Source organism: Typopeltis vanoorti, chromosome 8, assembly GCF_054136105.1.
Source record: "Typopeltis vanoorti isolate ZY-2024b chromosome 8, IOZ_Tvanoo_1.0, whole genome shotgun sequence".
Lineage (NCBI taxonomy): Eukaryota > Metazoa > Arthropoda > Arachnida > Uropygi > Thelyphonidae > Typopeltis > Typopeltis vanoorti.
Window position 1 is genome coordinate 93165784 of NC_143556.1, and position 72089 is coordinate 93237872.

General features: G+C 34.4%; 1 protein-coding gene across 1 annotated transcript; it reads left to right on the plus strand.

Annotated features, from left to right (window-relative positions):
* Window positions 1-2199: 2199 nt before the first annotated feature.
* Window positions 2200-33959, plus strand: LOC150104200 (coiled-coil domain-containing protein 134-like). Its single transcript, XM_090396828.1, has 6 exons — window positions 2200-2399; window positions 10174-10295; window positions 10670-10754; window positions 17253-17431; window positions 29510-29581; window positions 33536-33959. The coding sequence occupies exons 1-6, from the start codon at window positions 2273-2275 to the stop codon at window positions 33644-33646; spliced, it is 696 nt and encodes a 231-aa protein (XP_090252954.1). The 5' UTR covers window positions 2200-2272; the 3' UTR covers window positions 33647-33959.
* Window positions 33960-72089: the final 38130 nt, after the last annotated feature.

Here is a 72089-nt window from a genome sequence, read left to right on the forward strand (position 1 = left end):
CAAATTTTGCATTGCAAGTTGATGAGTCAACAGACATTACCAACAAGGCGCAACTCTTAGCATTCGTCCGTTTTATTAATGAAGATCAAATAGTAAATCAGTTTCTTTTTTGCAAAGAATTAAGTGTGTCTACAAAAGGTGAGGACATTTTTAACATTTTGAATAGCTATCTTGATAAATGGCAGTTAACATGGAAGTCGTGTGTAGGCATTTCTACAGATGGAGCCCCTTCCATGGTAGGCTGTGTTAAGGGCCTTACATCTTTTGTAAAAAAACAAAATGAGAATGTTATCGTAACTCACTGCTTTCTTCATAGGGAGGCCTTGATGGCAAAAACATTGGGAGAAAAATTAAGAGAAGTTTTAGATCAAGTTGTTCCAGATGGTAAACTTTATTAAAACAAGACCTGTCAAATCGCGTTTATTCGAAAAGCTTTGTATCGATATGGATTCACAACACAGACGGCTGCTTTTACACGCTGAGGTGAGGTGGCTGTCAAGGGGGAAAGTACTTACCCGTGTACACGAGCTACGACAAGAACTTCTTGCGTTTTTTGAAGAGATGAAACAATTACATTTTTGTAACCTCCTTCGGTGCGAATTTTGGATTGTCAGGTTACAGTATTTGGCCGATATATTTCAGCAGCTCAATATTTTGAATACTAGCATGCAAGGGAAAGAAGAAAATATTCTCACATCGACTGACAAAATGAAAGCGTTTCAGAGAAAACTACAGATTTGGAAAAGAAAAGCTGTTGAAGGTAATTTGGAAATATTTCCATTGGTAACACTTGCATAAATGAAACACTTCCAATAATAGTTGAACATTTAACAAGTTTAGAAGAAAAATTTGAGTTCTTATTTTCCATCACTTTACACTGAACAATACGATTGGATTAGAAACCATTTATGGAAACTTCAAGTGATTTTGGTTTAACATTAACAGAAGAAGAAGAACTGGCAGCTATATCCACTGATCGTGGATTGATGATTAAACATAAGGAATTGTCTCTTGAAGCCTTTTGGATTTATATAAAAGAAGAATATGTGTCAATATCTAAAAAAGCTTTGAACATTTTACTACAATTTTCAACATCATATTTATGTGAATTAGGATTTTCTACCCTCACCACAATTAAGTGTAAAAAGAGAGGAACTCTTCAATGTATTGACGAGGAAATGAGAGTTTGCCTTTCAAATATATACCCAAACATTGAAGCAATCACTAGGACACATCAGATTCATGTTTCTCATAAACACAAGAATGAATAAACTTAAGGTATGTTTCATTTTATTTTTTTTATCGCATTATTTTTTTTTCTGTAATATTTGACTTAATTATTATAACATATTTCTCAGAAATTTGTATATAGTGCGCCTACAATTATTTGTAGGATTTTAAATGCGCCCCGACTGCTGTAGAAGATGAGAGTTACCATTAATCAGGGTCTCCCCTAGGAATTTTGTCACCCACTGCAGTAGCATATTTTGTCGCCCCTTCTCCCTTATTTTTCGCATAGTTTATGCCAACTTTGCAGCCCAAAAAACTTGTCGCCCCGTGCAAATGCATGTTTTGCATCGTCGGTAGAGTCGGCCTTGCCATTAATAAGGTTAACTGATAGGGAAGTGGGAGTTTAAAAGTATGCACATAGGGCAGTGTATAAGGAGGAACAGGGTGTAGGGGTTATTCTGAGTTATCTTTAAATTTTTACCAAGCTATTTAAGTTCTTCACAAAATACTGTAGATTTAGGAGTCAGAATGCATTCGGATATTTCTAGATTAAAGAAAAAAAATGCTAACGGAAATCGGCCTCATTAGATTACAGAATTGCTATATTCTTAAGTTAATGTCCCCCCCCCTCACCTTGTACACGAATTTAAACCAGATAACTTTGAAGCAAAGTTATCCGGTTCCCTTGTGCAATATAATGATAATAATAATATTTTCTATACTTTCTAATCAAATGTATATGATTGCCATTTCTAAACGAAGCAACTACCTTGTGCAAGTTATGACATACCTCTGGATTATGTGTTATTCAGCATGTGTTATTTTTAATTCTCACATGAAATGGGGAGAAACAAGATTGAGTTATGACAAACAGGAATAGTCTTTATAAGCGTTGCCGGATTTTTATTCTTTCTTTAACGATATAAATGTTATTGATAGGTGGCGCACATTGAGAGAAAAATATTTTGCTACCGGTTTTCAGTATTGAAACGCAGCATGTGGATATCACACGTGTAATTTTATACTTTTCAAGAACTATCAAATGAAAATTTTAAGACCTGTATTTTTTATATGCACTTTTAATTTTTCATGTCAGTGGTTCGTGCTTACACTGGACTCGCATTCCAGTAGTGAAAATAGAACAAAGCATGAAGAAGCGGAAATTATGTGTATCCTTGAGTTGCATTTGATATAACTAAATAAAGAAGTAAGCTACATTATAAAATATACTCTAAGCTGACCACTGGTCCTCTCCAAAACAAACCTCATGTACGGCGTATTTCCTTCCCCGATTTTTTAAATTTACTTACCTCTTCCGTATTCGCTATTATGAGACATTATAGCAGTTGAAACAAATATTTGTGAAAAACAGCAAAACACCAGTATATGTATTCTTCGGGAAAATATTACCCAGCCCGTATAATTAATGCACCTTATAAAGGTGCATTAATTGCGTAAAAATTCACGTTTTTCCCCTTTAAATCAGATATGTGTAAAAAAGTTAATAAAACGGATGCATGCTTTAAAAATGGTGCCCACTTCATCGAAATCGCCATAAAAAAAAAAAAAGAATATATTCCACACTGATGCATCTTGCAATGTGTGTCTATTTGACTTGCAGTGCAAGTGAGTAGGTTTTATCATTTGCTTATATGATTGTGCTGATATAATATGGTTGATGTATGTTTATTTTTCTAAGATTAGGTACATAACATTCTGTATGTGTGGTGCCAATGAGAGGTTAGCCAGTGAATTTTATACATAACTGCCACAGTTATATTATTTTCTCTATACAGCCAAGAAAAAAAATTTTTTGTTTAATTCTTTATTCAAGTGTAAACAAACAAAGTATGCACATATGAAGTATCTTCACAACTTGTATGTAGATGATAACTTCATATCAGCATACTTCCTTTTGGCAGTGCAAAATGCTATGCATTAAGGGCGAGTCACTAAAATAAAAGAGAGTCAAAAGAAGAGAGTCACTCAATAAAAGTCAAAACCCAAATTGGTTTTGACTTTTATTGAGGTCTCATCAGTGGGATCCAGACCTAGAATGATATTAAGGTTGAATCAATGCAGAAGTCATATATTTCTCAGAAATCACATTTCTGCCAGCCTGTATGATATGCTAACCGCTCTGAGTGGTTAGCATATCTGCTCTCCAACCAGCAGGCTGCTATATGAATTCCACCATGGTCATGGATGTTTGTGATTGTCTTTAGGCGAGAAATTAATTTCATTGCTAGGTGTGAGATTACTGCCCTGATTATTGGAAGCCTGAAGTGACTTGGAAAAGTTCCTTGTTTAGTCTGTAGAGCAGGGTTTCCAGATTTTGTAAAAAAAACAAATAAAAAAAAATGATAAAATAGGAAAAAATATCCTTAACCTATCCATGGTACAAAATGTACTATAGGTCTGCAAATAACCTTTCATGGGTGGGAGCAACAAAAACAAACAAATAGACAAAAAAAAGCAAGAAGGTGCATCACTTTATTATTAAAATATTCTGAAGGTCTTTCTTAAAATGCTCTTTCAGAGCATTTTAAGAAAGAGTATGGCTTCCACTGATGAGACCCCCAATAAAGGTTGAAACCAATCTGGATAGTGATCCTTCCTTAATGCATAGCATTATGCACTTCTGTAAAGAAGTGTGGTTTGCATTATAGGATAATAAGGCAATTAATGTGAAATAATCAGCCTCTGTATAAAAGGAACTTGTGAAGATTGCACCTTGATGAAGGATTAAACAAGAACAAAATTTCTTAGCAAGTATAATTTATTTTCTAACCAAGTGAAAAAAAAACTTTCTACAATAGTATTTATTTATTTTTATTTTTATTTATTTTTTCTTTCAAAAAGATTGGAACTGTGGCTGTTTTATTCTTTCAAAGCCATTTATCAGATTTATTTGAGATAAGAGAATACACCGAGAAGTTAACTTAGTTATTCAACAAAGATCCAGCAATGTGACTTTGTAGCAGTGGAAAATGTGATGACAGCTGCATAAGGGGAGGAAGCTAGAAAAAACATTTTAATTACAAGTCTCTGTTTCTGGAGTAATAATGGATGTTTGGAAAGTTAGTTTGAAGTTATAGTTCAAAATTAGATTGATAAGAGAACAAATCTCTTGTATAGTCAGCATGGATTTCTTAAAGGAAGGTCTTGTTTAAGAAATCCCTATCTAGTACTGAAACTCCTCATTTTACTAATTGAATATATTTTACAAAGTGTGACAGAACTGAACGGTGAATGTTATACTGTAATTCTCAATTTTGTGAAGGTTTGGTAAAGAATTGCATGATAAATTAGATGGATTAGGGATTGATAAGTTGGTGATATGGAGAAACTGATTAAGCAATAGTTGCACATGGAGGAGGAGTATCCCAAAGAGTGAGGGTAACCAATGGGATCCCACAGGATTCTCTGCTGAGACCACTGTTTAATGAAAAAATTGTTTATATGTATTGATCACATAGCATTTAGTTTAAAGGGAGAGGTTGAGTTGTGGGATAACTTCAGGCTGGTGACATAGGCAGCAGAGCAGAGATGTCTCTTCAGTGTTGCACTTTGGACTTAAAAGAATAGAATGAAGTATACTGTAGTAGTGGGAATGCAGCACAAGTGTTGCATATTAACATATTTTAAGGATTTATATGTAATTTTTATCCTCAGGAAGCAAGCCACAGAGCCTGCAAAACTAGTAGTATAAATAAATTTACAATTTATATATGTTGTTGTTGAAGTTATAGCCTTTCAGCTGTTTAGGGAAATGACTATGAGCAAGGTGGTTTCCCTTCCTCGCTGTACTATATCCTATGACTGTACATTCTGTATGTTCACAGGGCTGGTTTGCCTGCTTGTGGGATGAAAAAACATCAGATAAACTGGTGGAAAAAACCCTGTTATCCATGGCCATGACTGGTTAACTTGGCTATAGCTGAGGAAGATCTTTAACCCCTTAACATACAAAGACGTCTGTGACACGTCTTTTGTTTATTGCACCAAAATTGATTTTGAATTTTGGTTTCACATATAAATACAACCGAATATGGACGCTAGACAATCTTGTGCCTATTTCCTTTCAGTCGAGAAAAGTTGCCAACGGCGTGTATCGGCTGTTTCGTTTGCGTTTGCACAAATTCATCATTATTTTTCAAATGATGAATTTGATCCAGCAAATCACCCATGCCCAAAAAATTGGCAGAAAAACGACCGCTTTCTGATTTTTAATTGGTACATTAAGGGGTTAAGCTCCTCACATTGCCAGCAGGAATTGAACCTAGGACACTCTTTCCCCAGACATATGGTTGTAAAGCCACTGGGCTAACTTCACAGACATATATTATGTAATCTTATATAATATGTAGACGCTTAGAAATTAGACTATATTCATGTTTTTAACTATCATTTTCTATTTTGTGGTACTGAATTGTTATGAAATGTGTAATTTCAACTGCTTGTGAATCAAATCCATCTGCCAGAATGTGACATTACTCTATAATTAGCAGGTACTTTGCATTTCATGTCAAGTTGAGATGGATATCATTGTCTCCCTCTATCATCATAAAATTAGAAAAGTATTTCTGAGCGAATCAAACAGTTAACTTTTAATAAAGTTAACCATTCAAATTCATTGAGAAACACTTGAGCATAACACATCATAATACCTGTAATACAGCTCCTGTGTTATTTGTTAAAAACAGCAAGGTTGTGATAGCATAGTAGGAGTGATTTGCTGTAATCATTAAGCTGAATTTGTAAGTTATATCCTTGCTCAAAAAATATTACTTTCATTATTCAGTTAAAACACAAATAAGAAAAGTAAATGCTGAATATTGTACCTGTGTTCTGTGAGTGAGGGGAGAAAAAACAGCAAGTCAAAAATTTTTGCATCCAAATGTAGTTCTTGGTACTTATTATTGAAAATCATGATGCTCCTAAAATGTTTACAATATGAAAGAAAAAGCTAAACTACTTTTTTAATGACTTCCCATTGGTAGGCTTAAACAGTTGAATTTAATAAGGTTTAAAAAGGATATTAATTAACATACCTGTGTCTTCAAGGTAAAATGGTGAAAACCTTCACTAGAGGCTGATGGCTGATTGGAGCCAAGGAAACATGCAGTTTAAAGTGGTGGGTACAAGATGACAGGTATAGAAAATGCGTGAAGATAGACAAGGATTTTCAAACCAATAACAAAAATGTTAAACCGAAAAGATGAATTTTTTAACTTTGGATTTCAAAAGAACTGAGAATAAAAACCTATTATATACACATCATATAAAGCCAGCAACAAACATGATGGGTGGTGGCTGTTTTGTTACATCATAACATCCTTAGATGAGTAAAGCAGAAAACTGTGAGCCAGCCACATGGTTCAAGTGTGTTTGGAAATTGGGCTGGTTTGAGAGTCCAGGGGAGTAATTTACTTTAATTGCCATAAAAAGGATAGTAAATAGTCTTTTCTAACACTTCCAGCATATTAAGCAAACTGCCATATCTCCCAGTCCTATTTTTTCTTCTTTAGATGCTTCATCACTATATAAAAATCTCAGTGTCCCCAAAACCCTTGATATCATCCACGCTCTGCTTATAAATGACCAATCCTTATTGGAATGTACAAAATTATCTCCTACAGATATCCTCTTTCTAATAAGATTAATAATCTCAGCAAATTATTTTAAATACAACGACCAATTTTCCAAACAAATTTTTGGTCTTCCCATGGGCCAGAACATTAGCAGTATACTCACTTTTTCTTGTCCATATGGAAACGATTCTTATTCTGCTCTTTACTGATTGACATCGCTTATTGTAGATACTTGGATGATGTACTGTGCATTGGTAATGCAGATGCCATACAACAATTACCTCGTTCATTCAACACCTTTTGTCCGAGATTAAAATTCTCAGTTGAATTCAAAAGAAATAAGACTAAACTTATTGAATTTAATCCTCATTAGATTCGATCACTATACCCTCACTGTGTCAAAAATCTGTCATTTAGCCCAATTCATTAACCCTTACAAATATTCATCTTCAGACACTGGTTTAAATCAAGAAATTATTTATCTGAAAGATATCTTCAACTCTCAAAATACCCTAAACAACTTATTGACTCTGCTATTCACTCAGCCCGAAACCATATATCGAAACCATAATACATCACATATAGCTTTAAAATTCACATATGTCCAAAACATCTGTAAAGCCATAAAACGAATATTTAGGATTGTCTTCAGTACAAAACTACAAAATTTCCTAAAACAAAGAACTACAATAACTCAGTCCAGCATGTTACTATGCCACACTGTGGTTTACAAGTTCAGCTGTTGCAACCATTTCAGGATGCAACACCTGTTATATTGGTTTCATCATTTGTTCAATCAAGTCTCACCTAATCGAATGCTTTCGAGATTGTAATATTCCCATACCTGACTAACTAATTTCTGCCACAGAAACAACCAAAACCCTATGACTACTGAAATATCCTTGCATGCAGTGTAATCTAAATCTACCCCAGAAATAAAAAAAAGTCATCATCAATTTCCAGGCAAATGGATCTAAGTTACATTGTTCTGAATCACTAGCAATAAGAAAACTAACAGATGTGCCATAAACACAAAAAGATCCTATTTTCTATCCCCTTCATGGTAATTAAACAAAATAAATTACTTCATGAGACTCCCAAACCAGTCCAATTCCTGAACACTTGAACCAGTCAAACTCCTCCTAACACTTCAAACAAAAAAGGCTATGCAGCTGGCTCACAGTTAATTTTCTGCTTTACTCATCTTTAAGTACATTTTAATGCAATGAAACAGCCAGCACCTGCCATGTTTGTTGCTGGTTTGCTGTGTATATAATATGTTTTTTTTTTTTATTCTCAGTTCTTTTGAAATCCAAAGTTTACAAATTCATCTTTTCAATTTTTTCTAACTTTTATTTTGTTATTGGTTTTGAAATTCTTGTCTCTTTACATGTATTTTTTTGCACTTGTTGCTATCTTGTATGCACCCTTTAAATTGCATGTCGTCTTGGCTCCAATCAAGACACTAGTCAAGTTTTCACTATCTGTACCTTCAAACACAGGTATGTTAATATCTTTTAAACCCTCATTAAATTCAATGTTTAAGCCTAGTCATTAAAAAAAAAAGGGGTCTTCTCTATTGCCAAAAATAGCATAGCTTTTTCTATCATATTACAGGCTTTGATATTTCTTGAGCAAGAAGAAAAAGATATCATGCAAAGTATGGATGCATTAAAAATATGAAAAAAAAAGTGTTTTGTATATATTATACTATATAATATATTACTTATTTGTATATATTACTCGGAAAGAAAGCAATGACAAATTTAAGCAAGATATTTAAAGATAAAGATATTAGCCTCGCAACAAAAATCAGAATCGTGAAAGCAATGGTGTTCCCTGTGGTACTGTATGGATGTGAAAGTTGGACCCTGAGAAAGTGAAAGAAGGAAGGTAGAGTCATTTGAATTATGGGTTTGGAGACGCTTACTAAGAATACCATGGACTGCAAAAGCAAACCAATAAATCAGTGATAGACAGAATAAAGCCAGATTGCTCGCCTCGAAACTATGATCATCAAGCAAAAATTGTCATACTTTCGACATATTATGCAAGCAAATGACAGTCTGGAGAAGATGATGCTTGCTAAAATTGATGGAAGCAGAAGAAGAGGAAGACCAAGAACTAGATGGATGGATGGATGGAGTTAAAGAAGCAACTGGAGTGCTCTTGGAAATTCTGAAAGACATGGTCAGGGACAGATCTGAATGGAGAATCTATGTTCATAGGATCACCAGGAGTCAAATGATTTGATGGAACATAACACACATATATTATACACCCTTCGATCATCTTTTTTTACTTTGTATATCTTGATCAGGATAGTTAAGTGTATGGATAATCAAGAGGTTTTTATGTATAATAGCTAATAATGAAAATGGGAGCTGGTACTGTTTATTGAACTGAAGAAAGTATTTAACTATATCTGCTGTTTTCTAGTATGAGTATAGCAGTATATAGCAATAACAGCAGCAATAACAGTGCACAGTTATCAAAAAAAAAACATTAATAAATGTGTTTTTAAAAGCATTGGAAATTTCCTTTTTCATTGTTATCAGCACAGCAAACTGAACATTCATTGCTAACAATAAACTTTTCTTCAGTATATAAATATGCATTGCCCAATATGCTGGAGATTTGGAAACCTCTTATGTGGGATCCTATCCTAATTTACGCTCATGCATAGACCTACACTTTTTACCGTGTAGGCATTCGGAACCGAAATCCTACAGAATAGATTGGTTACTCCTTGTTTCTGGAGGTATCCTGTGACTGTAGCCTGTGTGTTCACGGGGCCGGTTTGCCTGTTTGCAGGATGAAAAACCCCAGATAAACTGGGGGCGAAACCCTGCTGTCCATGCCCAAGACCGGCAAACTTGGCTATGGCTGAGGAAGATCCTTGACCTCCTCACGTCATCGACGGGAATCAAACCTAGGACACTCCTTTCCAGGCATTTTTTTTTTTTTTTTGAAATATTTATGTGAGATAGATATTTAAAAAAAAAAAAAGCTTACAAATATATAATCACAGATTTGTATGTTTAATGTAACAGTTGGGTCTGATATAATGGTTCCAAAGCAATGGTAAATTTTGTTTATATGGCATAGTAGTGAGTGTATCTTTTATCTTTATAGGCAACATAGCTTTGTGGTAAGATGTGTGCTTTTACTTTTGAGTGTTTCGTGTTTGAATCCTACTTATCCTACAAATTTATTTGAATGGGGAAATAATTTAAGAAGTCTTTTAATGTACTTTATATACACCAAAATGTTTCCCCTCCCCAAGTTAGAATTTCTTGTATAAAATTTTAATGAGAAATGTATCAAAATGACTTTAACAACATTTCAGTTAAGGCCCTTTTTCGACATAAACGTGCAGAACAACTTGAGGCAGTTAAAACAATAATGAATTTTGTGGACTATGAGAAACAGTATAAAATGTTATCCATTCTGTTTGAAAAAATGTTTGAAGTAAGTAAACATTTTTAATGTTAGTCATTCTGATTTGAATATTGTTGATGTGTACACAGTATAAATGTTCTTTTGGTATAAAGTAATTTCCATTTCCATAGTAGTTGAGCTTTTTACATATGTTCTTTAGAATGGACATTCAGTAACATTTCTGTAACATCATGATAATGTTACAGAAACCATTACAATACTGATAGATTATGAAACACTTAAAAATTTGCTTTATATACATTTAAAAAAATTTTAAAGCAAATAATGAACTTATCACTTTTTGCACACTTGTAAGATCTTAATAATATCATTATTGTATATTATACTTATTTGTTTATAGCTAGCCAGTTTTTTTTCAAAAGTGTTACTTATTCCTTTAACAGGTATTATTAAAGAAAAAGATCATTGTGGAGAGTTCTGACTACATTCCAGGTGCAGACTTCCCATTGGTAGAAAATGTTAAGGAAGGTTGGTTTTAGTATCTAAGTGTTTTTGATATATATTTAAGAATATTTGAAATGATTATTTTATTAAGTTAGAAGATAAAAATAAATATGAACAAATATTTTATTTCATGAACATGCAATCTGTAAATATTTTAATATGTGAAAATGTGTGTACATGCATACAAATATCAGAAATCCACTTGCCACAGGTGAGTTATCAGAGACAATTGGTGAGTGAATTTTCAGCCTTGCTCTAAATGCATTCAAAATACATTGTTCTTTTGCACATCATTTACACTTTTTCTCTTTTAATACTTCATTGGTGACTGACAACAAATATGTTAAAGAAGTTTTATTTCAAGAGAGCTGGAAATAAAACTCTTGGGTCTGAAATCCTTAATTGAATACTACAGTTTTCCTCTGAAAGAACCACAAAAAAGACTTGCATTTAGTTGGCAGTTTTCTCTAAAACGTAAACCAATCATCTTCACTTTCTTCTGCCCTTTTATGTCCTTTAAAGGTTCAGAACTTTATTTTTTCTTTCTATATGAAAGACTATTCGTTTTTTTGTAGCAATTAAAAACTCAACCTGCTGTATTCCCCCCCCCCCCACACACACACACCACAACAGTTAAATAAATTCCGTGTGATGATACAGCATTCCCCCTTTATACAGGAGTTCATGGTACCATCTATTCCTCCCAAATTTTATCTGGGCTCTGGAACCGGCATAGGCTGACGAATCAGACCTATGGCTGGGTCAGTATTCCTGACTGTAATCCGTGTGTGTTCCTTGGACCAGTTTGCCTGCTTATGGAATGAAAAACACCAGATAAACTGGCAGAAAAAACCCTGCTGTCCATGACCAAGACCGGCTAACTTGGCTATGGCTGAGGAAGATCCTTGAGCTCCTCACATCGTTGACTGGAATCGAACCTAGGACACTCCTTCCCCAGGCATATGGTTGCGAAGCGCAAAGCCACTAGGCTAACTGCGCGGACACCACAACAGTTGTTCTGTTGTTATTGTCATAATATAACAATTGATAACTTTTAAGTATATTTATTACTATGAAAGACTTCATAAATATCCACTTTCTCACGACAATATTAGTGTTCTTTTCACTTCATGCATGCCCATATGTATTACACTTCTGGTTTTTGTTTGTTATAAAGCCAGAAAAATGAGTTGCCACTGTGTGTTATAGTTATGGTGCTTTACTTGAAAATAAATCTTGCATGCTTCAAGGGTGGGAGAAAACATGTTTCTTTCTCATATCATCACTACATTTAAATTAAGTTAGTTATAGTTTCCAATAATTTTTTTAATCAGATTAATGCATTCATTTAGTTCAAACATCTTCCATGTTTATTACAGTACTCACAACATGTAGTAGACAATCTATTATTTAAAATAAAATTAATTTTACTTTTCCTCTTCTTCAAGTGTCATCCCCTAGAAGGAGGTTGGCAATCATGTCATGGAACTTTTTTCTTTCTTTTGCTGCTCTGGAACATTTATGGTAATTCAAGCCAGTCCAGTCCTTAATGTCTTTAAACCACATTCTCCTGGGTCTACCTCTCCCTCTTTTTCCATCCAGTTTCCCTTCTAATATTAATTTCCGAATGCCTTCTTGTCTAGTTAGATGTCCAAAATATTTAAGTTTTCATTCTTTAATTATTTTCATTAATGTTTTTCTCATTTTTGCTTTCTTTAAAATATCTTAATTTTCTCTCTCCATGGTATTTTCAACATTCTTCTGATGGGCCACATTTCGAAAGCTTCTAATTTTTTCTCTGCTTCTTTATTTAGAGTCCAAGTTTCACTGTTGTAGAGAAGGCTTGACCAGATATACAGTAGTGTAGCTAGATCTTTTGTCCCCCGGGGTGGTTCCTGAGTTTGCCACTCCCTCTCAGTACACATCAAAAATACTATAAAAAGTCAAAACAACGTATAGGGAAATAAATTAAAATGCTATGTTTATTTTTGAAGTAAAACCTTAATTCCAACATTGTAAAATGTTATTTTTCTTGCTTTTCTGTTAACAAAATCATCGATGGCATTCTCGAAGTCTATTTCATCACTCAGTTGATGTTCTATAGACAGTATGGCAAGATTTCTTAAACGTAAAGTGCCGCTCGGAGTGGACTGCCCCTCCAGCTACGGCACTGCATTTGTAGCATTTTATTAATCTTTTTCTTGTGTCTGTATTAATGGCTCTGGATGTTAGAACAGTTTTCATATCGATAAAGGCTTTTCTTGCTATCTCTATTCTTCTTTTTATTTCTTTAAGGGAATTTCCTATGTCTGTAAACATTTTTGTCCCAAATATATAAAAGACTGAAACTGTTCAATTTTCTTTTTGTTAACAGTTATGTTTAGTTTCTTATTTATTGGTTCTTTTGATATAATCATGCACTTTGTTTTCTTTAGGTTAATAATTAATCCTATGTCTAAGCTTCTGTTGTAAATTTCTGTGACTAAGTTTTGAAGATTATCTTCAGATTTAGCTATAAGGATTGTGCCATCTGTATACTAGAAGTTGTTGAAGTTCCTACCTCCGACTTTTACAACCTTCAGTTCTGAAATATTTTAAAAAACTTGCTCACTATATATATATTGTACAATAAGGGCAACACATCCTTGTCTTACTCCTTTTTTGATTTCAAAGTTGTCAGAATATGCATTTTTATATCTTATTGAGGCCATTTGATTCCAGCATATATTTGTAATTATACGTAGATCTTTTCCTTTAACCCGTTATTCTCTATGTAGGATATGTATTAATTTCTTGTGATCTATTGAATCAAATTCTTTGGTGTAATCAATAAAACAGAGATATATGCTTTTCTGGTTATCAAGGCTTCTTTCACATAATGTTTTCAAATTAAAAATTCCTTCTCTTGTACCTTTGTCTTTTTGAAAATCTGATTGAATGTCTCTTCTATTTCTACTGGCAAAGTGCCTTTTATTCTTTCTAGGATTATTCTCAGTAGTAATTTTGTAACATGGCTTGTTAAACTTATTAAATATTCTGAACATTCAAAAGTTCTTGGAATTTTGGGAATAGTGACAAAGATGAATTTCCTTAGATCATCGGGGATGTATCCTGTATTAGATGTTAATAAAAATAACCTTTAGGTCATTACGTATGTTTTCATTTACTTTCTTTAACAGTTCAATAGGGATCTAATCAGAGCTGGTGTTTTATCTGTTTTCATTTGACTTAAAATGTATTCTATTTCTTCATATGTAATTGGTTCACCATTCACATTTTGTATATCTGGTGCGTCTGTGCGATCAAAGTCAAAGAGTTCTTTTCTATATTCTTTCCATCTTTTTATGATATTTTGTGTCTCTAGTAGCATTTTTCCATTTTGATCTTTTATACAAGGTTTATGGTTGAAATTTTTCTTTTTATTTGTCAGAGCTAGGATTGACTTATGCATTTCTTTACTATTGTGTTTCTTGTCCAATTCATCTATTTCTTTACATTTTTCATTCAACCACTTGTCTTTAGTCTTCCTGCCTTCATTTTTTATAATTTTACTGAGTATTTTATACTGTTGTGTACTTTTTTTTACATACAAAAAGAAGGTACAGCCGTGGGCTCACCACTATCCCTCATCAATTGCTAACTTTTATGTGGAAGCTTTTGAGTAAAGTGCGCTTGATTCTTTTACTCTAAAACCTACAGTGTGGCTAAGGTACGTTGATGATGTTTTCGTTATCTGGCCACATGGTAGACAAACATTAAACACATTCCTTAGCCACCTGAACAAACAACATGAATGCATACAATTTACTATTGAAATTGAAAATCAGAACTCGCTCCCGTTCCTGGATACACGTCTTCCCTCAGGCAGTCTATCCTTCACAGTATACCACAAACTGACACATATTGGCCAATATATACATACTAACTCATATCAGCACCCATCGCAAAACTTTGGAATCATTAACACTCTTAAAAACAGAGTGTCGTGTCGACTTTCCCTTAAAATTACCTATTCTTAATTCTCACTAACCCTTATGGCCATACCTTTGACAAGAATGAAGCTGAGGTCTTGTGAGACAAAGAATTGCTAATGGCAGATGCCAACTTCTTTGTCTCAGCTCTGGTTCTATCTCCCCTTTTTAAACTCAAAGAAATTTATTTATTTGAGCTGTGCCACTTTGAGTCCTAGGATAAATTGAAATTAAAACCAGGGAGCTAGAAGCCAGTCAGCATTCACTCTTCTCAATAAAATGTTTGTACTTTGCAATCGTGACCTGATCCTTAAATGTTTCCTGCCTTTACTAGGTTCGTTTAACTTTTATGAACAAGTGCAGTAGCTCTAGACATAAGGAAAATTAACTTCATAGTAATAACAGAACAATTTATTTTCACTGAACAAATCATACAAGTCATTTATGTAAACTTAGTCAATCTTTCAATCAGAATACATATATATATATATTATCTCACTCTTGTACACATTTAAATAAGACACTTAAAAATTCATGTTTAAGAATACCAATTCTAAATTTATTTATCACAGAAATACAATACTTTAAAGCTCATATCACTGAATACCCAGGTTAAAGATTAGTTACTTAGTTTTCTCTCTCTCTCTCTTAAATATGCTAGAATTCAATCAAAACTTTCCTTAATAGTCCTACCCAATTTAACATTTCTATCTCTTTTCCAGGATCTGAGTAACATAATTCTCTTACACATACATAACACAAAAAAATGTCATATTCTTTTGCTTTATATTCGGCCACAGTTCTAGGATTGTCTTTCTCCACACACTTCTGATTCTCACTATAAATTCACTAAATAGGAAATACAAAGTTCACCTTACCGATTCACTGCATTAATTCTCTGGGCCACTTCAGAATTATTTCATCAGACTAATACCTTGACTTTCCCTCTGATATTTCGACTGGAACTCCTCATTCTTGTTTTTCACCATTAGGTCTGCTGGGCTTTCTTTGTCTCCGACTGGTAGTTTCCTTTGTCATAAGATTATACTTTCCACTAACGAAGAGAACCATGTGGAAACTTCCTACCAGTCGGACGATCCATCGCACAGGTGAATAGCAGCAGGAAAACGTCTCCGAGAAAGAAGCCATGAATGTAGCGATGTACTCGCTTTTAAACTACTTTCGTTTCCCGCTGTCGTTGAACGCGCATGTGTGATACTCTCCTTGCATCTCTCCCAGCACATGGCGCCACTCGCGGCAACCAAACTCTCGTAACTTTCCATAAAATGAAGGGGGGGGGGAGCACAGTTCTTTACAACAGACTTATTGAAGTTGGCCGTACATATTTGGTATGCTATTTTGATTTCTTTTCTAACAAAGTTGATTAGTTGTTCACATACAAAAATTCCGACTAAGTAACTATTTTATAATTTTGTACACTGAAATTTCACAATACTAAATTAAGATTATACAATACTATATTACAAAATTATACATAAATGTTCACTTCTGGTAGATTATTAATTTCTTATTTTTAATGATAATAATGTTATGTCTTCCGACATAACAAGAGCTATGATAACAATTTGATCTAATCAACAAGCACTTAAACAAGAATTAAAAATTATTAGCAACACATTTATAAATAATGGATATAACAAAAATACTATTAATAAAGTTCTTCATAAAACTTTATCAAAAAAGAATATACAGTAGATTACAGTAAAACCATAACCATCCCATACATTAAAGGGTTATCAGAAAAAATCAATAGAATCCTACACCATTACAATCTCAATGCCACTTTTAAGCCACCTATAAAATTAAAAAACATTCAACTTCTCTAAGGGATCCTCTCCTCCCATTGGCACATCCAGGAGTTTATTGCATCTACTGCACCTGTAGTATATGTATGTATAATCTTATACATTATATGTATAATCACATTTTTTTTTAATTTTAAATATATATATATATATATATATATATAAACTTGTTGCTCTCCAGCCCAACTCTTAGTTTTGTAACCTAATAGATGATAATAATAATAAGACTCTAGCTTTGATAGTAAAGTAAAGCTTTTTTTTTTTTTTTTTTTTTCTTCTTTCCACCAGAGGTCAAACCAATAATTGTAGTAATGGCTGGTCAGTAACTTGAGCAAACAAGTGCAGCTTGTTTCTCTGTATATATTGTGTATGCTCCAGAGGATGATCTTGATATGAAGGTCGAAACGTTGAGTGTTGATTTTGGTTTGTATTAAACTAAAGCTTTACTTTGTAACACAGTAGTTGTCTCCATAATTTTTCAAAATGTATTCTGATCACTGTGTAAGCATGAAAGAAAAGTAAATATTATTACCACATGCCCTTTTGTTTTAAGGGCATGCGATAATAAGAAGTTTATTGCAAAAGTGAAAAAAAAAAAATTTCAGTTCTTTTCAATTCTTTCAGTGCTTTCTCATTGGTTCCTAAGATCTATAAACATCCTTTATACATAATTAAAATTCTCTATAAGTCATTATTGATATGCTAGATATGTCTTCTAATTTCAGCATTATCCCAAATACTTGAGAATACTGCTTTCTTTGGAGAGATTTTGCTTAAACTACCTGACATCACTCATGGTATCCTTAGTAAACACAATGACTGGTTACAGCTTGTGAAGTGGTGTGTAGGATTCTCAAACTCTACTGCATTGTATGATTTTAAAACTGCAGAGTTAATAAACTTGGTAAGTAAATTTTATATTTTAAGCAAAAGCTGATTAATGATCAGCATGTTTACAGTTTAATTGAACCTAGTTTCATAATCTATATTTATTCAGTGGACTGTATTCTTATATATTTGAATGAATGAATGTAATTACTTTTATTTTTTTATATTTTCATCGAATAAATTTCCTAACAATGAATTGTTTGTGTTGTTTCAGTATTGATAATGTTTCAAGTTTTTTGAGTCATTTGAATTCATAGATTTATTCACCATATGTACCATAAATGCCTAATTCTATGCTGACTTAATATTTCGTCCCTAGCACCTTTTTTTTTTTTTTTTGAAACTGTATTCTAAATATTGCATCCACTTACTTAGGAAGTTGAAGGTCACTGCTTATAACATTCTCATGAAGCACTGAGAATTTGAGATGATTTTTAGGTTTGTTTGCAAATCAACTATGTATTAGTTTTGTCCATCTGTTGCAAAAGTGAAAAAAAAAAGTATTTCAATTCTTTCAGTGCTTTCTCATTGGTTCCTAAGAACTGAACTAATTTTGAAACTTATTGCATGCATATCCTGTTTAACCACTAGGTGTAATAAATGAGTATATCAAAATAATGTTATTTCAATGATATTTCAGTTTCAATGGTACACTTTTTATCTGTGTTGTTTAGAATGATAGAAAAACATGTCATGGCTGGTGGGATGGTTAATGTTGATACATTCCTTACAAGGTCATTATAGTATAGTCCTAATGAAGTCCATAGTCCTGATATACCTGGATATCATAACTTATTACTTCCAATCAACTACTTGTGTTACTTAAACAATAGTACAGATAATAAAGAAAAGACAGTCGGGAGAGATGAATGGCTTATATGTCTGTGGAATGTTCCTTATGAGGATAGATAATAGACAAATTACTTAAAGGATTTTATAGGATTAATGCAGAGGAAATTTTTTCAGTACTTGGAGGGTCAGGGAGAGAACTAGGAATCATCTCTTGAAACTGAGTCTAGTCAGCAAGGGTGTCAAGACTAGATTTTTTTGCTTGGAGTGTGGTGAATGAGTAAAATGGGTTGCTAGAGTAAGTGAAGTTATGACAGGTATTATTTTTTATTTATTTATTTATTTTTATGTTGGGCCCATACACAGGAGGTTGATTGGTCAACCTATAGTACATTAGTACCGTGTATGGGTGGTGGGTTGAGAAAGGAGGTATTTGTTTACATTTGATTTGAATGACTTTAAATTGTATTCGTTGGGAAACACAGCAGGTGGGAGACTGTTCCACAGTGCAGCAGTTGAAGGGATGAAGGAAGAGGAAAAGAAATTTGTTCTGTTTGTTTCTACGTGTACTATGAAGGAAGCAGCTGCACAAGTTCCATTGAGCTTAGTACTTAGCGAGGGAATTATTGATGTTATTTCAGATGAGCATTTCCCATAGAAATATTTGTAGAATATACTTGCTGCAGAGACCAGACGTCTGTGTGAAAGTGGGGGAAGAGAGTTGGTAAGGGATGGATCATTGATAAGTCTAATTGCCCTCCTCTGTATTGAGTCAAGCATTTTGAGAGAGCTTTTAGGCGCCCCACCCCATATGTGGGAGCAGTATTCAGTAGTTCGGCAGATTTGTGACTTGTATAATGTTAGTAGCTGTTCAGGGGTGAAGTAACGTCTTGAGCGGAAGAGAAATCCTAGTTTTTTTGAAGCTGAGGATGCACTGTTTGAGATATGTTCGTGCCAGGAGAGGTTTGATGTGAGGGTGATTCCGAGGAGAGAGATCTCAGGCTGTCTGGAAATTTGGGTATCGAAGATACCCAAATTTCCAGACAGCCTGAGACTATGGACTTCATTAGGGAAATAGTACAGAACTGGGTTTTGTTGGCGTTGAAATTTATGAGGTTATCCGAACCCCATTGTAGGATGGCTTGGAGATTGGAGTTGAGGGTGGTGGTGGTTGATGTTCTGTAGGATGAGGTGAGTTGTGTAGGGTAAGGCTTATCAAATGCAAGCGAGGAGTTTAGTGTGCTGTCATCTGCAAAACTGTGTATTGGGTTGGAGGTCAATTGCAGTAGGTCGTTGATGTACAGCAGGAACATGGTTGGTGAGAGGACAGAACCCTGTGGGACCCCAGCATTAATTGAGTGGTACGAGGATAGGGGAGCCATCCACCATCACACACAGTGTGCATCCAGACAAACTGGCAATCCACCTACAGAAGTTCTGGGTCAGACCAAATGATGGTAGTTTGCCTAGTAGGCCTTTGTGCCAGACCCGGTCAAAGGCTTTGGAGATATCCAGTGCAACCACTTGAGATTCGCCAAACCTCTCCATAACATTTGTCCAGAGATGGGTGACGTATGTCAGTAGATCTCCTGTTGATCGGCAGTGGCGGAATCCATACTGATGGTCATTTATTTGGTGAGTATCTTCAAGATAGTGTAGGAGGTGGGAATTGATGATTTTTTCTATTACCTTTGGTAGAACTGAGGTAAGCGAGATTGGGCGGTAATTGGACGGCAGTGACTTGTTACCCTTCTTGGGAATCGGCTGAATATAGGCCAATTTCCAGTTTATGGGATAGATTCCAGTGGAGTAGGAGAGTATATATAGGTGACATAGGATAGGGGTCAGTTCCGGAGCACAATATTTCAGAACAATTGGGGGAATGCCATCAGGGCCAGGAGACTTTTTGTGTCTAATTGGGACAGTATTTTTCTGATTTCATCCTGGCAAAAGGATATAGGGGGGCATTGTATGTTGAGTGTCTGGAATGGTTGGGAGACATTTACCATCGTCAGTTATGCATGCATTTGAAGCAAAGTATGAGGCCAGAAGATTGGCTTTTTCTGTGGGTGATGAGGTAGTAGAGCCATCAGGGTGTGATAGGGGTGGGAATAGTGTTGGACAGAAGTTGCGGCCAATTGCTTTGGCAAGAGACCAAAAGGCTCGGCTGCTAGTTTCCTGCGTTTTGCTCTTTCGAACTCTGTTTTGGAAGCGTTGATTGTTTTTTTTTGCATCTATTAAGGGCTTCGGTGTAAGCTTTGAGGGAGGATGAGGTTCTTGATTTCAGCCAGTTGTGGTATGTCTGGCGTTTCATCTCTACAGCCTTGGCACATCTTTTGGAGAACCAGGGTTTCGTTAGGGGATGGCAGTTCAGAGTGTTGTGTGGAATGTACTTATTCATGCCGGTGAGGATTACTTTGGTAATAAGCTCGGTGTATATGTTTGGGTTGGAAGGCCGGAAGCAATAGTCCAACCATGGGAATGCAGCATAGAAGTTGCAGAGGCTGTCCCACTTAGCACTGTTATAGTGCCAAACTACTCTTGTATGGTAGTGTGTATAAACTGGGCTCACTACTTTCACTGTGTATTTGGAGGGGTCATTGGTGAGGAAGAGATCTAGGGTGTTTGGGGAGTGGTTTGGGTTATCTGGTATTCTGGTTGGCATCTGGACAAGTTGTGTAAGGTCGTTGGTGATGGAAAATGTTTCTGCATCTCTGCCTGCAAGATCTGTACAACTGGAGGAGGAAAGCCAGCTAGTGTTGTGGACGTTAAAATCTCCTAGAAGGATGATTTTGCTGTTGGGAAAGTGGGATTGGAGAAAATCAACTTTTAGGGAGAGGAAATTAAAGGGCTCATGGTGGTTGGTTGCGTTGGGGGAGTGATAGAAGCAACAGATGAATTGAACTGAGTGGGGAGGGATATTTTCAACCAAAGAAGGTCAAAGTTGGGTGATTCTAGGTTAGGTGCTCTCTGGGAAGGTATGTCTGAGCAGATGTATGCACAGACACCACCCTTGGGGCGAAAGTTGTTGCAGAGTGAGTAATTTGGGAGGTTGAGGTGAGTGGTGCTGGGTGGAGGTGAGATTTGGGTTTCTACCAGGAAGAGTAGGTGGGGTTTGGTAGACTGTAGGTGGTAGTGAACACTATTCAGGTTGGAGTTTAGGCCACGGATGTTGAAGTGGATGTGTAGGGTTTTGTGGGACATTTGTTGGACCGCATGGGTCTTGCACATTACCTATGCAGTGGCTGCTAGTGGCATCACTTGGTTTTTTCACCAGTTTATCTTGTCTGTAGTTGATGGTGCAACTGTTGTCACCATTTTGATGTTTTTCTTCGAGTTGTCTTCGTTCTCTTTGTGCAAATGATAAGTCTGGTTGTGCATGTATGCACGATTGGGGGTAGGAGTCTTTGAACTTGTTGGAACTATTATTATTACCAGACATCTTTGTGAAGATGCTTGTGTAATAATGAAATGTTACTTTAATGAAATGTTAATTAAACCTGTAAAGCATCTTTACAGGTTTAATTAACAAATAATTTGTATTATCAGTTGAATAATAATGAAGAAGTATGCCACGACTCCAAACAGATTGGAGTTAATGGTGGGAAAATGGGCCAGGTTATAGCATATCCCCATACCTCAAGAAGGTATCAAGAGTTGATTACTGATTTTGAAGCTATTCTTGTGGAACATTTCTTTGCAACAGAAAATTGTATCAACAGCAACTTTCATCATAGCAGCACTGAAAGCCGCATAATTTTCATTGAGGAGAACCTGAGCACCTTGTGAACTTATTGATGTCCACCATCCTAATTTCTGTGGTGAGGTTTTTGTTTGATATATCATTATCTGTGGAATCATTTTGCTCAGTAGCTGTTCCAGTTCTAGAAGTTCTTCATTGGTGAGGTTTGTCTATTTAGGCTAGCATAGCTCCTGCACATTGTCTAATTTGTCTATTCATAGTTGATTGTGATGTTTGACATGTCTTTGGCAACTGCTGCTTCATTTCCTTCAGACATCTTCCAGCTGTATTTCTACAGTTGGTTGCCAGGCATACAGCTACTACTTCCCATACCACAGTGATGCTCCTGATTCTCTTCACAATGGTGGACTTCCGTGATCTCCTGATTGACTGCTTTTCTTTATCATTTATTTGTTCGACCTAGTCCTTAATGGTGCAATGCAGGTAGTGGAGCTTGAAATTTTAAGTGACATTTGGATTGAATAGCTGAATCATTGAAGTTTTATTTGCTGTAAGAAACACTTCTACAGGAAATAAAGGTCATAAGCTGTCCAAATTCTCAGGATAGCTAGAAGTATTTACCAAGCAAACTACTGTGTACTCATTTTCCTTTCAGCACTGCTAGACAGAAACTGAAGATAAATTACTGTGGAAGGTTTTTTGTTAGACAATTTTTTTAATATACAGTAAAACCCCATTTTTACGTTCCTGCAATTTACATTTTCCTGCCATTTACGTCATTTTCCATTGGTCCCGTCTTAAGGCCTATTCTTACGATATATTGTTTTCCTGTCATTAACAACTTGATGCAGGCGTGATTTGCGTTTTTTCTCGGGTGGCAATACTGATTTTCGAATCGATTTCTGTGGAAATCTGCACATTTCTATTCCCAGATGGCATTGCTTTCAGCTGTAATTTCACTTCTGCCATTATGGTGACTGCATGCTTTCAGTAGTGATGAGCGATACCCTGATTTTTCAATCGCAGTATGAATTGATATTGCAGAATTTCTGCTACGTAATTTAGCATGTGAAAGTTGCTTTCAAGTTGCGGTGGTGAATTATCCATGTTAGTACAAAGACAGAAAATGCATGGAGAACAAAGACAGAAAATGTATTTCGATAGAAGTAAAGATGGCAATTCTGCGACGTGTAGATTGGCATGTAAGAACACGTGTGCATTTAGCAAAAGATCTTAGACTCTCTGTGTCCACTTTGAACACGATAGTAAAAAACAGGTCAAGCATTGAACTCAATGCAAAGCAATCTGGCGCTATGTCCAAAAGAAACAAATGAAATGCAAAAACAATCAACAATTAAAGATTTTTTTAAATAGATAAATGTAATCTATCTATTTATCTATATATAGATAAATAATAATGGCAAATATCTGTTGGATTTCTGCTCAGGACATGGACTGGTTATTACTAACACCATGTTCCAACATAAAAATGTGCACAAATTCACATGGAGAGAAGAGGCTAGGAATAAGAAAAGTCTCATTGACTATGTTATTGTTGATAGTGATGTTTTCTCCCTGGTGTAGGACACCAGAGTGTACAGAGGATTTGAAATTGGAAGTGATCACTATTTACTCTTGAGCAGGATAAAATTGAATTTCATATTGAAAAGAATAACATGTAAGAAAGTTTTACAGCGAATAAAAGTTGAGCAGCTCTCAGATGTGAACTGTAGACTAAAATACACAAAGATTATTGAAGAAAAAATGAAAGAGTTTGAGAACAGGAATCAAACCTTGGAGATTCAGTGGCAAACTCTGAAGAAAATATTGATTGATTCTGCCAGAGAGGTATGTGGTGAGGTTGTCTGCAAGGATAAAAAAATCAGAACTCCCTGGTGGACACAGGAAGTTAAAGAGGCAGTGAAGGAAAAGAAGAAAGTATATCAAAAGTTCCTGTCAAATAAGTGAGCTTGTGCTCTTAGAGAATATAGAGACAAATACAAGAATGCTAAACACTGTGTAAAACTAGCTAAACAAAAGTCATGGGAGGACTTTGGCAAGAATATAGAAAATAAATATCAAGAAGGTGGCAAAATATTCTGGAGGTTGTTGAAGAAGCTTAGGAATGGAGGAAAGAGTGCTGTAAAAGGAGTTAGAGATGATAAAGGTGACATGAAAACTGGAGAAAAAGATATCCTTGAAGTATGGAGTAATTACTTTGAAAAACTGCTAAATGAAACATGCAGTGATGACAGCACAGTGGTAAAAAACACTGACCAGGCATTCAGTCAGGAATACATATCCATACTTGAAGTAGAAAAAGCCATCAAAGGCTTGAAATGTGGAAAGGCAGCAGGAGTAGATGATATTCGACCAGAAATGCTGAAGTATGGTGGTATAAGAGTCTTACAGTGGCTGCACTGCATAGTTCAGAAAGCCTGGACAGAGGTACGAATTCCTGATGATTGGAGTAGAGCTCTCATAGTACCCATATATAAAAAGGGAAATAAAACTGAATGCGAGAATTACAGAGGTATTTCCCTACTGAGTGTTCCTGGCAAGATCTATGCAAGTATACTTGAGAAACGGTTGAGAAGAATTGTGGAAGACAAGTTTGGTGAAGAACAAGCTGGATTCAGGCCAAACAGAGGCTGTCAGGATCAGATCTTCACTTTACGACAAATAGTCGAGAAAGCATGGGAATATAACAAAGATCTGTATTTAAGTTTTGTCGATTTGGAAAAGGCATATGATAAGGTGCCAAGAGAGAAGCTATTCAATATGCTGCAGTTATATGGTGTCAATGGGGCATTATATCAAGCAATACTTAGTCTTTATTTGAGTTGTAAGTCAGCAGTTAGAATTGAAGGAAGTACAGGAAGATGGTTTAATGTTAAATCTGGTGTGAGACAAGGATGTACGTTATCCCCTCTGTTATTCATTATCTATATGGATCGCATTATGAAGGAAAGTGGTATTAAACATGATATCAAAATTGGAGATGTTAATGTCAGCTCTTTGCTTTATGCGGATGATGTTATACTTCTAAATAAATCCGCTACAAGTCTGCAAGATTCTCTGACTAAATTGAATAGTTGTTGTAATAGATATGGTATGAAGGTCAGCAATAAAAAGACAAAGACAATGAAAATAGGCAGAATCATTGAAAATGTCAACTGTGTTGTGAACGGAGAACCTGTGGAACAAGTAAAACATTTCAGCTACTTAGGCACGATTTTCACTGAAGATGGTAAATTAAATATAGAAATAGACAACAGAATCAACAAAGCTGGTATGGTGGGAAGTCAATTGAATAAATTCATATGGAATAAGAGAGAAATTAGTCAGAACACTAAATTAGCTGTATACAAGACAGTGTTCAAACCAGTTTTAACTTATGGATCTGAGAGCTGGGTCAGAAGTAAAACACTTGACCAAAAACTAGAGACCGCAGATATGAGAGTCCTGAGAAAGATTAAAGGCGTGAACAGATGGCATCAATGGCAATATCATATTAAAAATGAGGATATTAGGAAAGGACTTGATATTGTCAGCATCCAGGAGTGCATTAGCAGAGCTAATCTCAGGTGGTATGGTCACCTAAACAGAATGGGCGAGGAAAGATTAGCAAAACAAGTGTTCTCTGCCAGGTTGGCAGCAAAACGACCCAGAGGAAGACCAAGATATAGGTGGATTGATACGGTACAAAATGCCTTAGACGATAGAAATATAAGATCTGATAATGTTGGAGTCTTGACAAGTCACAGACTGATTTGGAGGAAAATTGTAGATAGGAAGTTAGTAATGATATAATTTTTTCATGTAGTACTATCATATCCTGTACACCCCTTGTGGGTACATGGCAGGAATTTGATGATGATGATGATGATGATAAATGTAAAGTAATTGTAAATTCATTTATTTTTAGTTATGAAATTTTGTAATCGAATATGTTGACTCACATACTAGCAGTAAATCATCTTTTAGCCTTTTTTTTAATTTTTTTTTTTTTTTTTTTTTTACATTTCCTGCTATTTACACTTTTTTCCATCAGTCCCCTGAAAAGTCTAAAAAAAGAGGTTTTACTATATATATTTCTTAAACAAGAAACTTGTGTTTTTTATCTCGCAGAACAAGCCAGTCAGTCAGAATACACTCAGTTAACAGACATATTATATTGGTCTCATAGCCTTACTTGCTTTGGCCATAATTCAAATCAAACCAAAACCTAAAGAACTGAAATGTTTGTTTTGTATAGATTCAAAGAATGCAGTTGGTGTTTTCTATTTTCTTGCCTGTTTTTGTAGTTTCTTACTTTTTAATTTTAATTATCATGTGAAATTTGTTACAGCAAGTACTGCCATAGTGTAGTCGTGAATATTGATGGTACTAGGTACAGGAAATTGGTGAGACTAGGGATCTGAGGTGATGGTGGATAGAGATTTGAAATTCAGAGCATATTGCAAGAGTTGGCAAAATAACTCAGAGGATTATGCAGATGCTGAAGAACACATTGTCAAGCAAAGATAGGGAAGTTATTATTCCTCTTAAGGAATAGTAACTATATATATATAATAATAATTCCTATAAGGCTATGATTCGATCACATTGACTAGTGTGCACAGATTTGGTCACCTGTGTTTCTTGGGGATTGAAAGGGTGGTGGAGAGGAGCAGGGATGTGCCAGTAGTGTCTGGTACCTGTGCAAAACTTTAGTTGGCGCCCCTATTCATCCCCCCCTCCAATAAAAAAAATCACTTTAAAAAAACTTTTTTTTTATTATTATTTCCTTCCCTTTGGTGCCTTTATTATCCTGGCACCTGTGTGCATCACACATATGGCTGGCACTCCCCTGGAGAGGAGATTCAGAGATGAGTGACCATGCTGGTTATTGATCTGTGGAATGTTCCCTATGAGAATAGATTGAGGGTGTGTGTGGTGGGGGGGGTTGCAGAGTTTATATGACAGGTAGAGGATATGATAGAAACTTATAATTACTAGAGATTCTGTAAGATTGACACAGAAGAAATTTTTCAATACATGGGGAGTTAGGGGGAGAACAAGGGGTCAGACTTGGAAGTTGTCTAAGTGTGTAGTTAGTAAGGTTGTGCAGACTAGGTACTTGAAGAGTGATAAATGAGTGAAATGGGTTTCTAGAGGTGGTTGTGAAGCACCCTAACAGTGAATAGGTTTAAGGAGGTGTATGATAGTGTTAATTGAGAGAGTGGGTCTCCTACAATGAGTCTTTTGACTCCATACAGTACCCATATAAATAATAATAGTGCTTTCTTGTTTGAAAGACCCTGGATTTGAGATCCCATCTAGAATTAAGAAATATAATTATGGCTTTTTAAAAGAAAATAATTTCTTCAGTCTCATATGAAGTTGGTAGAGTTTTTCTTGGTTTTTCCTTCTGCAAAACAAACCTGCTAGACAACAGAAGCATTAGCAGACATTAGAAGCAGAGTAGAGGACTTTGAAGATAGGCATAATGATCCAGTCTTACATTGTTAGTCTGGTTAATTAGCTGTAATAGTTCATTCTTCCTAATCTATAAAGGAAGGTGGGATCAGATTTATTATAACAGTTAATTTAATTTGATTAGATTTGAAAGTTTGTAGTTGATTTATTTAAGAGTATTACAACCTCTGAACAGTGAAGAGCTGAGTGTAATATTGTCGATGTTGGCATTTTCTTTAATGCACTGATCGTAAATAACAGTAGAGTAATATGTATGCAACTTGAATATAAGCTGAACATTTCACTGTTTTTCTTGGCATTTCTCCCCTTAACTTCTCTTATATCCTCACCTTCCTTTTTAACTATTTCAATTGATATTCCATCAGCCCCCCCCCCCAATCAATTTTCCCCATTTGATCTTATCTCATGTTTATTGATCGTCAGTCTCCAGAAAGCCTTTTTTATTTTTCATCCATAGGCTTTGATTATTTAGTTCATCTTACTTCAAGGATCTTTATCATAACTTTTCCATGTAGCAACTATTTCTTGATTTGTAAATAATGTTCCATCCTCAATAAAATTTCCTTAAAGTGTGCAAATGCAGTAAGTTTTATATTAATTTGATATGCATTCTTTAAACATTGTGTTTTCTTCATTTCCTTCATTAGGTTTTCTGCAGTCTTATTGTATATTTCTAAGATAATCATTTCTTATCTTCCTCACTTCACTCTTTATTTTCTTGTTAATATCTCTGTGAAGTCCATCTTTTTCCATTATTCTCTTTCTCTCTAATTTTAATGTCTTTCTCATTATCACACAGCTATAACATTTGTTAGCTTATGCTAGCATGTTTATGTTTAGATCATATCAAATATTTCTTGACTGCATATTCATTATTTTTGCAAATTCAGTATGGTTTTATCTTAGGTTCTTTATGTATTTGTTTCTTGCATTGTTCTTTTATTCAAGGCATTTTAAATTTTTGCAATTTACATTTTATTCTGTTTTAGTTTTACTTCCTGTGTATTCTGGATGACCTGGCTATTTTGATTGAGTTTTGAATTAAAATTTGCTTTTATAAGTATATAAGCATTCATATTGTGAAACTTTGTCTTTGCTTCTGGGGATACTCTTTCAAGATCTCTCTTATACTCTCTACAACAATGTAGAGACTGTGCATAACATGCCTAATGATACTTAAACTATCATCCAGTTTTTTCAATTTATAGATATTAGCAGCTGTTGGAAAATGTTTATTTTATTTTTGTCAATATTTTACTTATGTTAAGTAACCTCCTGAAGATAATGTGGCATATAAGACAGCAAAACATGTGGAGGAAATACATCTAGTATAAATAAAAAATGTATGCGAGTTAAAACTTGGTTATTTATTATTTATACGTATATCTTTAATGCAAATCTCACTAAAGAAATATCATTTAAATTCATTTTTTAATTCAGTGCTTGCATGTAAGTTAGCACTAAAAATTTTTCCTTTCCCCCTGTTTTTAATTAAAAAAGGTGCAAATATTCTGATATTGCAAATAGCAACGCTTTACACTGTGCTTCAGACATTGCAGACCTACTTTTGGTGTGAGTTGCAATCACAATCCGTGCTAGACTGAATATCACTGGAAATGTGATATTCAGTCTAGTGAGGTTTTCATTACTTGCACACACACACACACACACACACACACACACACACACTCTCTCTCTCTCTCTCTCTCTCTCTCTCTCTCTCTCTCTCTCTCTCTCTCTCTCTCTCTCTCTCTCTCTCTGATTTTTTTCATTTGCTGTCTTGCCTAGTACTGACTTTTATGAAATAACTACCTAATGAACTTTTGTGAAATATCTCATAAGTCTGTTGAATAAATTGATGCCAAACACAAATGCATACTGTATTGTCACATGTTTTAGCAAATAAAACTAGATAATCATTTCAGAAACATCCTGTCAGTAGATCATTATAAGTGTTTTTTTAAATAAAAAAGTGACTTTTTTTTATTTAATTTTATTATGGTATTAAAATGATTCTTAAGCAAATATTTTATTTAGAGATGATTCAGTACTATTGCTGAATTCTGATCTATTGCTTTTAGAATTTAAAATATTTAATAACATTATTTTTTAATTTTACAGGTTGCCCAAGAATTAAACATAGTACCAAGAGATCCTAGTTATGTGAATCCATATTCAAAGAAGACATTAATGGTAATTACATAAAATTTGAAATATACAAGAATTATGCAGTCTAGATTTGTCTCACTCTGTGTATAGATACTGTTTTCATTGTTATTTAATGCCTTTCTTAATTTTATTATTAAATAAGTGCATGTTACTTTTGAATATTATATAATAAGATAATAATATTCAAAGTTAGCATTCCTTAACAGTACCATTATGCTATCCTGGCAACAAAGAATAAACAGGTTCACACAAAAACTACTCTATATTGCTATTTAGTATTTTTGCTTAATACTATAGCATGATTTTGTGTAAAGTTCATTATCAAATTCCTGATATGTACATGGAAGAGCAGGGGGGGGGGATATTACAATAGCACTACATACAAAAATTAGATCATTACTAACATCCTATCAAGAATTTTCTTCCAGTTTTAATCTGTTATCTGTCAAGACTCCAATATTATCAGATCTTATATTTCTGTCTTCTAAGGCACACCTTACCGTATCAGTCCATCTAGACGTCTTCCCGTGGGTCTTTTTCCTAAGCAAAAATAATTGTTTTTCTAACCCATGGATGGGGAACCTGCAGTCCTTAGGCTGCATGTAGCATTTTGCATATTTTGTCAATTATGCTTCTTCATCATTTACAAATTATACATTCTCAAATGGCATTTATTTTAATTAATTATATTTAAAAAAAAACATTATATTTAAAGTGCGGTGTTCAAAAAGCATCCATTATTATTGATCTATCCATTGTTCTATGGTTGGCATTTCATCCTTGCCATTGTTCAATGGTTAGCACCAGTGGCGTAGCTAGAGCTTTTGCTGCCCGCGAGCGGTCCCTGAGTTTGCTGTCCCTCTCAATATACATCAAAAATATTACAAAAAGTCAAAACGACAGTTTATGTTTATTTTAGTCGTAAGTATAGTTGTTGATAATTATTAATTAAGTAATAAAATTACTAAGTTAACATAACCTCCTGTGATGAGTCTTTTGACTCCATGGAGGCCTGAATAATAATAATAAATAGAAGAATCTGCGAAAATTAAATTGTGTCTCATGTGAAAAGTGCTGCCTGGGGCAGAGACCCCCCCCCCCCTAGCTACACCACTGGTTAACACCCTGTCATATTATATTAATTTGTCACCAGAAGCCACTATGAGTGCTCGGTGCAACATCAGCTTTGCACATGCGTTATATTGTGGTGTTAATTAATTATTTTTTTAAATAAAACATTTTTGAGAGTTTTAATAGACTTTTAATGTTGTGATATTGATATTCACACTATATGGATTGCATACATTTATTATATATGAAGTGTGTGTGTGGCCTTTTGAGGAATCTGTGAATGATATGCAGCTTTCCAAAGCTGAAATGTTCCCCACTCCTCTGCTAACCTTCGTCTCCCATTCTGTGTAAGTGGCCATATAACCTGCGATTACTTCTGTTAATACATTCCTGAATGCTAACATCATCAAGTTCTTTCCTAATATACTCATTTTTTTAATATGATGCATCCATTGATGTCATCACTGCTGTATCCTCTCACAACTCTGGCATGCAATCTTTGGTCTTTTGTTTCTAACCCAGCTCTCAGATCCATAAGTTAAAATTGGTTTGAACACTATTTTGTATACAGCTAGTTTAGTGTTTTGATTAATTTTCTCTTATTCCATATAAATCTATTTATTTGGCTTGCTACCATACCAACTCTGCTATCTTGATTAAAAATTGTGCCTAAATAACTGAAGTGTTTTACTTGTCTTGTAGGTTCTCAATTCAGGATGCAGTTGATGACTTCTGTCTATTTTCAGTGTCTTTCAGTCTGCTGATTTTCATACCAAATTTATTTTGACAGTTATTCAATTTATTTAGCAGTATAATATCATCTGCATAAAGTAAATAGCTCAGATTTATATCTCCAGTCTTGATATCAGGTTGTGCACCCTTGCCTCAAACCAGATTTAACATGAAACCATCTTTCCATACCTTCTTCAAGTCTAATGCTGACTCACTGTTGGTGCTAGGTTATTTTGCGCCCTAGGCAAAGTTTACAAGTCTCTTCTTCTTCCTAACATGGAATTTAGGCCATGTGGCCTGTTCTGGTCTCATGCCATCTCTTTCTTGGTCTTCCGATTCTTCTTTTTCCACTTATTTTGTATCTGTATAATATTTAATTTCGATTTAAATGTTCTAGCCATTTTTGTTTATACTGTCTTATGTAGTAATTAATTGGTTTTATTTTCAGGGATTGCAAGATTTCTTCATTTGTTTTGTGGTCCCACTTGGTATATCCAGCTGTTTTTCTGAGGAACTTCATTTCTGCTGTTTGAATTCGTTTTTCATCTTTCCTTTTCATGGTCCATGTTTCGCTTCCGTATAGTAGAGTTGGTTTTGACAAGACATTATATAGTTCTGATTTCTCATTTTGCAAATGCACTATTTTAAGTTTACAAGTGTGCCCCTTATTTCATAAACTAAAATGTTTCTAATTGACATTAAACCAAATAAAATTGTCTTTCAGGTTAAATTAATAGGGCTTTTTTATTTTATTTTTAATTAATTTGAAAATTCTTTGTTATAATTCATTTACAAAAAAAAAAGAAAAAGTTATAAAATACCTAAATTTAATATTTTAAGATGTTAACTTTTTAAAATATTTATCTTAACTGAATTTTAAATAGCGGTAAGCTCAAATCATTTAGGTAAGGAACAAAAAAAGAACCAAGAGTTAAAATAGTAAAATGGTGTGATATGTGAGGGATAAGGAAAAAAAGAATTGATACCTAAATCATATATCACTATTTAATTTTGATATTTTAGTAAAGTATGAATAAAGCATACCTTGAAGTTTTGCGCCCCTTCATGGCTTGCACCCTAGGCGGTTGCCTAGTTTGCCTAAATGGTAGCGCCTGCCCTGTGCTGACTTACAACTCAAATATACACCATGTATTGCTTGATATAATGTCCCATTTACACCATATAATTGTAGTGTTTTTGAACAGCTTTTCTCATGTTATATGGCTTTTCCAAATCTACAAAACTTAAGTACAGATCTTGTTATATCCCTTGATTTCTCAACTATTTGTCTAGTGAAAATCTGATCCTGATAACTTCTATTTGGCCTGTACCCAGTTTGTTCTTGTCCAAGCATCCCTTCCACAGTTTTTTTTAAGCTGTTTTCATATGTGCTTCCATAAATCTTACCAAGAACACTCGAGAGAAATTCCTCTAATTCTCACATTCAATTTTATTTCCGTTTTTACAGATGGGTACTATGAGAGTGCTACTGCAATCATCTGGAATTCGACCCTCTGACCAGGCCTTCTGAATTGTGCAGTGTAGCCACTGTAAAACTTTTATACTTCCATATTTGAGCATTTTTGGTCAAATATCATATGCTCCAGCTGTCTTTCCACATTTGATATTTCAGGTTTTTGATGGCTTTTTGTACTTCAAGTATTGATATGTATTCCCGATTACATTCCTGTTGTGGGTTTCTTCTACCATTCTGTTATTGCTTGCTTTATTTAGCAAATCTTTGAAAATAATCACTTCATTTTTTATCTAAGATTGTCTTCAGTTTTCATGTTGCCTTTATTATCTTTGATTCTTTGTACAGTACTTTTTTTTTCTGCCATTCCTAAGCCTTACCAACAGCCTACATAATATTTTATCACCTTCCTGATAATTATTTTCTGTGTTCTTACTAAAACTCTTTCCTTGACTTTTGTTTAGCTAATTTTACACAGTGATTACTGTCTTACATTTTTCTTTGTATTCTCTTGGGCAGATTGACTTATTTCCCAGGAACATTCTGTATGCTTTATTCTTTTCCTTGACGTCCTCTTTAAGTTCCTGACAACAACAGAAATATTCAGTTCTATTTAGAAAAGAAAAACATTATTTAATTTTATTCATGTAATAACTACTGTTACTGAGTGAAAATAGAATTTTTTTTATTCTTTTATCTAGATTTCTCCTGCATCAATAAAAGAGGTTACTAAACAAAAGAAAAATGAAAAAAAGAAGAAACAGTTTCCTAGAGGACCTCGGTTAACTGGACCAAAGAGAACAGAATTATGATGTAAACTGTTATTTGCCCTGTGTATAATAAAATGTAGTCAAAAGAAACTGAGATACATATTTATATCTGAGATGTATAATATATAATTATGTTAATTGTTAGCACTGAAGTTTGCTTATTATGAAAACTTTTTGATTTGTAAAAATATATCAGACATTTTAAATACAAGCAAACTGTTGTTTTTATAAAATGTGGAAAAGTTTTCAAATGCTTCTATCTTAGAAAAATGTAAAATTGAAGAATATTTGCACAATTCTGAAATGATTGGTTGGAACATTTCTTAGTACATAAAACAGATTGCATAATCCTCTGCATGCTATACTGTTTCACTTATACATGCTATAGATGGATTGCTAAGTGAGTAGATGAAATATGACATACATAGGGTTTGTTGGATGAATATACATCAGTGACTTTCTCTATTCAGTAATGTATATTTCAGAAAACATACTGGAAATCAGTATGTCATAAGTGAAAACAACAGATATTATTAGCTGTAATATTCCTAGAGGTCCATAAAACATACTTAATGGGGGAAATAAAACTAAAAATTGTATATTTCTTTAATATACAAATAACAGATTGAGTGCAATAGTATGATAGTCATAATGAATATGCTCTTTATTAAAGAGTGGAGGGAAGACTTCCATGTAACTAGATCAACTTCTTATATCAAAATTCTGTTTCGGAAATTTTTTTTTTTTTTTCATCTGTATGAAATGATAAGATAGCGGCAGAAAGTAAGTGTAATTTTTTTATAAAATTCTAGTTTAACACGGCTCAGATTTGGTACCGTATCATTTTGTGAATGTACTCTAATTGGGAGGGAGGGGGGAGATGGGGGTACTATGATAGTCTAATACATGTCAGTATATTTTATATACCAAAGTGAAATGCAAGAGCTGCTCAAATTAAAGAATTATATTTGGTATACTGTAGCAGTATACCAAAAGGAAATATTTGAAACTATGAGAAATAAATCTCATAACTATAAAACACTGTTTTGCTACAATTTGTATAACTAGCATTTTCTGTAAAGATTTAGTAGTTGAATATATGATAGTTAATAATGAAGTCCAAGGGACACTCATATTACTGTGGACAGAAAACTTCTTGGACCTGGTTCCTAACACATCCCTTCAGTGGGGCCTAGTATGAAGAAACCCCAATCAGAATGTAATGATTATAAGAAAAAGAGTGAATATACATACAGAGGGGAAAATGTACCAGTAATGGAGAAATACTATCATAGATTAAAACTTGGAACATGAAAACTGTTGAAAATAGGGAAGCATGATGATAAAAAATAAAGAAAAAGAAAAGAGTCCTAGGAGTTGATGAAATTTAATGGACGGGTTTGTAAGATTCCCTAACTAAACTGAATAACCACTGTAATAAATTTTGTATAAAAATCATAAAGAGTATGAAAATTGGCAGGACATGGAAATCAACTGCAATCTGAATGGAGAACATGTAGAATAAGTGAAGAATATTCATTTAAATTAATAAATTTATATGGAATCGGAAGTTAGTCAAATCACTAAATTAGCCATGTACAAGACAGTGTTGAAACCAGTTTTAATTTATGAATCTGTAAGCTGAGTTAGAAATAACACACAATCAGATACTGAAGTCCACAGATTTGAGTGTTTTAAGAAAGACCAAAAAGTAAATAGATGATATCGATGGCAGAATCATGCTAAAAACAGAATCTTAGGAAAGAACTTTACTGTTAACATTCAGGAATATGTACGCAGAGCTAATTCTAATCTCAAGTGGTATTTTTTTTTTCTTCTTTCAGGACAGCAAGAAAAAGATGCACAGGAAGACAAAGATCAGTTTCAGTTGGAGAAGGAGAAATCTGGCTCCCCTTCTCTAGTTTCATATATCAAGAAAGCAGGGATGCTGAGGTGTTTGCCATCAGCAGTGACCTATCTCAGAACATCAATCTTCCTACCAGAATACCTGACAACCCCCTCCAATTTGTCAACACACTTGACCTTTTCCTAACAAGCTTCCCTTCCAGGTATACTATGGTTGTCAGTTCTTCTCTTGGAAACTTGGACCACAACCTTATGCAAGTCTCTTTTGCCACAGAACAACCTTCACCAACCAGATCACAATCTCGTGTTCTTTGACATTACAAGGGTGCCAACTGGGAGGGCCTCCATGACTTCTATTCCTCCCTCCCATGCTCTGACTACTGCTTCAGTTCTGATCCAAACACCTACTCAGACTGAATAACAGAAATCATCTCAGGAATGAAGGCTTTCATCCCTTATTCCAGTCCTAATTTTCAACCACCATCCAAGGCTTGGTTCTCAAAAGAATGTGCCAGTGCTGTAAAAGAAAAACCTCTGCTTACTACAAATGGCTCAAGACCAAAACTCAAGATAGCCACTCTGCCTATACTGCAGCTCGCAACAGTTGTAAAAGAATCATCACCAAGTTAGACTTAGAAAGGGCCAAATACTGCAAACTCACCTGCCCAAATGCCAGTCACTCCTGGTCCCTTGCCAAGGCCATTAGGTGCAACTTTTCCACCCAGGTTTCCAGCATTCTTACATCCCGATGGTACAATAGTTACCTCACCTAAAGACAAGGCTAACTTACTAGCATCATTCTTCTTCAAATTCCTGCATTGATGACCCGGGCAAAGTTCCCTTTACTTCACCAAGAACAACTCCCTTCACGTCTCCCTGTCTTCTGACAAAAAGAAATCCGAAGAAGCCTTAATAACCTGAATACAACGCATCTGGTCCTGACGGTATCCCACCTATTGTGTTAAAAAAATTATGTCCCAGAACTAACACCTATCCTATATTGCCTCTTCAATCTATCCTATTCAGCTGGCATCTACCTTACAACATGGAAACAGGTCCACATCCAGCCCATCCCAATGAAGTTGATAAAAGCCAATGAATGCGCTACTGTCCAACTGCTCTTGCTTCTGTTCTTTCTAAAATTATGGAAAAGGTCATCAACAAAAACTCTTGAGCTACCTAGGATACCAACTAATTGGTGACCAGCAGTGTGGATTCTGCCACTTGTGATCCACAGCTGATCTTGCTTTAACCACCCACCTCTGGACCCAAGCCATGGATAAATTTTGAGAAACTCACGTAGCTGGCCTCGTGAGGGGGAGCCTACTTAACAAACTGTGGTCTGCCTTCCTTACTCTGCAACTGGATCGCCAACTTTCTCACTGGTCGCTCACTACATGTGATGGTTGACAGTTTAGTTTCCTCAGATTTCCCCACCAAAGTAGGATTATCCCAGGGTTCAGTTCTTTCACCCACTCTCTTCTTCTTGCATATAAATGATCTGCTCACACAAACTTCCATAGCTTTGCCAATGACTACACTCTCCATTCCTGCTTTTTATTTGACAAACCTTGCAGTGCTCAAGTATTAGAATCCTCAACATATACCGTGACCAATGACCTGAACTCAGATCTTCTAGTTATATCCCAGTGGGGCAAGGACAACCTTGTAAATTTCAACCACCAAAACTCAGTTCTGTTTGATCTCTTGAAAGAGATCGAATCCCCCCCCCCCCTTCAGTGATACTGAGATATCTTCTTGGATCGACCTGCATCTTCGAGCTTTCCTGGCACTACCACATTTCAACTATAGCTTCTGCAGCCACCAAAAAACTTGGTGTACTTTTTTGCACAAGACTACTTCACACCTTCACAGCTGCTAAATCTATACAAAGTGCAAATCCTTCCAGCCATGGAATATTGCTCCCATATTTGGGGTGGTGCACCATAGAATCCTCCCTAAGATTGCTTGATTCTATCTAGAAAAGGACAATCTGGCTAATTAATGATCCCTGTCACCAGACGTTCAGTTTCTGACTTATTCCTCTTCTACAGATGCTTTCATAGACAGTGCTCTGCTGAATTGGCCACTATTATTCCTCTGCTCTCCTCCAAAATCATTAAAACAGCCTTTACTAACACCCTTTTGCAGTCCATCTTGAAATTCACCAAACCAACTTCACTGCCTTCTTTTTCATTCCATCTACTCTACTTCTGTCCTTTGAAACAGTCTCCACCACTCTGCCTTCCCCAAAGATTACAACCCTCAGCTGTTCAAGCAAAATGTGAACAGATTCCTTCTTTCTTCTGTTCCTCTTGCCCACATATGACTCTAATGTGCTATAGATCTTGTGGCCTTTTGTGTGTGGATCAGATAAAAAAAAATACTTGAACAAATACTTTGGAAGACTTAAATATGAGGTATGACAATTTTCGAGTCCTAACGAATAACAATTTAATTGAGAGGAAAATTGTCAACAAGAAGTTAATGACGTAACTTTTAATGTAACTATCGTATTTTGTACGTCACCTTAGGTCAAAGATTAGGAATTTGGTGATGAGTCAAATTCTATGGTGTCATCTCATCCTAACAACTATTCCCAATGCTTTCTTTCTATAAAACATTATCATTTCCATGGGTTGATGGATTGTATGATAATAAATTATACAAGAATAATATGACATTACAAAGGAAAAGCTTATATATATACAGTTTAAGGAAAATAAGAGTTAGGAAAAAAGGTCATGCTCAGTTTGTATATGTATATAAGCTTGTTTCTAGCCTGCTCTTTTCTCCATTTGCATGACACAAACTGTTAATTTTTTAACATTTATCTCAGACATGCATTGCTTTTTTGAAATAAGTGTGAAATGCACATATCCAACACCAGGTTAAAATAATCTCTTGCATGATGATATTGTAATACATCCCTAATCTTGGTAGGCCAAGAAAAAAAAAAAAATCTTTTTTTTTTAATGGATTCCCACTGTTTCCATCATCTGTAATCAATTATGTTATTATCATGTAATATGTTATGGTTTGGTAATTGAAAAAATGCAGACTTTTTTCTAACGAAATACATATTTTGTGACAGCATCTCTCAAGATGATTTCTATTCACGTTTTTTCTAATGGTTTTAAACTAGTATGAAACATGCAAAAACTGCATGTTTTGTACTAGTTTAAAAAATAAACTACATTTTTTTAAACTAGTATGTGATATGCTTATTTTACAAAATAAACATATTACATTGCATGTGCAATCATAAATGAGCAATTGTCCTTGAACTTGTATGCAAACACAAGTGAAGTTACCAACTGTATAAAGACAATACAATTACATGAAGCAACATGACTGATTTATGCATTTTTGGTGTTGGTTTTAAAAGAATACTAAAAAATAAAAATTGTTTCTGAATGTTGAAAATATGTGTTTTCTAAAAATTAAAAACAGCTAATTTCCCTTTTTTTAAAGTAAAGCGAAGGAATGAAAAAAAAATACTGTGTACCATTTGTTGATCTGCATATTTAAGAGAGCGCATTAATATATTGATCAATTCCGCAGAATTGTATTTATCCAGTTTTTATTTTTCAGAATTCATATCCTAACCACTTTTTTTTTTTCTCTCTCTCTCCTAAAAACATGGCTCATTTAGGTATGTCTCAGGATTGAAGAGAGCAGATATCACAAAAATTCATAATTATTATTTATATAATTATTTTTGAATTAAATGTTTTATTTTTCTTGTCAACACCATTTGGGTTTGCAACTCTAGCTTTTCCTGGCTTTGATGTGTGTGTGTACACATCATAGTCTGTTCAGTTTCCAGATAACTAGATGATGCCCTTTTCAATCAGAGGCACTACTTTTAATCTCTAACTACTAATATATAAAGCTCAAATCTGTCCAACCTTTGAATACTTCAGAGTCATTTTGGGTGATTGGTGCACTGAAAACTTTTAAAGAATGCTTGATGCTATTCAGAAGTGACAATCCAATTAATTGATGATCCATCTTTCTCTTTACAGTCACTCCAATCACTTATAGGAATTCTCTTTATAACTCTTCAACGGATAATGTTCTGAAGATATGGCCACCATCATTTCTCCACTTTCTTCTAAAACTGTAAAAACACCAGCATCCATTTACTGTCTAGCTTCAAAACTACTGAACCAACTTCTCTTTCAATTCTTTCATTCCATTTACCTCTTTTCTTTGGAAGAGCTTCTTTCATTCTGGTTTTCCAAAAGGCCACCTGTTTAAGAAACACATGAACGATTCCTAATTTACAAAGCAAGAGGATGAGTGATTTTGCAACTTTTTTTATGTATGGGGTTGATAATTTAAAAAAAAAAAAATGCAGTGAAATGACTCTGATTTCATTTCCCTTAGCTATCATCAAGGACTCCTCCCTATGAGTCTCCTTTCCCCTTTTCTAGTAATATGAAGTTTCCTGCGCGATAAATCACGACTTTACACAACAGTTTAAAAACTAAATTTATTTAAATGCTATTTAAATATCTCATCAGTCAAAAGATGGCGCCACAAGTGAGAATACGATTACGTACTTCAGAAATGTAATGACGGCAAACATTTTCTTAAAGCGTATCAATTAATAGAACAGACTTATTTACTGTACAACTGATAAATAATTACAGTGAATACTTTAGATGTAAGTTAAATTACAGTTGCTTTTAATAATATTACTAATTTCAGAGTCAATATTTTCCTTACATCTTCAATTTCTGCAATTTTAGTTTTTTTTTTTTTTTTTTTTGCTGATTTTCATTATTCATTATATGCACATTTTGACTAAGTTGAGCCTGTCAGCCTTGTGTTAACTTATAGAATATATCTACTACTGTGTGTTATCAATAATAGAATTGTTATCATTTTCATATACAGTGGTATCTCGCTAGTCCGAACCCTCCAGTAATCCGAACTGCGGTTTGAAAGAAAAAAGTTTTATTTATTCTTATTATTATTTTGTGTACTATTATTTTGCCTCCAAACTGTACTCCATTGTTGCAACCAATGGAGCAGAACATAATACAGTCCATTCCATTAAAATATCGTAAAGACCTGCTTTTAAATGTAATTTCCCAAAATTATGACGTTAACACATCAAAAAAAAATATATAAATTTAAAGGATGTAGCATTCTCAGTTGCTGCTGCTTGGGAAGCCTCGAACCTAAAGCAATCAATTCGGGCGTCATGGAATAAACTGTGGCTTTCTAGAATTTACCAAGATAACAACGGTGATATACAAAAAAGCGGAAATTCAAAAAGTGCATAATTTAGTTAAAAATATAAATCCAAATGTTGATATTTCACAAACAGATGTTAAGGAATAGATTACAGGTAGACCCGAAAGTGAATTCGAAATCAAATCAGATGCTGAAATTATAAATATGACGCTACAGAATCAATTAGAAGAAGATAATGACGATAAAGAACTCGAAAAAAATAAGTAAAACATGAAGAGGCAGTTGACAGTTTTAATGTGTATAGAATTTGCTAAGCAGAATGATACTCCATTCCACAAAATATTATTGCTAATGCAGCTCCGAGAAAAAGCATTCGAAAAACGTTTAGCTTCCGAGAAGCAAAAGAAAACCAGACTTTTTTACAGAGAAATAAAAAAAAAATTGTGTGTGTTATTTTGTGAAACTTTTTTTTTGCGTTGTGTACAAGGAAGTGATATTTTTTACGCAAATTAACTTATGTACTGAACTATGCAATTTTATTAAATCAGAATCCTCAACAATACAGGTACATACAAACTAAATTTTTTATTAAAATAAACTTGTATTATTTTTTTAAGTTTCACATTACAGTACACTAGCTTTTTTCTATCAGTTACTTCATTTATTTACAGAATTAAATTGATGTACCATTAGAATCTGATTATTTTTGTCTTAAACGCTAGTTATTGTTGTCTCTTGGGAGGAAATTCGCTAATCCGAACTTTTCGTTAATCCGAACGAGCACGGTTTTTATTTGTTCGGATTAGCGAGATAGTACTGTATATATACAGTATATCATAATTATCTTGACGTGGAGCTGTTCACTACATCAGACGTTGCGTTCACTGACAGAAATATAAGAAACTTTTTATTCTTTTTGAGAAAATAGTAATGTCCTTTAACAGAAAAAATATCTTAATTATTTTTACATATTTTCGAGCTCTTCTTTTAGTGAACAGTAGTGGCCAGTGGCAAACCTAGTGTTCCTTGCATCGAGGGACTTTTTGGGTATTAAAAACAATTATAAAATACAATACAATTCTTATTGTTTCCAATAATTTAATTTGCAGTTAGAGCAACACCAATGAGCTTTTGCTAACTGCAGTCCATGCATACCTATTTCTCATCACAATAATTTAATGCATATAAGATTACTTTGACTTGTTTATCAGCATTTTTCTTTTCTTCTCTTTTTGTTAAAATGGATTTCCAAGCAGAAAAGAAATTAATCCAAGATCGATATTTATCGTTATATTTATCGGGCTAGAACTACAAAAAAAAAAAAAAAAAAAGCACAGTATAGTGATGACGATTGTGAAAATTGCTGCAAATAAAGTTGGATTTATTTGCTAGACTTGAGGACAGCCTTCAGGTCTTCACTGATAGTGAGCCTAGTATGTCGGTGAATAAAGACTTTTCAAGAGAAGGAGAATATGGCAAACTTTGCTGCCATCTCGTGGTGCTAAGCTCTCACACTTGTATTGTCTGTAACAGTGTAAGTTTTATGGTCAAATTTTGAGATGCGTGGAGAGGGAGGAAAAACTAGTCGTCCATGCCAAAGACTGATTAACTAGGAACCGTCGAAGAAAGCGTTAGAAAACGTTCCTTTAGTTGCCAACTAGAATTCGTCTTTCTTCGTGCGCCTAGCACTTAATTTCTAGCGAAATGTCATTTCCAGGAATGTGCAAGTACTTATTTAGTTTAAGTACCTTCTAACCTCTTATAATTACAGTGTTTAATTTTTAAGAGTAAAGAACAGATGTTTATTGTAACTGAGTTTATAAGTTAAAAATTATTAATTACTTGTGATATATTAATACTTTATTAAAAATAGTACTGCAAAAATAAAATGAAATAAAAATAAAACTGGGGATAAAGATGCAATTATTTATTTTTAGAAGACTTCTTAGACCTAATATGGACTACTGCACAAAAATTTGATCTACATTTCTGGGAGATCAAGAGAGAGAGAGAGAGAGAGAGAATATTCAGAAGCCGGTAACCATGGTCGTTTCTGAATTAAAATCTGGATCATAATGACACCGTTATGGAATATGCATTACAAAGTTATAAGACGAAATAGGAAAGTATATATATATATATATGTGTGTGTGTGTGTGTGTGTGTGTGTAGAAAGTTTTTTACCTTGGGTATAATAAATGTTAAAGATACCAAGCTATTTTAAACCTGGTTTTACTCCATTTCCCAAGTAAGCAAACAGACAAGTAAGTCAAGTTTGCGCCTGCAAGTATTGCAAGGCATAAAAAAGGGGGGAGCTTGACTTATCTGCTACCCATAGAAGGTAGCAGATAAGGGCAAAATCAACAAAGAAGTGAGGATTAGGTTTTCCCATAGTGAGTTGGTTTGCTGTTTTGAATTTACGGCCGAAGCAACTAAGGTTATGAGACCAGTATATGTTGTATAAATTGTGTGCATTTTCCTGGCAGGTTTACCTGTTTTTGCTGGATGAAAAATCCGCGTTTTCGGTCTCGTGGCGAGTACAGAATGACAGGACATTGTCTACATAGATATGTCTACATTGTTTACATTAAATAACGACCACTAATTTCCGCGAAAAAAATATTTAGTGCCAAAAGTCGCCAATAGGAGATTCTGGCGCTGGGGGAGCCGAAAGCAGTCATATATTTGCAGTAAACGCAGGTAAAAAGGTTTATGCAAATTTCACTGTGCGTATGTTACAGCAGCGCCACCAATTCCACTTAAAAAAGGGATTGGGAACGTTCAAGCAGTTATTCGAATGACTGACGAATTGAGCTCAATATGTCCTACCTTGCCTCAGCATGCTTTACTTGTTAAGTTGTTTTACCTTAAACAGTGCAATGCCGTAGTGGCCCTTCGGGAATTTAGAAGGCTTCATAACCTGCGTATAGGTCCTATGTCAGCTGTAGCATTGAGAGCTATGATTAAAAAGTTTGAAGAAACTGATCACTAGGAGTTAGACCTGGCAGAGGATTGAAAGCAGTGCAAGAAGGGACAGTAACAGACGTTGCTACTGCGGTAGTAATTATCCGCTTGTTTTCGGCTCCGCCAGCGCCAAAATTTCCCCTGTTGGCGACTTTTGGTATTAAATCTTTTTTTCGCGGAAATCATCTTCCCATGCCTTCAAAAGTCTCAATATAAAATTTGGTCTCATTCCGTTTATTGGTTTTAGCTACAGATGCCTCTAAAGAGGGAAAGTTATTTTATGGCCACCCTGTATATATATAACGAATGTTTTCAACGACCAATCGCTTTTAGTTTTCGATACTGTATCATTTGTACTTTGACCAACCATTATTATCATAGTGAATAAAAACTGGAGAGTTTCTAAAAAAATTGGCATTATGAGACTCATCTGTCATATCGTATTCTCGAAAAGGAAGTCCTCTTGAGGTCAGAGTTACTAAGACATCAAGTACCATTTGAAGAATTGCTCTTCGCTTTTTTCTTCAGCATCATTTAACTCCTATTTTTGAATGGTTGTATCTATATGTAAACCTATTTTTTTACTGAAATTTCGGACATCTTCCATTTACAATAACCATTTTTATTTACAATTTTTTTCGTCCAAATTTGTTTAAAATGTGTTATTTTATATATAAGAAGTCGTGTACAATACATGACATTTCTTCACAGCTGATCAATAACCTTCAGATTTCATGAAAGCTCTGGAATTTACGATTGTCATTAAACTAAAGATTCTAGAAAAATCAATACGGGGAAACACGGAGTAAATTTTTGTAATTAATAACAATATACTGTAAACTATAACAAATAAGAATATACTAATTATGATTAGCTTTCTTTTTGTATCATTATCATTTTTTTCCCTACTTAAGAATTATAGAAGCTCAGGGAAATGGAATGGTCTCCATCTGTGTGGTTAGTTTGGTTAATGTAAAGGAAACTCTTTTCTAAACCCGAGAATCGAATGTCATGTTCTCAATTTTACTCATTCTCAGACTGTTTTGTTTATTTGAAGGAGGATAAAACACTTCTGCTAAACGAAGAGTGAGTTCGAAATATGTTAAAAGGGTATCTTAGATTACTAAACATATTATCAATAGTCTATACACATTTCAATAATTATATATATATGTGGTTTACAATTAATATTATTTCACTAGTTATTTTATGCGCTAAGAAAATATTTTTGCTTACTGTAGTCCATTTTGTTAAACTTCTAAGTTTGTACTACTGAGCCGCAATAATAGCTTGATATCGACCGGATAGTTCCATTTGGAATTTCCGTCTAATGATAATGCTCTCTGAATGGTTTCTCTGTACGAATGGTGTGAACGCAGCTCTGTTTTAATGACATCTATTCCAAACCTCACTTCCTCCTCCTCCTCCTCTTCTTGTCTTCTCCCTGTCTTTCTCTGTCCTCGCTCTCTTTTCAATTCTCTTCATCACTAGTTTTATAGTTGTTGATTATCGCAACAATTTCTCGCTTTAATATTATTCCATTTCAAGTAGAATTTTGCATCATTTTTTATGCGAAGCTATTATTTATGTATGTAAAATTTTAAGATTATAAATTCCGGTATCATCTCTAAAGAACTTAGAAAAGAACCGGATGTAATATTAAAGTTTTGATTCTTCATAGGCAGTAAACAGAGAGTGGAGAAAGAAAGATGTCTCTTTGGAATTCTCTGTCAAATACAACATAATTTGATTTAGTAATGCATGATCAATGGTCTAATACTGAGTTCTGTTAGAAAGATTAATATCATCACGTTTCCGTAATTATTTTACGTACCAATAAAATGCACTACGTGATATAGGTTTGGCGTCGAGTCATGAATATGGATGGCAGTATTGTACAGATCTTTCTCAGTGCTTTCTATTGCAGACCGTTTTCTTTGTTTGGCTTATTCCAGAGATTAATAAATTGTGCCATGTCGTCCGCTGCTGTTTAAAGGAAGCGCATCATATTTAAGAAGTGAACGCAATCGTGTTTTTATTTTATTTTATTTTTAAAATGAAAAACGATTCAGCCACATATACGAGTTTAAATACTTTATTACCGGCTTAATTGCCCGAGTGGATAGCGTCTGCAATCTCCGACCAATTGATTGTACATTCGAATCCCACAGTAAGCATGGATGTTTGAGAATGTCTTTTGGATGGGAGATGAATTTCATCGTATGGTATGAGACAACCACTCTGCTTATTGAAGGTCTAAAGTGGGTTTAAATATTTCGATGTTTGGTCTCTGGAGTAGTGATTCTGGATCTATCTAAGGCACTAATATTTGATAAGTTTACAGTCTCTTCTGAATGAAATTTAAAAAAAATCCTCTAATTAACATTTTTTTCTGAAATAGAGAGGAAATAATTGATTGGTATCGATTTTCTTGGTGCAGAGTTTACCATGTTGCAATGGAAACTACTGGAAAACTGTGGTATGGGACTGATGATTCACGAGTTGTACACTTAAGACCACATGGTTGTAATTAGGTATGAATATGACCAAGAAGAGATTATCAGAATATATCATACCATGTGTTAAAAAAGAGTGGCGATGGCGTTATTGTGTAGGGATAATTCTCTTAATTGAACTAAAACCTCTTCTCTTAGTGCTCGGAGAAAAATGAATTTAGAAATAGTAACGACGTTCTGGACAATTCTAAGTTACCTAGAAATAATTTTCTATGGAAATAGGTTTTAGTATAAACATAATACACTGTTTGTTTATGAAGATAGTGAAGTCTCTTCTGGAGAGTGAATCTGTAATTGCAATTAAAAGAGAGCCAATGCTGCATCAAGATATGTGAAATACTACATACATATATAAATATATGCTTTGGAACAACTTCCGTGTTTAATGTGACTTGATATACTAGCAGCTACAAAAGTGATACTTAAGAAGATAAAACGTTGCCTTCATATCAAACATTTAAAAATAAACATGAATCTCTTGAATTTTTAGAAAGCAAATTCGGAGTCATGTTCATAGAATATTTTATATCAAAACTACTACAATCCCATTAAAATTAGCAAGGTATAAAGTTTCACCTTATAATTTATTTTCATTAATAATGGTTAATGTGTTATAAATTTTAATTATATATTGAATTATAAATTTATAATTAAATCAAATTTTATAAACAATATATCTTGATATATTTTTTTTTTTATCCACAAAGAGGCGAACTCTTTTACCCCACCTTTTGGAAATCGTGTTCGTTTCCAACTTACGTCATCATCATCATAGGTAAATTCATCCCTACCGACTATCTGTAGACATGAATTGGAACCAACTAATCGGGGCGGGGCGGGGAGGGGAGGGGAGGGGCGGAGCTGGGCGGGGTGGGGTGGGGTGTTGGTTGACAATTGTAGAAAGAACAGGGTTGCAAGCCGGAGACCTCGAGGAAGGAATGTAATTATTCAATACTTTCTGTCTTTTTCTCTGTCTTTTTCTTTCTTTCTCTCTCTCTCTCTCTCTCTCTCTCTCTCTCTCTCTCACACACACACACACACACACACACACACACACACACACACACACACACACACACACACACACACACACGGGGCTCGTCCACTCGTCCATGGAGAATAGATTTATCCACCTGGCACAAAAAAGATTTGTCCAGCTACACGCTGGACAAATCTTTTTTCAACTTTAAGAAAACACAGAAGAACACGTATAATATGAAAGGCTATTCCAGTAACAAATGTTAATGCAACAAATTATATTTTCCAATAATAATATATAGTTATATAAGACATATTGGTAATATATATTGGTAATATTGGTAATATCTTCTATAAGTGCACATTAATCTTTAGACCATATTGTTCATACGTTTGTCCTCTCTCTCTCTCTCTCTGTCTTTAAATTATGTACTGCATGTTATTTCACCTGCACAATCACAGCGTCATCTGCGAATAACACTGTACCAAAAAAAATTGTTGTTCGTTGTCCTTGTATACATGGAAATCTTCCTTTCGTATCTCAATTTGCATATTTTAAAAGTGTTCTGGTCAAAATAACAACACTGTTACAATCCTTTCATTGATTTGGAAGTATTTGATAATTTATTTCCTAACTTAATAGCATCTTCTTGGTTTGGATATAAATTTTTTATTTCTTGCACATACTTCATTTATCTTTCTCTTATCTAACACCTGATATAATTTTCGTACTGATATGGCCTTTCGAAATCGATAAATACTAAATGGGTTTCTCTCTACCTATAATAGTATTGGGAAGATAAAAAAAAAGATTTATCCCAAGAAAGAAATGATTAGATAATATATTTCATCATACATACACCAAAGAACTAAAAAGCAGAAAGTATGAAAACATAGTTTAAAGAAACGGGACTTAGCTTACTGTTTTCTATCACAAATTTGTGACGTATTAGGCGCATAAATGCATTCAAATTTAATTTAACTGCATTTAGCGTAGCAATTTAAATTTAGTATATTTAAGTGTTCAGTATATTAATGTGCTTAAAATGTTTCGTTGTTGCTTTAAAAGCTATAATTACAACAAAAAATTCTAATAAAAAGCTAAATTATTTTGTGGGAAGATGTAGATATTCATAAATAGGCATATTTTTAACTGCTTTTTCTCTTTTTTTTTAAATTAGTTTTTCTAATAAAGAAGAAATTAATCACACCTAATTTCTATTAGTCGTTGATTACTGGGAATAAGTAAATTAAAGTGACCGACTATTTAAATATTTCCTGCTCTTACAAGAAAGCAGCATTGAAAAGCAATTTCTCCTAATTTTTTTTATTATAAATGAGATTTTGCAATAAATTACGAACAAAGGATTTATTTTGTTGATCTTCATTCTGTAATCTCACATAGTTCTTTCTGATCATTTTCACCTCGGAGGTTCCTATATCTAGCTTCATATTCAGATAGTTTTTTTGACCACGTCTTTTTGACCAAACTACGTCTTCACAGCTGTCTCAACTTCATCATCGGGAGCGAAGCAATGTCCTCTCACATGTTCTTTCGAATTCGGGAAGAGTTCAAAATCAGATGGAATGAAGTTTGGATTATAAGGTGCATGGCTTATGACAAGTGGAAAGCGAGGTGCGTTTACTTTTTTTTTTGCAATGACCCAACCTAGTTAGCGTTCGGAGTTAATAAGGGTACTAGTAGGCATAAATTCTAAGTGCACTACACTATTTCTGTTCCAGAAACTGTTAATGTGAAAAAACGATAGCAGACACTACCGTTTAAATGCCAGTATACCTTGTGACGGTCTTCCATCAACCATCTCTTGCTTTAAAGCTCGAAATGATGTAGAAATCTGTGTTTTGATGATAATGTTGCATAAAATTTTGTTTCCTTCTTGTTCCTATTGCAATAATAATTGTGGTGAAGGATTTTTATAAGAACTTCTCAACTGAATATTACCCCCTACCCCTCCTTAACATGTATGCACGCGGCACTGATGTTCTGTAGACTTTTCCCAAGAAGGGGTACTCTACCCATTCGACCAACCAGGCCAGCTTGAAATAAGAATGGGAAAATACTCTTTGGGGAGAAAACAGAAGAAACATGATGATGATAGGAATATGTATATTCCTATTATCATCAGCCATCTGCATACTGTTTATGGCAAATATAAAAGGACTGTCAGATTTTGAAAAAAAAAAAAATTATTTTCTGATTCCATAGAATAGCATATCCGTTCTTCATATAAAACATAAAAAAAAATATATATAATTAAAATTAAAAAAAAAATCGCAACTCTCAAAATGAACTGCAGGGAAGTTTATCATAATGTGAGGTGATACCGCACTCAAGAACTCATAGAAAGACCCACTCGGCTAATATCAAGAGACCAAAGGGTGCTCGGAAGTATGCCACAGAAATCTTCGCAGTCTGATGTGAAAACGATAATAGCCAAGAGTTCAATGAGGCTTTGAAGTTAGTAGTGAGGCACTTTGTAAAGAGCTGTACAGTTTTTCCGTTTCTGTGAAAGGTCAGCTGTGGATAAGCCAAGCATCAACCATGAAAATAAACATCGTCCTACATTGCTATAAAGAACGTTCGAAGGTTTGGAAGTCGATGATGTGTAGTGATGAATGAATTATACCCTCTCCGATCAGGTAGGCGAACCTGAATGTGGTAGATGTCTGCGGAACATCATATGCTCCAGTGTATATTGTTTGGTAGCTGAGATGTAATGATGATCTGTGTTTCCTGGAATGGAGAAGGACTTTTGGTTGTAATGCTTAATATGACAAACTCCGATGAATATGCAATATTTCTAGATAATGAAATGGTTTCTATATGGTCGTAGTTTCATCTGACCCATATCTCTGTCAAGAGGATAATGTACTATGTACTACATGTCTTATTGCGTTATAGTTTGAGGAAAATTTTATCGGAAAACTAGCCTGGTCTGTACAGTTTCATTTCAATCCAATAGAAAGCCTTTGGAAACAAGATGGAATTTCGTATGTGAGTCAGACCAATGAGTTTTAAATAAACGGTAAATAGTAGTCATGTTGAAGAAGAAGGAATAGCCCAAAATACCTGCTATAATCGTTGACTGGTGAAGAAAATTACAAAACGAGTGGAAACTGTAGTTCGAAAGGAGCAACTATACCCTATGAAGTGTATGCAGTTTAGGTTTTTCTGAATAAATAAGGCTACAACATATATATTAAACATATATTGACATAATGACTAGCGCGACTGTTGTGCGGAGGGATGGGTCTGGTTGTGAAAATGGGCTCGCTCTGCGTGCTGGGGATAGCCCAGGGGATTTCTATCATTGTGCTGCGGGTGAAAACGGGAGCGAATATGAGGGAGTGGCTCTGCTGTGGGTGGTGGATGGCGGGAGGTTTTTCGGCTGATCAGTGCCCATTTTGCGAGGGCTATCAATCTCTGATGCCTCTTCACTAGATGAGGGGTGTTTGTGTGTGGTGGGAGAGAAGATGTTGGAGCTGTTGCACAGGCTGGGTGGGGGGTTCAGCAGTGGGGACTGGTGGGATACCGGCACGGATGCTGAGGTGGTGTTCAGCTGGACTGGCTGTACCGGGGGAGGGGAGGATTCCGCTGGAGTGGAGGGAATGTGCAGTGATAGCAAGTTTTTTGCTGCTATCACTTATTAGAAATCTATGTTTGAATATTTTTTAAAATAAAGATCCAAAAGGCTTCACTTCGGCAATGCAAAATTTATAAAAATCAAGTAGATATTAAATCCAGCATTTCTGGATTTAATATAGAAATACTGAATACAGAAACTATAAAAGTTTCGTATGAAATTTGACCAGAGAGCTTACGGGAATACACTCGCCGGTATTCACGAGTTGCCCTAGCCAAACCTTATAGGAGACATGCCCGCTATAACAGCGTCTATATATTCGCCTTCTATTGGTCCATTTTGATAAGGTTTCACTGGCCTGACAGCTGTTTCAAACTGGTTGGTTTTCGTCAGAGACCAGGCAGAAATCTTAAGAGAGAAAAACTCTCGGGTACCGGCGAGTGTATTCCCGTAAGCTCTCTGGTCAAATATCATACGAAACTTTCATAGTTTCTATGTTTGAATATTTTTTAGTACTAAATTTTTTTCCCGATTTATTAGATGCTTTTCATATTCATATCATAGAGCTAAATCAGTAATCTTTATAATTGCTTTTTATAACAGTTGTTGACTTAATAGAGGCATATCAAGGTGTTGTTAGGTTTCCTGAGGGAAAATGGGCTTTCAGAAAATAAATCTTGACAACTTCGTAGGACGCTCGCCTTCAGTTGAAAAATGCTTATCAAGATTCCTCAAGTTTTAGATAGCAGGAAGAGTAGTTAATTTGAACAGTCTTGAAAAGAAGTAGGAGAAGAATTACATGCATTATTGAGAAGTTCGAATCAACCTGTTTAAAGAAGAAGGAGTTCTTCCTACTACTACGCGTAGGAGTGAGGATGACCCGACATTTGCCCTTCGGTCGGAAAGATTTGAGGTCGATATCGGCAGTTTACGACGAGAAAATCCCAAATTTTCAGCTGAAAAGATCTAAAAAAAATTATTAGGGAACCTCTTCTTGAAACCTATGCTCACCATTATTGTCATTAGGAAATATCATATTAAGAATAATCAGAAATCATATTTTTAATTCTATCTTTGGTTTAAAGCGTGTTCAGTTCCACATTGAGATGGACTAAGGATAGAAACGTTTATCCACAGCCTATCTGCAACATGGAATTTAAGGCTACATGCTGAGAGTTTTAACTGCGGATGCCTTTGTTTTTTATTGTTGCTATCTAATGCCATAAGTTGCTTACGGGTTATGTGCTATAAATAGCGAGTGTGCTTATAATTTTTCTGCTTAATTTAATTATAGGTGATAAATGAGAAATTATTAAAAAATTATTTTATATATTTTTTGTTTTGTTTTTTACATCTGTGTTTCAAATTTGAAATTTAGTTTAATCATCTATAAATAACCGAAATTTAATTTTTTTTTCTCTGTCTCTTCTTCTTTTTCTTCATCTTCTGCATAGGTTTATGCCTGCTGCAACAATGTTTATTGAAATACATCTTTTTACCGTTTTCGTGGTCTTTTAACTGGTTCTCAAGTATTTGATTTCCATTTTTCTGTTTGTCCAATATTCTACTTTTTTTTTTTTTGTATTCTATCAACATGCTTTTAACATTCCTTTTTCCTGTTTGCTAACCATTCGTTTACTGGAAGAAATACACTTTTTTGTGTATTTCTTCATTTCTGATCTTATCAAAGTTTGTTATTCTCACAGTTTCCCTAAGAATTTTCATTTCTGTTGAAGTGTTTAACTGTTTGAATTTAACTGTTTCGGATCTTGCTTTCAGAGCTCTTGTTTCAAATGAATAAGTTAAAACTGGCCTTATTATACTTCTATATATACCTGTCATAGATGCAATATTGATGTTTATTTTTCCGCATTGTTTTGTTCTGTTTAAACATCGATAAATGTTGTTTACCTAATCTTTTTCTATTATTTCTTTGAAGTTAAACTAATTACTACATGTTTACAATTCATTACTTGTTCGAATATTTTTCTGTTTACTTCTAATTTAAGCCTGATTGGTTGCCTACTGATCAAGTCTTTTTAATTGATATTTCCATATTATGTTTTGGCAAATCTGTTGGAAATAAAATACTTCTCTTTGTAATGTATCTTCTGTGTCTGTTACTATTATAAGTTATGTGCATAGCAGATTAGATTTATGACATCATTATACTGAGATTCCATAGCTCAGTCAGTATAGACGAAGTCCCTTGTTATTATTACATGACACCTCCAGGTAGTCCAAAGACTCATTGAGGGAGGGTACCTACTCTAACTTTCTGTCTCCACTAACTGCAACGAACCACCGTCTACACCAACGCCATCTACGGCAAAATTCCACCATTAGTATTTTCACAGACAATCACAACCATCCATGCCCACGGCGGAATTCGAACTCGCAGCCTCTTGACTGGAGAGCGCACACGCTAACCACTCGGCTAACCTGGCTGGCCGTGTGGTTAGCGTATTATCTGGTCTCTTTCGACTAAAGGTGAGTTAGCCGGTCTCGTACGGAGGTAGACGTTCCCCCCACGAAACTCGGGTTTTTTGTCCGTCAGAACAGGCAAACATGCCCCGTGAACACACACGGATTTACAGTCATAAAAAAATATATATTTAATCCCTCATCAGGAGGGCTCAAATCCACCCCAATCCCAACAGGACGGGAGAGAAAGGGGGAAAACCCCCATAAGATTATTATTATCAACTGATAATATTAATTATCAATAATATTAATATCATTAATTAATATTAATAATAATATCAACTGATAATAATAATTGCATTTAACTTCTTTATCTTTTAGTGCTGTAATTATTTTATCCATTAGAATATTGAACAGCGGTGGACATAATGAATCACCCGATACTTTCTTTATTTCAATTTATTTTGTTTCATTATTGCAGCACCTCATTACACATTTACACGTTAGTAAGTATGGAACTATTGAAATTATTACACGCTACAATATTTTATAATATATTTATTTAGTTCATCGCAGAAATAAATTTATGTCATCAAACATGATTACACTGATGACATGATTATTTAAAAGGAGTCTCAGATAAAAAAAAAACTAAGTAAAAGATGAAAAAGTAAAAAAATAATTTGTGTAATTTATAACTGAAATAGTAAGTATTTCTCTCCTTCATATTTTAACAACTCATTGTTTTTCTGTTTCTAATTTTTTTTTGTTATTTCTTAATCTTCGTCATTTTTCAAGTTTTCGGATAAAGTATTTTTTTCTTCATATTCGTACAATTTAATTAAAATATTCTTCCCAGCATTTTTGTTCAGATAAGGGTATGTTTATACATTCGCATAATTAAGTTCTTTTGTTTCTAATTATTCTCCATATTTATTTCTGTGTTTCAATAGTCGTGCTTAAGCTGTTTTGAATAGTTATCCGAATATTCTCGTGTTTTTTTTTATTTATTCCAGATTTACTACTTTAATTTCTTAAGCCTATTACGCTTGTCTTCATTAGATTCATCTTGTGGATATACTTCTGACAAAAGAGTCCACCTCTTCTTTTTATTTCTATTTGTACTCTGTCCTATGGCTTCATATGCTGATTATTTGATATTATTTTTAATATTTTCAGCTTTGATTCGATTCTATGTTTCAATTAAAACAATTTTTTTTTTTTTTGTTAAACTGCTCTTTTATTCTTCGTTGATAAAACGTTTTAATATTTTCTTCCCGTAACAGTTCTACCTTAAATACATATTTTTCTTTAATATTATTATTAATCTGTACGTTATTTTCATGAATTTTTTTTCCGGAGTCGTAATTTTCCAATAAATTATTTATGTTTGTTAATCTGTTAATTTATGTGAATAAGTTTCCAGAGATATTTATATTTCTACCAACATAAAGAAAATAATAAAGCAACATAGAAAAATACAGAGAGAACTGTAATAATATATTTCTCTTTATTTATTTTTTTTTTATTTTACGCTAGTTCGTTAAATCTTTAGGATATTCCTGGAATATTATCTGATTCCCAATTTGTGTATCTTCGGTTATAATGATAATTTCTGTTGGATTCGTTTTATCCAGAGTTTCTTGTAATTAATTCTTTGTAAAATACATTCATTCCTTTCTTGTCCCCCCCCCACCTAATCAGGCCTATAAACACTTATGAAATTTACTATATGTCCATTTATTCTTAATCGCACATGGACGATTCTTTATTATGTGTAATTATTCATATGTACTGCTAAATACTTACACAGCTAACACATGTGTAGAAAATATAGAATTTATTAAGAATTCCAATACATTTCATACAATGTAACTTGGACATCATCAGGGAAAGAAAATTAGTCAGTTACATTCAAAACCTAAATCATATGGTGTGAGGTCACGTTGCGTATGCATAAATAGCTCGTGTCTCAGTCACAGGCTGAAGTGACAGAAGAAAGCACTAGTAGCGTTCAAAGGAACAAGTTGACATGTAGTTTTTGTTATGTATCATAGTTACAGCTGTGTTTGCTGCTAGTAAATGTAACGTCGAATGCATCTACAAAAAATCTCCCAAGTTTTTGAAGATTCAAAGTTCTTGTGAGAAAGTTAATTACAAAAGAGACTGATTTTATTTATTAGAATAAAATCGATTTTCTTGCCTTACTTAGGGAAAGGAAAAAAAAAACTGCTAGAAACTGTGTGTGGATTATGTACCATTTGATGATATTCTAACACCGAATTTTTGCGTTAAATTTTAGTTTTGCGAAAAGAAAGAAGATTGTGTGTGTATGTGTCGTTTACTTTTTTTTTTGTTGTTACGGATGTTGCGCAAGTAGCACATGGTCTGTTTAGTGGGGACCAATTGAATACGCGATTTTTGAACAGCTCTCTTTTATGAAACTTGTTATTGATTTCCTGGTATAGATTTTTTCATTATCATTCGTCTGGCTTTCTTTGCAGGTCCTTTTGCAATACAATATCCGTGTTAGAAAACTATCTGTTTGCAACGAAACATCAGCTATTCATCACTTTACCTGCATTCTGCTCTTAGCTCTTATGTGGCACATTCGGCTTATAACTCATGAACACTAATATGCAACTTTCAATAAAGTTGACATCTCTTGATTTAAATACATTGACTCCGCTTGATCATCTCATGGAATCAGTGAATGCGTTGTTCATACCAATGAATATTTTGAACTAAGACAAAAAAGAAGACGAAAGAGTAACATCCACACTGAGTTGCCAGTTTATTAGATACATCACCACCATTCATAGAGTCTATCTCTTCGTTAAAGACAGTGTCAAGTTCTATTATGCTATATAAGATAAAACAGGCAGAGAGAGAGAGAGAGAGAGAGCTATTGGGTTTTTGACGAATAACAGTATTTAGAGTGTGCCAAGAATGGATCAACGATCACAGTCCTTCCAGCCAATAATGGTCCTGTGGCTAGTTGATGGGAGACAAAAATAAAGACAAAAGTTTACAAGAGATTGTATCTCTCAAATGTCTCAGCAATAGTAGAGCAATGCAATAGTTATTGATTTTCAGAGGGGGCACATTGGAATTCACAATGCTTCGCATCCTCTCACGGATAGGATATCTCATCAAATAACCTCGCCAAGCTCCGCTGCTACTAGCGTACTTGACCATTGTTGCCCACTGGGTGCATCCCTTCATGTTCACAGTTTATCCATCTGGTATCTGTTACGTATAGAGGGACAGAGCGCGTTGGAATGGTTTGAGAAGTATAGATGAATTAGCATACTTTGTTTGGCCTGCTTAATCACTTAACTGGAACTTAATCCAGTTGAGTATCTGTTAGATGAGGTGCAATGGTTTACTACAGGGATTGCTGCAGTTCAGTCTGCGGCAAATGCGGATGCAAAAGCGTTTGTATGGGTAGACATCTCGTGGTCCTCATGAGTTGCGAGTGCTTTTATTCTTGTGAGATTACACAGCTGTCGAAATAAATGAATAAATAAATAAAATTAAAAATTAAAAACTGCATTAAATATAAAATTTCAAATATGGCACGTGAGCTGTCGATAGCGAAAATCAAATTGCAAACAATAGTAAATAAAACACAAAATTGAACGAAGGAAATGTGTAGCTATTGTTCATTCAAGTTTAATAATATGCACATATATATATATATATATATATATATATATATATATATATATATATATATATATATATAATAAATACGTGTATTTATTAATATATGCGATTATTAATATATGCGTATTAATATATGCGATGTAAGCATTCATGTATGAGGTACAAATAATTACACTAAAAACAAAAACCATGTAAAGTTATAAACTCCGGTTTATAACCGGAGTTTATCTATTGTTCAGCAATTAAGCTATTGTTCAGTATTTTAAAATTACTGCACCTGACGTCAGGTGGCTTGTTCAAGCAATAAGAAGCTCCCAAACGAATTCACAGTCCTGATTAACTTATTTATATAGTAATCAATAAACGTTGAACTCATAGAAATGGACAGTTTAAGCCCTTGTTGAAATACTTGAAGAATTACGGAAGTTTTTTTTTTTTTTTGTCTCCCACTCGAAAGGTAATAAACTTTTCTTGCGTGGGAGACATTAGTATGATGAGCTGACCATGGAGTTTTAGATTTAGTTTAAAATTTACTTTTACATAGTTCGTAAACCCTGCTCTAGACTAAACCACGAAACTTTTTCAACCCACTTCAGACTTTCGATAAGCGGGCGTGGTCTCACAGGGCGATGAAATTAGCCTAAATACAATCACAAATACCAATGCGCACGACGAGGTTGGTATCCACAAACTCTTGTTGGTTGAACAGCTTGTACGTAATCCACTCTTCCAACCAGGCAAGCATAGTGCTGTTCACAATACAGCTTTTTTTTTTTTTTTTTTTGCCTAAATTACCTTGTTACCATTGCGGCCGTAGCTTTTCCTTTGTCGTCTCATACAAATAATATACAAATGATGGGATTTTAGTACACTCATTCACTCACTCATCCCCTCAAAAATTAATAATAAAAATATATTTTTTGTTTTCTTATGTATTAGTATAATTGAAGTAAACTTTTAATACGTAGGAATATTTCTTTAGTAAAAACCCTTTTATCAATTCATATACAACAAACAATAACCTAAATCTGCCAGGATCTGAAAAATAAAAATAAACTATTGATAACTGCAAAGGAAGTCGGAAGAAGGCCAAGGAAGTAATTAGGAGAGTACTCGAGAAAACTCAACTCAGAGTTATTTGGAGAATCTCTTGAAATACAGTGAATAAAGCATAAATAATATATCGAACGACTACAGACACCATTTTATACCATTTTAAAGAATATAAATAATTCTGGAGAACGAGAAGCGTGTGTTCTAAACGGGAAGAGAAACGAAAGTTTAAGCTATTGAATGAGAACCCAGTGATCATTTTCTTAGAATTTGAATCTTAAAGAGAGAGAGAGAGAGGGGGGGGGTATACATATAGGAGAAAACAGTGAATACTGTATGATGAATACAACTACTAAATTCAGGTTTACAAAAATCTATAAAGGAATGTGTCCAAAGTTAGAAGAATACAAGAAAAAAATAAATAATAAATGAAGCAGGCGTTTAAGGAAGAAATTCGTGTTCGAAGCAAAAACGAGGAGAAGATAAAAGCCAGCCAGATAACAGTCTTTTCACGTTGATAAACACTGCGATTTAATTCCTTTAAAGAATAATTGGATATTGGAAACACGAACACCTGGAGAAGAATGCAAATATTAATCAGCCACTACAAGGTGAAATCAGCCGTAATAAAGTTATTAGATTTCTATAAAAATGGCTGATTCGTGGCAGGAGGGAAAATGACCATTTTATTAATTAGATCTGGAGAAGGCATGTGACAAATTTCTCACGGAAAGTTAGGGTGTTAAAAGCGTATCGAGTAGCAAGGAAATTGAATCAACTTCCAGTATACCGAGTGCGTCTGCAAACGTATCATCCAATTAGGGAGGACATAAGGAAGAAAGCTATAGAAATCTCTTTAAAAGGTGTCATATTTTTCGTTACAATATTCTCCTTTTGTAATAATGGGTAATGTTCAACGACGTTAAACGGATGCAAATAGCAAAGGAATTTCTTTAGTTTCTTATTTTGCCTAGGATTGTGTTGATTCTGGTCACTCCGCAGTAAATAATTTATAATTATACATGAACACCGAAAACTGTTAAGACTATTACGATTATGGTTTCATTGCGAACGAGAACTACGATTTTAAGAAATAAATAACTTTACTGTTTTCACTTATAGCAAATTTAAAATATTGAACTTATTTACTTAACTATTACTACTTATTTTTGTTTCCTTTAAGAGATACTGTACAAACTCGAAACATTAGCGAGGTATATTTCATGAAACGCCGTTAACATGTTTTTTGCGGTTAACGCGAAAGTGCGCTGTAACATTAAACTGCAAAAATTTAAAAGACCGATACTTTCTTGTTTTCGGATTTTCTCTAGGCGTGGCATAAAACTCGTTGGGATATAACAGTTAATGAAGATGAAATCATGGCTAGCTTGGACATAACTTTACTGTTCACTAATGTCCCAACAGATGAAGTCCTAACATTACTCAAGGACAAGTTATCCAAAAAAAGTTAGCCTTGCTTACACATTGCATTAAGTCCGGTTAGTTCAGATTTCAAGATACTATATACAAGCAAAATCATGGACTTGCTATGGGTAATCCTTTATCCCCTGTACTCGAAAATATTTACTTAGAGGATTTTGAAACCAAGGCTATCTCTTCCTTTATTTTAACACCTAAAGTTTGGAAACTATGTAGATGATGTCTTCATTATTTGGAGCCATGGACATGATTCCCTTATGGTTTTCCTCGAACATCTCAATAGCCGACATCATAGTATTAAGTTTACTGCCGAGTTTGAAACGAATAATTCCCTGCCTTTTCTTGATGTCAAACTGACCCGCTCTTCTGGTAAACTCAAAATATCGATATAGAGAAAGCCCACACATACCAACAAATATCTACATAGTCAGTCCCATCACTTCCCTCCTCATAAGCTTGGAATAATTTCCACCTTGGGACATAGAGCCCGTTCTCTTCTGGATGACCCAAATGAACTTCTTACAGAAATAAACCATCTCAAAACTTTTTCAAAGTTAATGGATATTCCAAGAGAATCATTGAAAGATTCCTTCTTAATCCTCCTAGACATCGTTCAGAAGAAACAAATAGATTCAAAGGCAATATATCTATTCCTTACAGTCTCACATAAATTAGCAAAAGTTCTAAGAATATATAATATCAGAACCTTCTTCACTCCACTTTCAAAGATCCGTTTCTTAATAAGCCACCCAAAACCTTGTCATCATCATCTCAAATACCATGGTGTATATAAAATATTGTGTGATTGTGATATTCCTTATTTTGGGCAGACAGACAAATCTGTTGAATTGCGTATGGAAGAACATATGAGGGACATTACTTACAAGAGACAGCGAGCCAGTGCATTATCAAGTCATATCCTTTTCTTGGCTAATCCTAATGATGAAAGCCAAAGTCACAAAGTCTGCTGGGAAAAATCTACTAACATCGTCCGTTGCAATAATGAACTAGAGAGAAAAATCGTGGAATCTAGGGAAATCATCTTCAATCCTGTTCATCTAAATAATAACTTGAGCTACAACCTCCCAGATAGTCATTGAGCTGGAATCATGTACTGGCGTTCACGAGATGCTACTAGTACGTGCTACTAGCACGTACTTTCCCAACAATACAACAAACGAAAGAACAGCTTTAAATACAACCACAACGATTTAATGTCAATTATGTATAGAGACTCTCTATGATGTTCATAGTTTATTTAAGCTGCAGTGTTTTAGCGTTTTTTCTTTTTTCTTTCTTTTATAATGTCACCTGATGGAGGCTGTTACAAGCCGAAACTAGCCGTGTTTTTATATTAAAACCTTTTTACTTAAATCTCGGTTCTAGTCAGTCAATTCCTTTTTTAAAAAAAAAAAAAAAATATATATATATATATATATATATATATATATATAAATAGACTCATAATCACGAATTCAGGCAAGAGCACTTTTATAAGAGTTATTAGTTATCAAATGTCCGCGCGGTTAGCCTAGTGGCTTTGCGCTTCACAACCATATGCCTGGGGAAGGAGTGTCCTAGATTCGATTCCCGTCAACGACGTGAGGAGCTTAAGGATTTTCCTCAGCCATAGCCAAGTTAGCCGGTCTTGGGCGTGGACAGCAGGGCTTTTTCCACCAGTTTATCTGGTGTGTTTCATCCCGCAAGCAGACAAACCGGTCTGAGGACACACGGATTACAGCCAGGAATACTGACCCAGCTATAGGTCTGATTCGTCAGCTTATGCCGGTTTTCCGGAGCCCGGATAAAATTTGGAGGGACTAGATGGTACCTTGAACTCCCGTAAAAAGGGGGAAACGCAGTATCATCACACGGAATTTATTTATTTAGTTAGTTGTCAAATCAAATTTCATGGACTTGGATCGTTTCGTGCAAGGCACGAAGCGATGGTTGACCCAACCCTCCCGTAATGGGAAAGGCCTTCATCCAGCATTGGGGAAGTTACAGGCTTTTTTCTATTAAATAAATCAATGAATGAAAGCAGCTTGTAACTTCCCCAGTGCTGGATGAAGGCTTTTCCCATGGCGGTGAGGTTGGGTCTGCTTCTCCCATGGTGATCCACTCCATCTTGGGAGAGTGTATGTATAGTTGTATGAATGAATGCATGAAGGTGAAAGACAATCAAAAAATCCATGCCCACGGCAGGATTCAAACCCCCGGCCTCTTGGATGGAAAGCTGATACGCCAACCACTCAGCCAATCAAGCCGGCTTTCTATTAAATCACCAATGATAAATAGTTTTTCGATAAATATAAAGTTGAAAGTACAATTCAGTTACTCAAGTATGCAAATTAAATCCATGAAGATAAGGAAAGATAAAAATATAACGGAATCATTTGTTGTAATATTTTATAACCAATCATATCTGAAAGGAAATCTAACAGTTGTATTAACATAATTCCATAATAGTTCTGCGAGTATTTTTTGTTTTCAATACTGAAGGACACTTACAAGAATGGTAGTTTGCTTCTCAGTGAAGCAATCAAGACATCGATGCATTCATTTATTATTAATCATCGCAATTCTTCATCCTTTGTGCCTGTGGGTCGGTTGATAAGAAATCGATCATGCCAAAGCTTATATAGAGTAGAACGATGACGGAACTTTTTTAGATTATATTTGCAGCATAGTTGTCATAGATATACTGCATACGTATATGGCGTTTGTAGAACAGTTCGTTATACTACAAAACTTCCCAAATATTTCCTACATCTGCTTTTTTTCAAGATATAATGAATATTTAAATCTTCTAAACTAATACTTTATTCTTATTCTCTTAATCGTTGGATTTTCTTATTTACTTTCACATAACTTCCTTTCGTTTATATCCAATCCGTTTGTCTTTTCATTACAAAGCACCATTTTGACTGATTTTTGTTCTTGACCAGGAATTCAATTCTTTGACATGGCAAAACGCCACAATTTTCTACAGTCCAGTGGAAAATTGTTGCGTTTTATTTTTCTTTCTCAAAAATCGTCTGACTACTATTTTTTTTTTTTTTTATATAAAATTTGTTGCCAACCTTCCAAGTCCTTACACGATAAATTCTTCAATAATAACAGGAACGCCCTAAAATTGCTTGTCGGGTATATAACAATTGCTAATATTGTTAAAAACAATTAAACATAACTTGCAATAGAAATATTTGTAGATTTATTACTCTTTGCGTGAATGTAAGAATGCAGCCACTGTGGTTATTATAAGAAGATTGTATTAAGAAGATAAAGAGAGACGGAGCGATTTTTTTAAAGAAATAGAGCAATTTTCTTCCGAAACGAAGTGACATAATTTGAAAATGACCGTTGATAGCTGAAATTGGTGCTTCATGACCGATTAAGCCATGTCGGAAAGCGAGAAGTGTTACAATTTTCTAAAGTAGGGAACGGTATGTAGAGATAGCGTTACACAGAATTATATATCGTTCAGGTAGAGTAGGCATCATACAGTAGAAAAAAGGATGGCTGGCAGCTTTCATGATTTTGTTTTTTGCTTGTTTGTTCTTGCTACGAGTAGTAGTTGAAAAGGTGATGTGAAATCCATCCTTGTTGAATGTTTTCTACTTCATCAAATATTACTTAATTTCACTGTTTTGTTTGTTTTTTAACAAAGACGGAAACATAAGAATATGCATTCAATGTTAAATAGTGATATTATGGTAATCAAATATTTATTTTAATGAAACAAATTGAAAATATAGCACTTTTTCTTTTATTCTTCTTCACTTTTTAATATATTTCATAATTCCTTTACTTAATGGAGCACGTTTTTAATCAGGAAAGTGATTAAAAACGTGCTCCTTTATTAAACCATTTTAATTTTAGCTTTAAAGAAGTAGGGAGTAATATATTCTTCAAATGAGAAAACCATACAGTTTAAGTTACATAGTTTCGTAACAGTTGAGTTAATGTGTCTAGGCAGTCCTGATTATTAGTCATAACTAATAGAAATTACCTACAGTGATATTCTTACATTTGAAAATTATTATTATTAGGTAACACCTCCAGGGAGTCCCAAAGACTCATCTGGGAAGGGCATCTACTCTACAACTCTTCACCAACTACGACTAACCGCAACTACACTAACGCCATCTACCGCCTACCACCACCACTAGTACTTCCACAGACAATTACAAACATCCATGCTCACGGCGGGATTCGAACTCGCAGCTTTGACTGGAGAGCGGATATGCTAACCATTTGGCTACCCAGGCCGACGAGAACATATATTGTGGTATACAAAATAATGGAAGCACCAATGCACTGTCAGTAGGGTGTTGAGCTAGCAGACATGCACAGACCGTATGTGACCTAAATGTTACGTGGCATGGAATCAGCAAAGTTCTGGAACGGTCTTTGAGGGATGAGATCCCCTCTTCAAAGATCTTTTTCAAAGACGTTTATGAAACGTCTTTGAATGTCTCACAAATTATACTTCTAATTGTAAAGACTAATCCAAACTAGGGGTATTACCATCCGGATATTCATCTGTACAAAGAAATGTTTCATAGTGAGATAATGTTATTGTTGCTGCTGATAATGATGCTAAAGAAATTATGGTTATGAGGTGAGTGTATCAGTTTGTTATTTTGGTTGATTGGTTGATTTGAATGTCATGTGAGAGGAAACCAACCTTTTATTTCGGATTTTGATTTATTTCTCATGCATCATTTGGAAGATACGTTTCCAAGGCCCTTTGCTTATGATATTTTTTCTCCTTATTTTCCAGACAGCATCAGCTGACATCATGCACTAGGCACATATTTCTGGAAATCCAGTTAAAATGCACTCTTATTTGAATTTATTTACAAACAGCAAGACGTTGATATTAAATATTTTATTTTATTTTTGTTCTTAAATTAAGATAGTTTTACAACCAAAATAATGCTTTCAATATCTGCTTTATCCAATCGGACGCTATCGACCCTGCCAACCGGGTTATCAATACAGCTAATATATTGTATTGCGAATTTCTGAGACTCACAATTCTAATATTTAAATGTTCAGCATATATCTGTTGAATTATGTTAAACAAAATCTAAAAGAAAAAGAATAACGATTGAAAGTGTACTGCAGTATTAATTAAAGTCAATTTTTTCCCCCCGGAAATCCATTGCTGTCGCTCCATATCTTTATATTTCTTTGATAAAATGCGCATGGGAAAAAAACCTGCCGTTTTTGAAAATGATAGTTACTATACGTCCTACAATGAAGACTTAAACTAGTTGAATTTATTTGAAAAAAACAAGTAGTCTTAAGCTGAGTTTGCTTGGTATTTTAGCGATCCAAAATATCCAGATTTAAAATTTTAAGCTATCTTTTATTTGTTCATATTTTTCCTCGCTACCCGTCAACTTGATTGTTCGAAAAAGTAAATGCAGTTGGCATGCCAAATATATACGAATAAAAAAAAGGAGTCGTAATGTACTCTATATGGAGTCACGAATGCAACAAACTGAGCCTGGCCTCTGAACTTTCAGCTATCGTAGTGAAATTGGCTGGTGCTGACGTTAGGTAGCAGGTGTAATGTTTGCCAGCAATAGGTGGTATGCTGCCAAAAGAAATTTCAGGTTCACGTGCTCTACTTCATAAATAATTAAAAGACGGAGACGTAGAATATTCAGTACAGAGTTCTTTATTTTATTTTTTTGAATTATAAAAGAGTGTTATAGGTGTACAATACGAGTTAAGGCAAATGCATACAGTAATGTAGAATTCACGAAGGGCACTCCTATTTAAAATGAATACCGATGGGCATCCTTGTATATATTGGAATAAGTAATATTTTTAATGTTGAATTATATGGTATGAGCTTTCAGACTTGCTTGCTGTTGCCATGAAAAGTTATTGTAAAAGCATGTAAAATAATATAACATCACTTATAAGTACTGTTATTAAGCAGGTATTGAATCAAATAAAATGTTTGATTCAATACCGGCAAATGTCTTTGAAAAGGATTCAAGAGAAGTAAATTTCAATGACAATGCAACAAATCTAATTCGAAATGACATAAAATGCATGACAATGGGATGTAAATTTTCGGCAAATTCTCCTCGATTACATGTGTGTGTGTTGTACACATATCGGCTACTGAATTAGAAATCCTTATAAAGATGTACGAAAACGTCACTTACGCAGCATATATGTAAAATACTTGTTATTGTGTGCCACCACGTGTTCTAGACAACTGTTTAAGAATGTTGCTGGTCAGTAATCGTCAATAATGTTGATCACAGTGGAAAAATAAAGGACCTTTCGGAGTTCGATAAAGGGCTTATTGTGGGTTTGGCTGGAGTCGCGATTTTGAAAACAGCAGATTTGACTTCTTTATTAAAAGGTGAGATATCTCAGATGTTTAATCAGTGGAAAAATAACCCACTGTTTGTATTACAGATATAACTGTTGTTCTAAGACAGTCCTTCAGGAATGAGATCGCCATCGCCTGAGGAGGACGCTAATACGGATAAATATAGTTTCCAGTGTGCAGCAATTGACCGAAGCATTTAATGAAGCTGTTCTTGATCCATATCTCACTGAACTATTCGCAGGGAATTGAAGAGGATTTGGCAGCCTTGTACCTATATGGATACCACTAATTCCTGTGTGAAGAACCAGAATGTTTGACGAGTCGATGGCTCGTCGGACCAAATGACGTTTTTCCAGTATTCCAGTGTCAAGTCACGGTGTTCCTGACACCACTGTAGACGGTACAGAACAAGTACACCTTGTTCTGTACCGACGGCAGGCACAGAGTTTGACGTAGTGAACCAAGCTTGCCTTATAAACGCAACTCAAGATTCTGGAAGTATGAATAAGACATGTTTAGTTGATACAGAACGTCTTGTAATATTTCTGGAAGGTCGGGTGTCTTCCAAGGAATATCTGAACATTATTGCTAATCAAATCAAATCCATTCTGCAATGTTGACTATCTATCTAGCAGGTGAAGGTTGTTTCATGCACGACAGTTCTATTACTCATCACATCACGCAAGAACTGTTCAGCAGTCGTTCAGCGAGCATGACAGCGACTTCCACCATCTTCCCTAGTCACCACAAAGCCCGGATCAGAAACCCATTGAGAATGTATGGGACATGTTAGAAAAACAGATATGCGAGCAAAGTTCTCTTAAGTGAAATCTGACGGACTGGTATGTTGTAGACGTAGTGCAATCCGACACATTGTGGAATCTATGTCAAGTTGCATGTGTGTACTGTAATTCTGGCTAAAGGAGGTCCAACAAGGAATTAAATAAGTTTTTAATTCAGTGGTCGGTATCTAAAACGGGACGAGGAATAATAGAACTGTTACGAGTAATAGAACTGTCGTGAATGAAACAACCGTCACCTGCTAGATAGATAGTCAACATTGCAGAATGGATTTGATTTGATTAGCAATAATGTTCAGATATTCCTTGGAAGACACTCGACCTTCCAGAAATATTACAAGAGGTTCTGTATCAACGAAACATGTCTTATTCATACTTCCAGAATCTTGAGTTGCGTTTACAAGGCAAGCTGGGTTCACTACGTCAAACTCTGTGCCTGTGATATTTACGAAGTTCAAATAAAATATTGTTGTAGTATTATAATGAAGTAAAACCAGAAAAGGTTTAAATAGAGATATGCTTTACATAAGTTATATTATATTTGCTGCATTAACCAAAAAAAAAAAAAAGAAAAGAAAAGAAAAGAAAACTAAATGTTGATAGACAGCTGAACTATCAACAAGATAACTAAGCTCCGAGGCATGCGTTGTATATTATGCCTATCAAACATTATCTGAAATTTTCCAGACAAAGAAATTTTCTCCTCTTCCACGAAGAAATCAGGTAAGTCAGTTGCGACTAAAAATGCTTATAAAGGGCCTTGTCAATCGTTCAACGACTACATCAAAAAAAGTAAGGTGTGAATGTTTTCATGATTAATCTGAAAACAGACAATTAAACTGCATTGACTTCCTCCATCGTACCAAATAATTGTGTGAGCTCCAAAAAGTTCAACAACATCCTACTCGTATGTCAATAATTTTTCCCCCCAGAATTTTGCGACATTTCTAGAGTTGTGACATATTAAAATTTAGATAACATCTTATATTTCGGGTATAAATATTTTTGAATGTTTTTCTTCTCCATTTACTGCATGAATAAAAGGTAAACTCAGAGATTTTTCTGGAATTTCATGTCCATATGGCTTTCGTATCAGATATGCATTTTTTTTTTATCCTCTCAACATTCGCACATGTCCATCATCCGCCCGCCTATGGTTTGAAAACGAACCGTAAACGAAAATTAAAAAAAAAAACATTCAAAATTCAGTGAAAAAAAAAAAGAAAGAAAAGAAATGCAAGCTGATTGCGGAATAAAAATAAGATAACAGGGAACAGTAGACAAAACCAGTAATTATTATTCCCTATAAGTTTAACTAACCTCACAACGTGTAGAATACATAATGTTATGTGCTATAGCATGCCGATAAAGTGTTGGAGGATAACAGTTTCCTCTTTATTATTGGTTAATCGTGTATAACGAAAACGCGTTAAATGAAGAATTGCTATATCATATTTAGAATCTCTTCAACAATATTCGAGAGACAGACAATGTTATAATATATATATGTTAAAGATACCAAGCTATTTTAAACCTGGTTTTAATCCATTTATATATATATATATATATTGCACGTCATAAACTACATCGTTAGAGATTCGTTTGTTTGAACCTAGCTAACATCTCTAGATATAAAAGAGCAATAGATTAGACCATTTGTTAGATCACGTTTTAAGTTATAGAAAGTGAATAGCAAAATTGCTGACTACCCCAAGAAGGGGGAAACTTTCTGCCCAATTGGATTCTTCCATCATCCCTATAGCCTAAGTATTATTACCTATAATTCCTATGATTATCAGTAGCCCCGAAAGATGCAGGAAACGACACATCTTTCAAATATATGCCGTTTTCCCAGCTCTCGTAGCTCTTCTGAATGATATTTCCTTATTTAATATATTATTATCTTTATTTATCGTAACTTTAGTATTGAAAGATGTAAATCGAATTTTAGATGCAGTCATAAAATAACGCAGGCCTATACTTAACACGAAGAGGATGCTTTTAAACCTTTGGGAAGACTTTCTAGGAAGTTTCTACCATCTGTTTTGTTCACTTTAGGCATAGACCAGTAGCAGAAGAAGAAAAATAGAGCGGTGGCAGCAGCAGCAAGACGACAGGACTTTGAGAATCGCCCCATGAAACTGATGCCAACATCGATCTTAACGATCAGGCTCACCCTCTACCTTTTACTCTTTTCTTTCTGTTCGCTTGGTCGAAGATATTTTATTTCATCACAACGAACGTTCCTTTTACGACTGCATTCGTCTTAACGGAATGGATGCAGAGTTACATTGAGTTTCGCATCTGAATAACCTCATTACACTGTAGTAGGGAGTAGGACAGCAGCACTAGCTGTACACTCTGTGTGACCGAGATAAGGCTTGCAAGTACGAATATAACCAAAGGAAATAACATTGACTTTTTCCCCCCCTTTCCTCGGAACAAACACGTGTCCGTCCGCAGTTGGAGATTCCGTAACGTTAAGACCGATAATATTAGAAGGGAATGCCAATAAGGAAAACGAGGAGTTCTACCAATACGAGACTTTTGCATTATAGAAGAATATTATAAGCTACACGTATAAAGAGACCGAGGCTTTACGAATAATGGGAGTAAATAAGGATGAGAAATTGAATAGTGAAACCACGCTATTTAGTTTAAGGGCGCATTTACTCTGCGAGTCTATCGTGTTTCCACATGAACGTAACTTGTAAGTTTTTGGATCGTACAAAACTCCAATTAGCTGAACTGTCTTAGACTGCTCTTAGGGTCTCGTGGACAAATTACAAGGCAGCGAATACACAAAGTTGATGCGTACTGAAATATTCAAAGTTGTGTTTTGAGGTTATAAAAATGGAATATTAAGCGCCCAAGCTTTATCTAATAATAGGTTATTTTATTTTATTTTTTAAAGATAGAAAATGTTTTTCTAGTACTCCGTTTTTGTTCCACTTGTCTTATATTTAATTTATGCACACTTAAAAATTACTTTAACTTTCGTTTGCATTATTTAAGAAGTCGTACAAGTTCTCTCTATCTAGTAGAGAAAAGTCTTATACCTAAACTAAACCCTAGAGACATATTAAGGCTTTTCATTCAACTGAACTTGGAATACGATTTCAAAATTATAATAATTTAACTTGATTTTTTACCAATAAAATATTATTCATCAATTGTAAATTATATGTCTACCAGTAGAATAATCAAAGATGTCTTACTAATTGATTCAATATTATATAATGTTAGAAAAATTGTATTTTTTTAGGTTTTTTATTTTATCTCAACAGAAATTTATTCCGTAAAGGAAGGTTACCTGAGACTCTTTTTTTGTGTGTCTAGCATGTTAAAAACTGTGAAAAGGATCAAAGAAAATCAATTCCAAGGATCTTATTCTTATCATGATGATTTTATGACAGTAGATCAATATTTTAATCGATTTTAACCTTGGAAGTGTACTCTGCATTGGCAAATATTTTTGGAAAAAAAAATCTACAACTTTTTTGTATTATCCTTATGGAAATTGGTTACATAAATTAACCAATTCAGAAGAATAATATGGTGATCAAGCAATCATTATTTGACATGAATTGACAAGGGAAAGCAAAGAGAAACAGACGGAATGCAATCCTTTAGAAAATAATGAACTCAGTCATTATTTCTGAAAACTTTCTTTCATTCCTTAGCAAAAAAGCTAAATCCTAATATTTAATTATGCATTTGTGGAGGACTCTGCAATATGTTGTTTTTCTTTTCAGTTGGTTAAAGCCATGCTCTTATCCTTGTGCATTGTTATAGCAACCTCGTAGTTAATTCGATAACATCCGATGTAGAATAAAGAATTATAATTTCGATTCTAGTCGCCATCGGGAGGAAATTTTTTTTAATCTTTTTTTCATTTTTTTTTTCCAAATAATATTTGGAAATCAACTTTAATCTCAGGAAGGAACTCAGTAGTTCAACCTTAAAGCTCAGAAAAATCGATGCGGAACACATGATAGACATACTGTAATACTAGTTAAGATGAGAAACACGAGATGGCAGCAGTAATTTGCCGTACCGTTGAACTATGCTCAACATTTCTGCTGATGAAGGATCGAGATAAGGCACTTTCTGAAACTTAGAACTAAACGAATGGAATAATGAAAAAGCATTAGAAGATTTCAATTATTTACATAGTTTTATTAACCATGGGCAGTAATTCAAGGAAAAACGTTTAACAGTTTACTTCAATATTTTATGCGTTTCACTCTAACCAAGTAATCTGTTTTCATATCTTTTTCTTGTCTAATAGCCTCTAATTTTTCATTCATGCACTTACCATCCAATAAACGAGAAAACTACAATAATAAGACAACTGAAAAAAAAAATTAAGGATACATTTATTTTAGGGGTACACTAGTGTTTTACTCACCTTTTATAGTTTTATAAAACTACAAAGATGTGTTTTCGTTTTCTTTCTTTTTTTCAGGTAAAAATATAGGTACTGAATTTGATCAAAACATTCTTAATTTACATTTCAAGAAAAAATAAAATAAATAAAAATAAATAAAATAAAATAAAATAAAATAAAATAAACGTCCCATTCAATATGATAATTTTATTTTTCTTAATCTAGACTTCTTTTTTAAAGTACTACTGCATTATTTGTATAGTACATCCGCTATTTCCTAGAGTTTCCTTAGCTCAGTTTGTTTTTGGTTTCAATCATTACTCTTACTCATTACTGTGATCTAGGATTAAATATATTTCAGTTCATATTCAAGATTTTAGGAGTCTTGCTGAAATCGTTATCCGTAGTTCATATTTAATGCAACCAGCTTGCCACTTCTCGGCTGCATCCTATAAAGACGAGTGTTTTGTCTGTAGATATGTGTTTGTTCACAGGGCTAGTTTGTCTATTTTGAGGGAAAAAAAATCAGAGTTTCCTTCTTATGAAATCGACTAATTCAACTTTAATTGAAAAGCTGTGATTTTGTTCTTCGCATCACAGATGGAATTAGAATCCAGGTCTTTCCAACCAAGTAGATTTCTGTATGTAGCATAGAAACTTACTCCGTTTTTCTCGTCCAACACATCTCGAATAAACAATCTGTTTCTTTAGAGTAATATTACAATAAAATAATTTTACCACAGACTTAGTTTCAGCTGCTTGCAAAGAAAAAAATAGTGCCAAAAAATTTATTTCTCCGATTTTTTTTTTTTTTTTTGTTGTTGTTGTTGTTGTTAAGAATTGAAAACCATCATTCTTGCACAGAATCACTCAGTGAAGACCAATACCTTAACCATATTTATCACATCTTTTTGGCAGTTGACCATCTATGGTTATTTCTTGTCATTTGTTGGTTTCACGTCTTTCCCATTACCTGAAGTCACGTGATGTATTCACTGATAAAAATCGGTTTACGAGACACATTTCAGAAGCTTAGTTATAATTCAGTTCACTTCTTGTTCCAGTTTCGATTTTCCAACGAAGCAACACTAGTTTCCTATTTTTTGCTGTTAGTAATGTTTTTGGTCTAGAAATAGTGAAAACCCATTTGTGCTTTTTCTTTTTAACAGGGGGTCATTCTTATCACGCAAAAGATTTCATATCAGTTA

What these genes read in the sequence shown, in the direction of transcription:
- LOC150104200 (XM_090396828.1), top strand. Translation starts at nt 2,273, where the DNA reads ATGAAAATTTTAAGACCTGTATTTTTTATATGCACTTTTAATTTTTCA. An exon ending in TGAAGAAGCGGAAATTATGT is followed by an intron (nt 2,400 to 10,173) that starts GTATCCTTGAGT and finishes ACAACATTTCAG; the next exon opens with TTAAGGCCCTTTTTCGACAT. An exon ending in TGTTTGAAAAAATGTTTGAA is followed by an intron (nt 10,296 to 10,669) that starts GTAAGTAAACAT and finishes TTCCTTTAACAG; the next exon opens with GTATTATTAAAGAAAAAGAT.